The sequence below is a fragment of the Perissodus microlepis genome, chromosome 20 (assembly GCF_051167445.1).
Source record: "Perissodus microlepis isolate ML-2025 ecotype Zambia chromosome 20, ASM5116744v1, whole genome shotgun sequence".
Classification (NCBI taxonomy): Eukaryota; Metazoa; Chordata; class Actinopteri; order Cichliformes; family Cichlidae; genus Perissodus; species Perissodus microlepis.
In genome coordinates, this window is record NC_140480.1 from 18,766,250 (window position 1) to 18,831,099 (window position 64,850).

The 64,850-nt window shown below is 41.1% G+C and overlaps 2 protein-coding genes across 5 annotated transcripts in view; both read right to left on the bottom strand.

Moving 5' to 3' along the window:
- Positions 1–23,379, bottom strand: part of igsf21b (immunoglobin superfamily, member 21b) — a 56,730-nt gene extending 33,351 nt beyond the window's left edge. For 2 of the 4 annotated variants that reach the window (XM_084916371.1, XM_084916370.1), the window contains exons 1-2: positions 23,042–23,377; positions 9,579–9,652 (exon numbers count right to left, since the gene is read on the bottom strand). Coding sequence is in view for 1 of the 4 variants with exons in the window: in XM_084916368.1 (XP_084772494.1) it covers positions 23,042–23,102 (61 nt within the window). In the remaining 3 variants the exon portion in view is untranslated. Of the gene's footprint in view, positions 1–9,578; positions 9,653–23,041 lie in introns of all 4 variants that reach the window. The other 2 variants (XR_014798857.1, XM_084916368.1) reach the window with 1 other exon arrangement.
- Positions 23,380–27,617: 4,238 nt separating this feature from the next.
- arhgef10lb (Rho guanine nucleotide exchange factor (GEF) 10-like b) lies at positions 27,618–57,613 on the bottom strand. The gene is made up of 22 exons (XM_084916357.1): positions 57,425–57,613; positions 56,562–56,675; positions 56,224–56,332; positions 54,644–54,747; positions 52,339–52,416; positions 51,787–51,966; positions 50,120–50,236; positions 47,590–47,682; positions 45,611–45,781; positions 44,742–44,887; positions 43,773–43,939; positions 42,160–42,275; positions 36,952–37,079; positions 36,740–36,840; positions 35,925–36,046; positions 34,512–34,598; positions 33,960–34,183; positions 33,122–33,279; positions 32,843–32,985; positions 31,611–31,782; positions 30,642–30,758; positions 27,618–29,924 (listed from the first exon to the last, which is right to left on the bottom strand). Exons 3-22 carry the CDS (start codon positions 56,318–56,320, stop codon positions 29,338–29,340), a joined length of 3,108 nt encoding a protein of 1,035 aa, XP_084772483.1. The 5' UTR covers positions 56,321–56,332; positions 56,562–56,675; positions 57,425–57,613; the 3' UTR covers positions 27,618–29,337.
- Between the last annotated feature and the right edge of the window lie 7,237 nt (positions 57,614–64,850).

Below are 64,850 nucleotides of genomic sequence, written 5' to 3' on the forward strand. Positions count from 1 at the left end.
ATATATCCCACAATTCATAGCGCGGCGGTGAGTGTGGATAATTTTGCCGCAAAATACGGCAGACGGCAGAAGCAGAGCGGCCGAACAGTGAACTGTCAAAAGTACTGAATATTATGTCACTTATTTATTTGCAAATGTTTAATAAGGAAGACATTCCTGTTGGCCACATGTCGGCAGAGTTATGTGACATTAGTGATGTTTGTACTAACTTGGTTTTAGAGCCTTTACTTCAAAATATACGCCATTCAATAGTTGACCTTAATCTTACAGAGAATGTGACGATTTTATGGATAATTAAAGTCAGTCATATATCCACAAACACAACAAGCTGAAAGTCAGTGAATGCTGCTCGGTTTGTAGTCCTGAATATCACGGCACAAGCAGGATTCACTGCACTGTTAATGTTAGCTATGTTATATTGCTGCCTCTGTTCGGTGGTGTCGAGCCAAACGGACTTTAACGTGTGTTTGAACGAGCTGACGGTTCACTCGTTAAGCTGAAAGAAAGATGCTTTAATCACAGGAGTCACACATGTCTCTTGTTTAGCACTCATAATAACACAAACACTAAATCCTCCTTCTCTTGTGCTGTTTTGTAGCAGTGTATACACCTGAGACTGTCACCTGTCTGTCTGTCCTGCACTCTCTCTCTTTTTCTTTCTCTCTGATTGTGTAATAAAAGTATGAACATGTATTTATAAGTTACACTTGTGTTTGAATCTTGCAGCTTATCACACATTTGATTTCCATGTGTGACAACTGCAAGTGTCCAGAGTGAGGACAGACTGAGGGACCCACTGCTGCACATCATCTGTGAGGCTTTGCACCCCTGATGATCCACCAGGACAAACTCAGCAGTGTGTGAGGAAGAGGAGGAGGAAGAGCCAGCAGCAGCTTACAGATGGAGAGAATAGACAGACTGTTCCCTGTTTGTGAAGGACTGCTAGAAAAGTTTAAAATAACTAATTGTCTGTCCTGAATCAGTCTCATTAGGTAATGTTCAAATAATTATATCATTCCAGTGTTTTCAGTGTGGGAGAAAGTACTCAGGGCCTTCAAGTTAAACACTATGAAAGGCAGCAACAAGTTTAATATTCAGAAACCTAAAGTATGTATCAGCAGCAGAATGGACCTAAAAATAAATGTTTGCTTCAGTTCTATGAAGCTTTGAGTATTTTGGATTAGTAGTACTGCTGTTTTTGTTGTATCATATTGCTGTAATTGTTTATATGCTTTATATATCCTGAGGTAAGTTGATCTATAGTGTTACATCATATTTTATAAAGATGTTATGTGTTTGTATACTTTCTGCCCAGTTTGACCCATTTAGCAGAAGTCAGCCTGTTTAAGGCTCTGATATCTATTCTGTATGACTTAAAGCAGTTATGACATGGTCTGATTTTCTCACCCAATAAAGGAATATTTCATATATCAGTCTACTCTTCATTCTATCAGAAACAGTTATCACAGCTCGTACATTTTCTTTCTACACATATATGTAAGCATTAAGCCAAATGTAATAATGCCAACATATTAAACAAACAATATTTCTCTCTTATATATAATACATCTATATATACACTGTCAAAGATACTTGTCTTTGAGTGAAGATTTAAGGTGATAGGCAATATAAATAACTGCAACTTGAATCTTTGACCCAGAGTTCAAGCTCATTGTTGTAATATATATATATATATATATAAAAGTTCCCCACTTGCCCCTGTGGGCGGTCATCCTTGGAATCCTTCAAGCTCGGGTCCTCTACCAGAGGCCTGGGAGCTTGAGGGTCCTGCGCAGTATCTTAGGTGTTCCCAGGACTGCGCTCTTCTGGACAGAGATCTCCAATGTTGTTCCTGGGATCTGCAGGAGCCACTCGCCTAGCTTGGGAGTCACCGCACCTAGTGCTCCGATTACCATGGGGACCACCGTTACCTTCACCCTCCACATCCCCTCGAGCTCTTCTCTGAGCCCTTGGTATTTCTCCAGCTTCTCGTGTTCCTTCTTTCTAATGTTGCTGTCATTAGGAACCGCTACATCGATCACTACGGCCGTCTTCTTCTGTTTGTCTACCACAACTATGTCCGGTTGGTTAGCCACCACCATTTTGTCCGTCTGTATCTGGAAGTCCCACAGGATCTTAGCTCGGTCATTCTCCACCACCCTTGGGGGCGTCTCCCATTTTGACCTCGGAACTTCCAGGCCATATTCGGCACAGATGTTTCTGTATACTATGCCGGCCACTTGGTTATGGCGTTCCATGTATGCCCTGCCTGCTAGCATCTTGCACCCTGCTGTTGTGTGCTGGATTGTCTCAGGGGCATCTTTACACAGCCTGCACCTGGGGTCTTGCCTGGTGTGATAGACCCCAGCCTCTATGGATCTTGTACTCAGAGCTTGTTCTTGTGCTGCCATGATTAGTGCCTCTGTGCTGTCTTTCAGTCCAGCTTTGTCCAGCCACTGGTAGGATTTCTGGATATCAGCCACCTCCTCTATCTGCCGGTGGTACATACCGTACAGGGGCCTGTCCTTCCATCATGGTTCCTCGTATCCCTCCTCTTTCTTGGGTTTCTGCTGCCTGAGGTATTCACCAAGCACTTGGTCAGTTGGGGCAATCTTCCCAATGTATTCTTGGATGTTTGTTGTCTCATCCTGGACTGTGGTGCTGACACTCACCAGTCCCCGGCCCCCTTCCTTCCGCTTAGCGTACAGCCTCAGGGTGCTGGACTTGGGGTGAAACCCTCCATGCATGGTAAGGAGCTTTCTTGTCTTTATGTCAGTGGCTTCTATCTCCTCCTTTGGCCAACTTATTATACCAGCTGGGTACCTGATCACGGGCAGGGCGTAGGTGTTGATAGCCCAGATCTTGTTCTTACCGTTCAGCTGACTCCTCAGGACTTGCCTGACCCTCTGCAGGTACTTGGTGGTTGCAGCTTTCCTAGCTGGGGTTGGGACGCGCATCTGTAACCGGAAGGTCGGCGGTTCGATCCCCAGGCTCTCTGTCCTGGTCGTTGTGTCCTTGGGCAAGACACTTTACCCTACTGCCTACTGGTGTTGGCCAGAGGGGCCGATGGCGCGATATGGCAGCCTCGCTTCTATCAGTCTGCCCCAGGGCAGCTGTGGCTACAACCGTAGCTTGCCTCCACCAGTGTGTGAATGCGAGACTGAATTAATAGTGGCATTGTAAAGTGCTTTGGGTGCCTTGAAAAGCGCTATATAAATCCAATCCATTATTATTATTATTATTATTATGGTTCCCATTCCCCTGCAGGAACCCCAAGTACTTGTAACTGTCCTCTATGTCTGCAATGTTGCCTTCTGGTAGCTCGATCCCCTCAGTTCTGACTACCTTCCCTCTCTTTGTTATCATCCGACTACACTTCTCCAGCCCGAATGACATCCCGATGTCATTGCATAGTGTGGATCAGTGAATCAATGTCTCGTTCACTCTTGGCATACAGCTTGATGTCATCCATGTACAGGAGGTGGCTGACAACTGCTCCGTTCCGTAGTCGGTATCCGTAGCCAGTATCTGTAGCCAGTCTTGTCAATGATCTCACTGAGGGGGTTCAGGCCTATGCAGAACAGCAGTGGGGACAGAGCATCTCCTTGGTAGATCCCGCACTTGATGGTGACTTGTGCTATGGGCTTGGAGTTGGCCTCTAGTGTTGTACGCCACATCCCCATTGAATTCCTGATGAAGGCTCTTAGGGTCCTGTTGATCTTGTACAATTCTAGGCATTCCAGTATCCAGCTGTGGGGCATTGAGTCATAGGCCTTCTTGTAATCAATCCAGGTAGTGCACTGGTTGGTCAGCCTGGTCTTGCAGCCTCGGCTGACTGTTCTGTCTACCAGTAGCTGGTGTTTTGCGCCTCTGGTATTCTTGCCAATCCCTTTCTGTGCCCCGCTCATGTATTGACCCATGTGCCTTTTCATCTTAGCCGATATGATGCCTGACAGGAGCTTCCATGTAGTACTGAGGCAGGTTACTGGTCGGTAGTTGGATGGGACCCGTCCCTTCTTGGGGTCCTTGGGGATCAGGACCATCCGACCTTCGGTTAGCCATTCCGGGTGTCTCTCGTCCACTAGCAGCTGGTTCATTTGTGCTGCCAGATGCTCGTGGAGTGCAGTCAGCTTCTTCAGCCAGTAGGCGTGAACCATGTCGGGGCCTGGTGCTGTCCAACTCTTCATACTAGAGACCCTTGCTTGGATGTCTGCCACCATGATGGTTACTGGACCCTGTTCGGGGAGGTTGCTATGGTCTGCCCTCAGATCCACTAGCCACTGAGCATTGCCGTTATGGGTTGCGTCCTTCTCCCATATGCTCTTCCAGTATTGCTCCGTCTCCAGCCTTGGTGGTGCTGTTCTCTTATTGTTCCCTTGCCCCTGAGAGTACACTTTTGCTGGTTCTGTGGAGAACAGCTGGTTATTTTTCTTTTCTGCTAAAAAGAAAATTGGAAGAAGTGAGAGTTCATTGAAAAGAGTACACAGATAGAAAATTAAGTACAATTAAGAAGAAAGAAGAGAAAGAGAAAGAAGAGAAAACCCCAAAAATCATATAATAATAATAAATTTTATTTATAAAGCGCCTTTCAAGACACCCAAGGACACTGTACAATAGGATAAAACACATAATAGAACAATGAAGGACAATAAAACAAAAGCACAAGATAAAATTAATGACAGTGGGAAGAAAAAACTCGCTTTTAACAGGAAGAAATTCCAGGAGAACCAGGCCAAACAGGTCAAACAGGTAGTGGGCAGTATGCAAGGGGTCCTCCAGGGATGGCAGAGGGCAGCCAATGATTTTTTGGGCAGTGTTATTTACCCTTTGTGCAGCCTTCCTGTTGTCAGTCGTGGCCTCTGCATTTTCAAATACCCAGGCAGTAGGAGAGCTGCTCCACTTCTACCACTCCTCACAGTAGAAGGCCAGCAGCAGCTTATGGTGGTGTCATCGGCATACTTGACATCTGAAGGTGGTCCACTTTGGTGGCAAGGATGTCTGGGATTATAGTGTTGAATGCTGAGCTGTAGTCCACAAAGAGCATCCTCACATAACTCTTACTGTTCTCCAGATGGCTCAATGCTCTCTGAAGTGTGATGGTGAAGGTCTCCTCCCAATTCATATCCCCAATACATAATTTCCCCTTGGGATCACAATAAAGTACTTGGATTCTGATTCTGATTCTGATTTGATTTGTAAGCAAAATGGTAGGAGTCAGGACAGGGCCGTATACAGTCTCTAAGGTGCGAAGACACTATCTGTTCAAAACACTTCATGACTACAGATGTGAGGGTTATAGGTCTGTAGTCATTAAGGCTGTCTACACCTCATGTTCCTGGAGGGACAGGGGTGTGTGCCTGGTGCGGGAGAGAAGGAGGGCAGGGGTGTGGGAGAGGGGTCGTCTCAAACTGGGCAAAGAAGGTGTTAAGCTCCTCTCCAAGTGTGAGGCTGCCGTCAGGGGCTGGGTGGCTCTGGCCTTTGATGTTGGAGAGGGCTTGGATGTCTCTCCACACCTGGTGGGGGTAGTCATCTGCCAAGAAGCACACTACCTTCCTTGACATGCTTCCTCATGTTGGCTTTGGCAGTGCTGTACAGAGAACTGTCCATCAGTCTTAAGGCTGAGTTTCAAGTTCTGTTCAGACCTTGATTGTGGTTTGAAAAAAACTCGGATGTTTTTTGTCATGGTCCTGGGTGTTTCCCAGTGTTTTATGTTTGACTTCTATTTCCTGATTATTGGTTATTCAGTTGTTGTTTGTTTTGTTCTCTTGATGCTATTTGTTGTCCGCGTATTTGTGAATTGTGTCTTGTTTCCTGTTTTATTTTGATACTCCCAGTCCTACGTGCAGTGAGTCTAGTTTTGCTTCCCCTTGTCTCGTTATGTATAATTAACCCCAGCTGTGTCTCCCTCCTGTTTCTCATTCCCTGATTGCTCCTGTGTGTATATAAGCCCTGTATTTTCTCCTGATTGTTACTGGTCCGTCTGTGTTCCTCCGACAGTTCTCCCTGATTATCCTTCTTCATGTTCTCGCTGTTGCCTCGTGTTCAGGATTGTTGTTTAGTTCTTAGTTTTCCCCAGTTTAGAAACTACAAGAGTAGTTTCCGTATTTAACCTGTGACTGGAATATTAAAGACTGCCCGTCCTGTGACTAAACAGAGTTTGAAAGGCGGTGAGCCCACTCAACTTCCACTACAACCACCACTACTATTGTCAGCTGCCCAGCCGTCAGCTCAGTCATCTACTCCACTACCCGCTCCACTCCCACCACAACCATCACTTTGGTCACCAGCTCAGTTTCCAGTGTTGTCACCAGTTCTGTCGCCAGCTCAGGCTCCTCAGCTCTGAGCACAAGGTAAGCGGCGGGGCCAGATGCATCACCGACCCTCTGCTGCGGTGCTGTGCTAACCAGCTAGCAGGTGTGTTCACTTCAATTTTCAACGTGTCCCTGGCTAAGTCTGTGGTCCCCACATTCTTCAAGAGATCTACCATCATCCCTGTCCCAAAGAACAAGCAGCCGTCATGCCTGAATGACTACCGGCCAGTTGCACTGACCGCATGGGTGTTGGACTTCCTCACTGGCGGTACTCAGGTGGTGAGGGTGGGTAGCTGCATCTCCAACAGCATCAACATCAGCACGGGAGCGCCACAGGAGTGTGTCCTCTCCTCTCTACTCCCTCTACACTTCAGACTGTGTGGTCACCCAAGGCTCCAATACCATTGTGAAGTTCGCTGACGACACAGTGGAGAGTGTGCAGTCCTCAGTATCTCGGTGTCCACATCTCCTCAGACCTGACATGGTCTGCCCACATTCAGGTCCAGACCAAAAAGGCTGGGCAGCGCCTGTATTACCTCCGACAACTGAGGAAGTTCAGGGTCTCTCCAGTGATCCTCAGGACTTTCTATACAGGCGCTGTGGAGAGCATCCTCACACAGAACATCACATCCTTGTATGGAAACAGCTGTGTCAAGGATAAAAAAGCTCTTCAGAGAGTGATCTGTATGGCAGAACACTGCTGGAGGACAGCTCTCCCTTCCCTTCAGGGCATTTACGTCAGGAGACACTGGACTAGAGCAACTCAGATTTTGCACCCTGCTGTCACTGCCTGGGCAGAGCCAGTGCCCTGCACAGCTCCAGCCAGCTTCGTCGTGGCCAGAGGACTCCGCGCCTGCTGGAGGCTCCAGGGAGTCCATCCAGCCTGCAGCACCACCACCTACGGTTTCCTGCTATTGCCTGCAACGCCACCACCTGCACAATCATTTGCGGCTGCCGAGCTGCCGTCTGGGCCAGTTCTGTTGCCTGGTCCTGGTCTGATCCTGCCTCATCTCCTGCGGCTGCCACGCCGCCACGCTGCTCGGTCTGCACGTCCACTGTGGTTTTCAAGTTGGATTCAGAAGCTTAATTTGTTTAGATTAGATGATTAGATTAGATTAGATTAGATTCGATGAAACGTTATTAATTCCTCGGGTGGGTTCCTCCGGGAAATTCGGTTTCCAGTAGCACAGCACTGACAGAAGTTGCATGTTACAGATACAATAAGGGGAATGAGAGTAAGGACATAAGCATAAATATACTATATATACACATATACACATATATTAATACAGAATATATAATATGGATAAATAGGAATGCACATTTGAGTGAGCATATTGCACAGTGATTATTGCACAGTCGAATATAAGAAAAAAACAAATATTGCACAGTGTAAAAAAGCACTGCAGCTCAGTTGTTCCCACCCTCCCTTGTCTTCCTGTCTCCACTCCCTCTCCCCTCCAGTGAGGAGTTAAACAGTCTGATGGTGTGTGGGACAAAGGAGTTTTTTAGTCTGCTGGTTTGTGACTTTGGGAGAAGTTTGTTGTTTGTATCAGAATATCAGCAGTTCTGTCATTTTACCCAATGGTACCATACCCAACTTTTAGCAGTCCCTCAAGGGTGTCCTATTTCACCATATTTATTCATACTGATCAGTGAAATGTTATTCATGTTAAAAATGCAATGACATTAAGGAACTACAGGTATTGGGTGCAGATTATATCATTAGCAGACAGCACACCAGTATAAACATCAAATTCCAAAAAATGTAACTTCTGGCTTTGAAGACATTCATGTTAGGCAATATTGGGCAGAATTGACCTGACTAAAATAAGTTTACCAAGCTGTATCTATCCAATGCACAAATGCAATTAAATATGTTTATAAAATTAATAAATGCAACAAACTTCAGTTTTTTATTTGGAGAAATAAACCTCCCTACATGGAAAAAAATGATCAAAAATACAAAAGATGGAAACCTGAAAGCTGCTGATTTTGACTGCTTTAAAAATAAACTGGTTAAAATCCTAGATCAAATAATCACGTGACTCACTTTGGCTTTGTATTTCAAATCACCTAGTCAGTAAAGCTGGTGATTTAAATTTTCTTATCACAGACTGTGGTTAACAAGAGTTCGACAGAGAGATACACAAAGATACTTGTAGTTGTTGTACATCCATAAACTTTCACCTCCCAGCACTTAATGTTGAATAATAGGCATGCTCTGTATCATAACATGTACTTGAACTTAGTTACAGTCTATGAAAGTGCTGTAGCCAACACAGTGCAGAGCAGTTACCTAAACTCTACTCCCATCAAAGTTGTTTTGTTAATAGTGTAACATCCTCTCTTAGTTATGCTGCAACAAGCTTTGGCTGCTGGGGGCTTCCCATGATGTGCTGACTATTTCTTCTTCACTCACCTTTTTTATTCACTGTGTGTTCGTACACGACTCTGCATTATTCATCATTAGTTATGCTGATAAATGATGCTGAAAAACTAGTTCATGCATTTATTACTTCTAGGCTGGACTACTGTAATTCCTAAAACCTCCCTGAAAAGCCTTCAGTTAATCCAAAATGCTGCAGCAAGAGTACTGACAGGGACTAGAAAGAGAGAGCAGATTTCTCCTGTATTGGCTTCCCTTCATTGGCTTCTTGTTAAATCCAGAATTGAATTCAAAATCCTGCTCCTTACATACAAGGTCTTGAATAATCAGGCCCCATCTTATCTGAATGACCTTGTAGTACCATATCACCCTGTTAGATCACTTTCCTCTCACACTGCAGGCTTACTTGTTGTTCCTAGAGTATTTAAAAGTAGAAGAGCCTTTTCTGTGGAACCAGCTTCAAGTTTGGATTGGGGAGACAGACACCCTCTCTACTTTGAAGACTTCCTTTCTTTTCCTTTCCTTTCCTTTACCTTTTCCTTTCCTTCAAAGCACTTACTCATAACGGATCATGCGATTATTGGGGTTTTCTCTATCTTCTTTCTATTATTGCAGGGTCTTTACCTTGAGGCAACAGCAGAGCATCTGAGCACTACTTCTAACATTACACAAAGCAAGATTGCTGTCATACTGTCCATAAAGTCCTGGGCTTTGGGGCAAGCCTAAGGGCCTAGCTGCTGGTGAAGATTGTGAGTCCTGCTTTTTCCCTGCGATGAAAATGACATCTCCCTCAGTTTGTCAACATAACATCTGGTACAGGACAGCTGTGATAAAAGACAGAGAGGAAGTTTCTACAAACCGCTGGACCCAATACAGACCTAGCTTAGTCTCGATGGTCTCCCTCACTCATTTTTCCTCAGGGTGAATGTAGCTGTTGATAATGACGTGGACTCTGAAAAGAACAAATTACACTTCTGTAAAACCTTTTACTGGTGTATTTTTTAAAATCTAACATTTCATGTACAGTTTTCTCTCACCATGTTACCAGGCTGCTGATTTTTCTGTAGATGGATGTAAAACAGTTTTAATCAGTTTGTTTATATCATGCTCAGGTTTATGCTAAAAGGTTTATGCTAAAATCTCAAATGCAACATTTAATTTCTAGATAATTCTGATATTTACAATAAATCTGGACCTCTCCAGGTTGTGTGGTTGATCATGCATTGCCTAAAATGAGGAGAACAAAGACTGAGTAGTGAATTATTCAAACTCATGGACTATGAGAGGAACACAGCAACGCAAATAGGGAAAATTGCAGTAGTCCCATCAAGAGGTGATAATAAAATAAATACGAAAATTGAGTGTTGACCAGTCTTTGACAACAAGAGGCTGCAGTGGGACAGAGACATCCAATTTCAATGGGAAGTAAACTGGGATGTCATCAACACAAAAGTGTAAGGAAATATTATATTTCTTGATAATGAATCCCAAAGGTAGCATGTATAATGAGAACAGAGCAGAACCCAAAACAGGCCCCTGTGGTATACCACACAGGGCAGAACAAGAAGAATATTCACTACTGGCAACAGAAAAAGACCTTTTTCACAAATATTATTTAAATTAAATGGTGTCTTTCCGACCAACATGTTGTGATGGACCGTGTCAAAGGCAGCGGCTAAATCTATAAGAGCTAAAACAGCAGAATATTCTGAGTCAACAGTTAAAAGATAATTAAAAACTCTCAGTACTGTCATGGGATTTAAAACCAGACTGGAACACTTCACAAACACAATCAACATCCAAAATGGTCTGAAGTTGCTTAAACGTTTTCCACATGATTTGACTTCAGTAATACAGTATTTGTCTAAAATGTGATTGTCGTAAAGTGGAGCGCAGGTGGAGGAAAACTCACCTAAATGTTCATCTCCTCCACCTAAAGGACCTTTTAGCTTCTTTTAATAATGCTATCAGAGATGCGAGGGCTGCCTATTTCTTACACTTGGTTGCAAATAGCAGAGGTAATCCTAAGGTGCTATTTAACACCATTAGTGGCTTTGTTACTCCTGCTCTTCCAGCGGCCCCGTTTTCTTTCTTTTCTGCTTGCAAAGATGAAGAATGTAAGAATGAACTTTTCTCATTCAGCACCTGTTATGTCTATCTCCACCTCATCACGCCCTGTCATTTTGGATACTTTCTCTCCTGTTTCACTACCTGAGCTGGCAAAACTAGTGAATTCAGTGAAAGCATCCTCTTGTCCACTTGGCATTGTACCTGCATCATTATGAAAAAATGTCTTCCAGGTTATTGGTCCATCTGTGCTCACTCTAATCAACCCTTCACTGGCGTCTGGTATAGTTCTGGTTTATTTTAAAAATGCTGCTATTCTCTCACTTTTAAAAAAAACCTCAGTTAGACCCCTCTCTTTGGAGCAGCTACAGACTTATCTCTAAATTACCATTAATTGCTAAGCTTCTAGAAAAGGTTGTGGCTAAGCAACTTATAGTGGCTCTGGACAAACATAACATTTGCGATAAGTTTCAGTCCGGCTTTCGCAGAGCTCACTCCACAGAAACAGCCCTTCTTAGGGTCTCAAGTGACATTTTGATGAGTAATGATGCAGGAAAATGTTTGGTCCTACTTATGTTGGACCTAACATCAGCTTTTGACACTGTTGACCACCACATCCTCCTTGAAAGGCTTAAACATTGGGTTGGTGTATCTGGTACTGCCTTGGAGTGGTTCTCCTCATATCTACATTAGAGATGGCACGATACCACTTTTTTATGTCCGATACCGATATCATAAATTTGGATATCTGCCGATACCGATATGAATCCACTATAGTGTGTTTTTTTAATCAATAACACTGTTTTTTTTTTTTATCTTGCTGCATTTTGTATAAGTTCATAGTCAAGTTTAAATAAACAACAACACTAAAGCTATTCTGTTATACCTGTATGTAAAAAATACACTGCACCCAAAATATTTCATAGTTCAGGAATACTGATCAATCTAATAAACTTAAACCTACTCCATCCTCCCTATTCTGGTATTTTAAAGAGTACTTAGCAGAAATATTAAACAACCTAACTAATAGCAAGCAAAAAAAAAATAGGGAACCACCCACCCTCCACCTCATGATTCTTAATCGACGTAATCAACTTTAATTTGATGCAGGTTGGAAAAAAAATGCACAGAAATAAATTATTTTTCAAGAATAATTAAATAGATTCAACATCTTTCTTCAACAGAATTGCAGACTGCACAGATGATATCTTCCCAAAGGAAAAAGTACTATAGTTTACTAGGGTATATTAGACTTAATAGTTACTATATACAGTAATGGACTTCTATATATTTTACATCAGATTAAAACTTTGGGTGTAAGATTCAGATAATTATTTATTAAAAGCTAGACATTTTAAATGAGAATAAGAAAGAAAAGTATGTCTTTGTGCCCCCTTTTCCCTGTTAATGCCCTATCGGCCCCCCTAGCTAAACTTTGCTAGATCCTCCCCTGCACAGTTACCAGCCGTCAGCTGCATAGAAAATGATCCTGGTGTAGAAAGTAATATTAAATAAATTCTAACAACAGCGTATCGAGGTTAAACGTGCTGCTGTTATTCAGCCGCTGGTTTCCTCTTTCTGGTGCAAAGTGGGCCAAAAACAAACAAGAGAGACGGACTCGCAACAGAAAAGCCGATCAGCTGATCATTGATCAGTTTCATGATTGAAGTAGCAGCAGGAGAGGGAGGGAGAGAGAAGAGGCAGTCGCTCCATAAATCGGTTGTTAAACTTAACGATGGAATGCTTTACAAACATTTAGAGATGAACTTACACACTTGCTTTACTTCTCTCTGGGATAACTTCCTCGGAGATGAAATGCTGGTTTGGTAGCGAGGCTACAAATACACACAGCCGCTCTATCACATGATGCATACTGCTCTGACATGCCACGGTTATGAGCCGAGTTACGCCATGTCGCAAGTTTTGTGAGGTGCTTTTTTGATATTTAATGGATCGGATTACATTTTTTATTTCTCACCGATATCCGATCCAGTAATTTACGTCAGTATCAGACCGATACCGATACGTAATATCAGATCGGTCCATCTCTAATCTACATAACCAATCTTTTTCTGTGGTGGTCTCTGATTTTAGGTCATCCTCTACCTCCCTTACTTGTGGTGTCCCTCAGGGTTCGGTTTTGGGGCCTTTATTGTTCTTAATATATCTTCTCCCCCTCCAGCATATAATGGGCTCTTTTGAGGACATTTCTTATCACTGTTATGCTGATGATATTCAGTTGTACATTTCTTTTAAGCCCCAGGATTTATCTAAGCTTCAGCTTCTAAATGACTGCTTAGATTCCATCAAACGTTGGATGGCTGCAAATTTCCTCCAACTCAACGATGGGAAAACTGAAGTCCTCATATGTGCTCCAGACAGATTTGTATCCCAGATAGTGAAAGCCCTTGGTCCTCTTTCTGTGTATGTTAAATCCTCTATCAGGTGTCACTTTTAGGTGTCACTTTTGACTCGACTCTCACATTGGATGGGCATGTGAAATCTCTGGTTCGGTCTTGTTTTTATCATTTAAGAAATGTGGCTAAGTTCAGCCCTATTTTATCTCGCCCTGAACTGGAGATTGTCAGGGTCCTGGGTCTGAGCGACCCAGGATCCCTGGGCAGTCATGGACTGGTGATATTATATGTATTTTTGGTGTTGCTGCTGCTCTTTTCCATGCTTGTAGATGTGTGTGTGTGTGTGTGTGTGTGTGTATGGGTGCAGGTGTGTACACTGGTTTACAGGTGCCTTCAGGCCTGGTGGGTGTGGCCCTGCTAGGGGACTGGCCACACCCGAAGCTACACACCTGCCGCTGATCAGGGCTCGTCGGGGGAGCTACTTAGGAGAGTCTTGGAGCTCCCACCGACGTGGGATCATTCCATGAGATTCCACGTTAGGCTTCTGCTTAGTTAAGTCTGTGAGTGTATGCCTACTGGAATTAAGTGTCTTGACGGCTGCCTCTGTTATTTTCTCCTCAGGAGGAGCATGGAACATGGAACAGGGCAGCAGGCACAGGGTGTGTGTGGACACACGAGAGTGGAGAGCACGGAGCACGGACTTTTTGGGAAGACACGACACGGGAGTCACGGGAGAGCACGGGGATTTACTGTTATTGTTTCCACACACTGTAAATAAACGCACTGTTTATACACAGAGCACCGCGCCTGGGTCCTCCTTCCCCACATCCCCACGGTCTGCCATGCCAAACCGTGACAGAGATAGCTATACCTGCATTTATTTCCTCACGCTTGGACTATTGTAACTCTTTGTTTATGTGTCTAAGCAAAGGTTCTCTGGATTGTCTGCAGGTTGTGCTAAATGCTGCAGCTAGGCTGTTGACAAAATTCTCCAAGTATTCACATGTGACACCATTGCTATTTCAGCTACACTGGCTTCCTGTTGAATTTAGAGTACATTTTAAGATCCTGGTCTTGACATTTAGAGCCTTGCATAGACTGGAACCATCCTACATCTCCGACCTGCTACAGCCCTATGTCCCCAGCAGGTCCCCGAGGTCATCTGATCGGGGCTTACTTGCTATAAAACAGACTAAGATGAGAACAAAGGGTGACAGAGCTTTTGCCACTGTGACTCCAAGACTGTGGAACTCTCTCCCTCATACATTAAGAACTGTGGACTCGGTAGTTGTTTTTAAAAAACAACTCAAAACTCACCTTTTTAAAACTGTTTTTGGTTAATTTTTTGCCTGTTTTATATTGTCTGTTTTACCCTTTTATTATTTGTTATCTTATGTGCAGCACTTTGTGATTCTGTCTAGAAAAGTGCTATATAAATAAAATTGTATTTATTTATTTATATACAAAGTTCATTACATGACAGCACCAGATCAAGTGTGTGACCGTTTCCATGAGTTGGATCACTCACCCACTGAGTGAAATTAAGAGTTGATAAGGTTCCTTTACTAGTGGTCCAGTCTCAGAAAAAACATATATGTTAAAATAATCAACGATTAAAACATGATCATATCCTAGCACAAGTAAGTCAGCAAAATTAACACAAAAATCCTTGACCCATTTCAGTGGACCATACACCACAGTGTAGACGATTGAAGGAGTTCAGTTCCAGAAGCTGCACTTTAAAGCTGGGGTAGAAAACGGGTAACAGTTGTCGACAGTGAATTTTGGATTTAAATACAGAAGCTAGCCCTCTACCTTTACCAGTGGTCCGGGGAGAGCTGAGAAATGAACATTGGGGGGGAAGAAATTCCAAGAAAGAACTCCTTTGTGGGTGGCTGTAGCTCAGGTGGCAGAGCAGGTCATCCACTAATCAGAAGGTTGGTGGTTCGATCCCAGGCTGCCTCCTGGCTACATGCCAAGGAGGCATCCTGGGCAAGATACTAACCCCATGTTTGCCTACTGGTGGTGGTCAGAGGGCCTGGTGGCGCCAGTGTCCAGCAGCCTCACCTCTGTCAGTGCGCCCCAGGGCAGCTGTGGCTACAATGTAGCTTGCCATTGCCAGTGTGTGAATGACTGAATGTAGTGTAAAGCGCTTTGGGGTCCTTAGGGACTGAGTAAAGCGCTACACAAATGCAGGCCATTTACCATTTCACCAGGTTGAAGCCAAGTTTCTGTTGGCCCAAGTTGCGCCAACAGAAACTTTCTGCCAAGTTGGGCCAACAAATGCTTTCATAAATCACGGCCAGTGACCTGGTGTCTAACAGCGCTATCCAAAACATGATCAAACTGGTGCTAACAGAAGTGCATCTCAGAAGGCGAAGGTGTCTATGATTTGGGCCACTTCTGTAGGACGACTGCCACTGGAGGCTTCGCAGGAAGACAAAAAGGATTTATCCAGCGATGACATCTGGATACTTACTTGACTCATCTTTTTTAGTGCTTCCAAGGAGGAAAAGTGAATGGTAGGCAGCATAGTCAATCAAGTATGTCCGCCAGTAGTGGAGGAAGGCTTCCTGGCTGATTTCTCAGATCAAATGTTGGCAGTTTAACTGGCTAAAAGCTCAAAGTGTTTGGCTTTCATAGATGAGTGGAGCAGAGCCATCAGGGCAATATGAAAAAAGAAAAATAACAACATCCAGCAGATAGAACCCAGCTTGCTGTGCACACTGACGCCATCTTTATTGAAAAGACATTTCGGGGAGTGTTTTTGCAGAATATTAATAATGAATTTAGCCAAAAATAATTAGCCACAAAGGATTTGCCTGTTTCCCTCGATGCTCACTTAAGTGTTTATTTAAATGAGCGCACCTTAAAGCAGATAACATGTAAGCTAGGGAGGAAATGGCTCATTAATTTGGAACATCATTCTTTACCCTGGCTGGAAAAATAGTTTGCTGCCCACCGTAAAGCTAAAACAGAAGAAAACTGAAGAAAATAAGAACAACCCTAGGTTTCTCTTCAGCACTGTAGCCAGGCTGACAAAAAGTCAGAGCTCTGTTGAGCCAACTATTCCTTTAACGTTAACTAGCAATCAGTTAATCAATTTCTTCACAAATGAAATTTTAACCATTACAGAAAAAATTACTCATAATCATTTCACAGACATAACATTATCTACAGATACTTTAAGTACCAGTGATATTCATTTAGAATCTTTCTCTACAGCTGAGTTAACTTCAGTAATTACTTCCTCCAAACTATCAACGTGTCTTTTAGACCCCATTCCTACAAAACTGCTCAAAGAAGTCATGCCATTAATTAATGCTTGTTACAGCCCTAGCAGGGCCTCCTCTTGAAATTGCCCTTGTGTGGGTGTGGTGTTCTCTCTCTGCCTCCTCCTCTCTTGCTCCTCCCACCCCTCTGTCTTGCTTTCAATCTGCCTCGTTTGGCATCTGGACCCAGTCAGCAATCCCCTCTCTGAGGTTATATGTGCTGGGGAAGAATTGTGTGATGCGGGGTGGTGTTTCCGTGGCTCTACAATGTGTTTTGGGTGATAGAAAGGTCCCATTGCGAGATTGTCCGGGCTGTGATGTGGAAGCAGTGGGGAGAGTAGCTGCTTAAGTGAGTATTGTGGCTTGTGGGCCACAACAGCAGCAGCAGTAGAGCTTACTGCTGCTAGTGACAGGGTGAGCCTTTGGGCCCTTGGAAGGGTCAAATGATCATCATTTGACCCTAGAACTGAAGAAGCTTCTTGGATGAGAGGTGAAACGTCTTCAAGCAACTTAAAGAAGTCCAGATGTTTTTCTTTCCAGGCTCCTTAGACTTGAAATTGATTAGAAATCCCAGTCTACAGTTAATACAATGCAAAATACTACATAATGTACAGTATACAGGTCAACGGATGTTCAGTATGGGTTTTATGTCTTCTAAGAACTGCTCACACTGTCAAGGGAAAACACCTTGCAGTTTTGTCCAAGCTCTTGGGTTCTGTCCACCTGTTCAGAGGTTCTGGTGCTGGATATGTGAAGACTTATCAAAGTGTCTGAAATGTAACATTCCAGTCTCCACTTCAGTTTGCTTGTTGGTCGACTTAGATGATGTCACTACAGAGATGAATACAGCCCACAAGGCTCTCACCGCCCTATGCTTGCCAAGAAGACCGTCCTCATGAACTGGAAAAATTAAAATAATGATAATTCTAACCAATATAGAGACCGTCTGATAGATCATATTAATCTACCAGTAGCCGCGCTGCTCCTAGGTGGGTCTGGGGCAGGCTTGTGGACTTGGGGTTCTGGGGGTGCTCTGCCTCTAGGCTGGGGTTCTGGTTGGGCCTGGGTCCTGGTTAGTGTGTCGACAGGATTGTGAGTGGGTGCATGCACGGGGGCCCTGCCCAGGGGCAGGAGGCCTCTAGTGCATCAGTGGAACTGGGGGGGGGGGGCTCTTTAGCTGGCAAGAGGTTGTTACCATCCTTTGCATGTGGTCTCTGCTCCTAAAGATTCTACTTTGCAGGTGGAGGGTGGGGGATCTGACAGACGTGGAGGATAAACTCAACCTGGGTGTCTATTGTCTTATGTAGTCTGGGAGTTGACTAATTGTTGGGCTGGCTGTTTTTCCTCTGCGGTGGGCTTGGATTGAGTGGCAGCGGAGCCTGCGGGCTTGTCGCAGCTGCCCCCTGTGGCTTCTGCACTGTGGCTACTGGGTAACCTCCCAGCTGTTTTCTAGGTGGGTGGTGCGATTCCCCCTGTGGTGGTCCTCCTTGTGCTCTCATGTTCTGGGGGTCCTCTATATATATATATATGGGTCCAGATCTCCGCCATGCCTGCTTCATGTCCTGGGGGGAGGGCTTTGGCCCCCCACACCCACTGTTAGACACTTACATGGAGAAACCTAATGAATAAAAGCGCGCTCACAACACAGATGTGCACAAAGGTGTGAAAACAGGTACTCAGAGACAGACAGTATCTTGGTTGGCTGCTACATCTAAGCATATCATGCACTATTAATACTGTATGCTGCTCAGTAACACTGAATATTTATTATTTACTGTTGCTTATGCTTATGTTGGTTGTTGCTGTGGTTTCCTGACTGTGTTGTTTTCTTTTCAGCAGGTGATCAAGCAGATTTTCAGTCTATCGTTCTTCTCCTCTATTTTTTTCCTCTCCTTCTGTTAACTCCCTTCCCAGCTTCTCTTTCCGTTTTCTTTCTCTTTCCCTTTTGCTGTGCCTCCCACAGGCTGCTTCTGCTGAAGGTTTGTTCCCTGTAAGAGTTTTCCCACTGTCCCTCGTCTGATTGATTTGTTCTTGTTTTGTCTGTATTATTGTAGGGTTTTTACTTTGCAATATAAAGCACATTGAGGAAATCACTGTAGTGATTTAGCACTGCATAATATAATAAATAATAATAGTATTTACTTGAATTTAACATTCAGTTCAATTTGAGGGCAGCTTGAATTGAACTGAAGACCACTCATGTCCTCTGCCATTATAGTGAGGCTCACCTTCATGAGGCTGATCTGCGCTGCATGATGTCATCCTGCCTCAGATTATTTTTCCCCATGTTTTCTCTTTTAATCCTCCCTGCAGCTTTTTATCCACAGAGCCAGCCATTTGCCAAACTCTGTCTCCCCCAACACACAAACACACGCGTGCACGCGCACACGCACACACACACACACACACAAGCAATGTGGCAAAGAGATTAACGCATATAAGAATAATATTACTGAAATGTCCAAAAAAAAAAAAAAACCCCTACACAAAACAGACAACAAAAAAGCCAGAGAGAACATATTTTGTAATGAGATTAATGTTAGTCAAATGAGATATAGAGAAGTGATATGATTCTTCCCTGTCAGGACAGTGTGTGAATTGTAAAACTAAGTTCACGACATAGACCATGTCTTGTGTTTGCTGGGGGATAAAGTTAGGACAAGCCACTCTATTCTCCCATTATAGGATGCAGACAGTCTGCCCTCCTGTCAGAAAATAGACTCCAACATCCAAACACATGAACACCAAACTGAAAAAACACAACTACAAATCTGCAATTTATGTTGCTTCTCTAGACATTAGGAATGGTGAACTTTAATGAGACAAAACAAAAGCTGCTTTAAAATGGAAAATAATGAGACTCACCTCACATTAATGCCCTTCTTTGCTCACAGAGCTCAGATCTTTATTTAAAACCACCACGTCTGTTATCTAGCTGCTTAACCTGAGCCCAAAATCCTCACAAAAAGAGAACTGGTGTATGAAATATCTTTCATCTTCTCGAATAGCTGTTCAGTTCCTTCCAGAGCAAATACCATGGCCATATCACTGTGATGGACATATTTAATTATTTCTCTGTGTTCCTTTATTTGGAAATGTACCTTGTAAGCCATTTGACCTCCATTAATAACCAATGAAATTTTACTGGTTGAAGATTTTAATTGGGACTGGTTGTCTTCTGTCTTGCAGTTTCAATCTAAGTATCATTCATTTACTATCATACAACACTGATTTACAAACCTCATTATCCAATCTTTTATTCACAATGGAACATAGAAAACCTGTCAAAGGTTTAAAGTGTGATAGTGTATCATTTTAAGAAAAATTGTTGTTGTAGTAATAGTAATAGTTGTAGTTTGATTTGATGGCAATAACTCATCACAAAAAAGCTGGGAGAGGGCAAGAAAGGCTGGAAATGTAACACCTGGAGGAACATTTTGCAACTAATTGGGTTGACTGTCAAAAGATCAGTAACATGATTAGGAATAAAAAAGAGTGCATTGGAAAGGAAGAGCTTCTAAAAAGTAAAGATGAGCAGAGGTGCACCAATCTGCAAAGAACTATTTCTACAACAACAATTTCACAGTAATGTTTCAGAACACCCTGAATTGGATAAGCAGAAGAAAATAGATTGATATTCCTAAATATAAAATTGTGTCGACTTTCATCAGAAAGTATCATCAAAAAATTCCAAGAATCTGGAAAAAGACAAGACTGAAAATGAATATCGGATACTGGTGAACCCGTGAGGGGTGGCCATCTGCTGCAACAGGTTGGTATCAATCAGTCCTTGATTGATACTTGACTGATTGATACATTGTGACACGGTGGCCTTCTCTCTCACAATTTTGTCCATTCTTGTCCTCACAGTCAGAAATTTTGAAAAGTGCACCATGACTAAGTGAATATGTGTTGAATATATATTTAATTTCTTTTAACACATCTCCATCTCTTATCAGGTTTTTACTTCTTGCTGTTGAAATAACAGGTAATAAGTGTAAGTAGTAGCTATTAAAATGGGCTCTCTCCTGGCCTCATTGAAGGGCATGGGGTCTACTTATATATTTTTTATTCTTATAAATATAGCATATAATTTGGTTAAATGTAAGGGATTAATAGTGGTGGTGGACATGTAGTGTCCTGGAATACAGCTTGATGTCATTTATGCAGAGTAGGTGAATAAGGTTTACTCCAGTCCATATTAGGTATCTGTAGCCAGTCTTGTCAATGATCTCACTGAGGCGGTTCAGGCCTATGCAGAACAGCAGTGGGAACAGAGCATCTCCTTGGTAGATCCCACATTTGATGGTGACTTGTGCTGTGCTGTTGTATGCCACATCTGCACTGAATTCCTGATTAAGGCTCTACAGTTGTAGAGCCATAATCAGGACCATCTTGTACAGTTCTACGCATTCTAGTATCCATGTGTGAGGCATTGAGTCATGAGGCTTTCTTGTAGTTAATCCAGGCAGTGCACAGGTTGGTCAGTCTGGTCTTACAGTATCAAGTGACTGCTCTGTCTGCAGGTAGTTGGTGATTTGCTCCTCCAGTGTTTCTGCCCATTCCTTTCTGGGTCCCGCTCAGATATTGAGCAATGTGCTAGTTCATCTTAGTTGCTATGATGGAGCTTCCATGTGGTGCTGAGGTAGGTTATTGGCTGGTAGTTTGATGGGGCCGATCCCTGCTGAGAATCTTTGGGGAACAGGACTGTCTGGCCTTCCTTTTATCAAAAAATGTTTTGATAAAAGTAAAAAAAAACATTTGGTGCCTAAGTCTCAAAATGGTAATGTCAGGGATGAAGTGATTGACAGATTTTGCGTGTTTTGACATATGTGTTTTAGTATTTTTAGCAACTGTTTTGAGAACTGCATTAGGAATAATTATAATTTCAATCTGCTGTGAGAATTATGCCAAATTGAAAAACTAATCACAAAAGTCTTTCACAGAAGAACATTTTAAACCCCTCCTGCATCGCACAGTTGCCCTAATAGTCCACTCAAAATCCTGAACTGAAAATTAACTGGAGCAAGTAAAGTGGGTTAATGTAGATTTATGAGTTAAACTACAGTTTAAATGAGATAAAGTGATGAGCAAGACCCCTCCAAAGCCTATGATGTAATGACAGCATCTAAATTGTTTCTATTAAACTATGAATTAGAAATCAAATATTCCTTTGCATTTTATTTTATGTTATTCATGTTTCATAATTTCTTTAAATGTAAGTTTCAAATTACATGAATCAATTCTTTCCTTTTTCCCCTCATATGGAATTGTCATGTGTAATTCCCATTGCACCTCCATGATGTTGTCTTTGGGCTCCACATCACGTTAGTGAAGGAGCTCGTTCTCCTGGAGAAAATAATTCATGAACCAAAATCTAGACGGACATTTTGAAGATCATAGATCGCAAATCTCTGACTTCTGCTTTGGGATTAGCATTCATGCACTCTGTAGTTTGAGCAGCTGCTAACATTTAATCATTTTAAAGTACAGATTACCTTGAGCAATATGGGTCATGGTTAGACAATGGGCTTTTTTATCCCTAAGGGCAAAAATCTCTGAGCAGGATTAAGTAACTTACTAAAGGACAGCTTTCCTACTCTGAAGCTATAACAAAAGGCTTAATAAACATCCAAATTTCCTTTCATAAAAATGGATTTCAACAAGATCCATGAGAAAGACTGCAGCTGCTGAATTTGTAACATTAAATCTATGTTTACATAATCCTCACATAGCTGCAAATTTTAAAAAGCTGATAAAGTTTTTGAGGTTTTTAAACATTTAATAGCTTCCAGACAACCTCTGGTTTCCAGTCAATTCACCTCAGCCAAAATACAAAAAAATAGAAATTTTTTGTATCATATAACTTATGATATGCAAAGTCATCTGTGTACACAGTCCAAAGTAAGGCTGGGCTGACCATTGGCATGTTGTCCTAAAGTTCTCATGAAGATCATTTCACAATACAGAAAACATCATTATTTGCATGGAGATTTTTAGTAATTTGTTCAAGGAGTACTATGATGCTTGATGACTAAGGTCGATGTCAAGACTGTTGACATCGACCTTAGACAGCCATGCCCTGTGACCCAGCCCTGTCCGTGACTAAATAGGATAAGCAGAATAAAATAGATGGATTTCTAAGGATTTGGAAGAAAATAAATACTTTAATTAAGCAAATTATTAATTGCAGAATTAACACAAAACAATTGTCATGTAGTAATGTGTCCTGTCAAACTACTGTTCCAAATGTGTAAAAATACTGGCATGATGGCATGATCCTTTCACTATGCGCGCGCGCACACGCACACGCACGCACACACTCGCACACGCACACGCACACACACACACACACACACACACACACACACACACACACACACACACACACACACACACTTACTCTCTTGAGTACCAGTATAAAAAGTGCATTGTTCTCTTTCAGGTGATTAACTTCATCACAAGTAAGTTTATGTGAAACCATCATGTTCCCTGAAACAAATGATTTAAAAAACACTTTTATAACTACTACTACTACTTATAACTACTCTTAGAAACTGACTTTTTTGACTACTGAAAAGACCACACAAAGGCAAAATCAATAATATCAACAAGGAATCACAAAGCACACCCCTATGTACTTACCCGTTGTAAGACTGAAAATGTGAAGCAGAAGGAGGAGGCAGAGGACAAGAGAAGCAGTCATCCTGCTGGGTGCTGCTGCTCACAGCTGAGGATGCTCCATCTGTTATCAGAGCGGAGGATGACAGCAGCATTTCATCTCCCATACTTCACTCTGAGGCAGCTTTGCTCAGCAGCTCGGGTTTAAACTCGGAGGATTACAGCATCTCTCTCTCTCTCTCTCGTTTTTGTTTCTACACCTCACTCTCAGTGCATCTCCATGTCTGCTTCCCTGTTTTGTCTGCCAGAATATTTAACATTCTGTCCTATTTTCTGTTTCCTTGTTCAAGTTGAATGACAGAACAAGCTCTCTCTCTGCTGTGGCTTAATGTATGCTGCTTATCACAATCCAGCATTTGTTTTTTGTTTTTTTTTCTCTGGATAGGTTTATGTGAAAAAGCACAAAAATGTGCTAAAAAAAATCCCATGTAATTAAGCTTTCATGTGTTTCATGTGATGCCAATTAAAACATTAAAACATGTATATATTTTATATTATTTCTCATGGAGGGTTTTTGGCGGGGCAAAAAATATACAAGCAGTATATTAATACTACGTGTGATTTATGCAGAATGTGTGTGGTTGGCTACTAAAAATAGTTTATGGTTGACTGTTCCAACAGCCTAAAGGTTTAGTATCATACAAGGATGCTAGGGGAGAGAGAGCTACTCTGGCTCTGGGATGTATAAAATGTAGAAAGCATTTTCTGTGTTTTAGCATTATATATTACTGAAATTTCTCTGATTATCATCCACTACCGGTCAAACATTTCAGAACATCCCAGTTTTTCCAGGTATTCATTGAAAATTATGCAGTTTAATGTCTCATAAAGTTAACAGCAATGTTTTCATCCTAGATTGGGTGAACAAAAACAATGGCAACTGTGTAAAGTTTTTCTGTTATGCCTGTTTTGTTAATTTTTAAAGCCAGATATCTTTGGGAGAGTTGCCGTCCCATCTCCATCATCATCAGCTTTCCTTGGTAATGTATTAAATGAGCTATTAACAATTTTTAAAAACTCTGTTTTTACATCACATTCAGTTCATTTGAATTCAATTTTATTTATCTAGCGCTAAATGACAACAACAGTCACCTCAAGGCGCTTTATATTGTAAGGTAGACCCTACAATAATAATGTTGGTTGATGTGGTTAGCAAGATGAAACACATCTGTTACAATGACTAAAACTTGTTTACTTGCTAACGTTAGCTGTGTTGCCACACAAAGCACAGTTCGTAGCTGAACTAAGACCAGTGATTTATCCACAATATATATATATGTGGAAATCACCTGAAGAAAAGCTGCCGGTCGCTTAGCTTCACCAGCTTCAGTCACTGTTAACCCTTGTGTTGTCCTTGGGACATTTTTGTCTACTAAAGAGATCTTTTTTCTATCAAAAATGTGTTTATTTTCATCAAATGGTCTGAAAATAACAGAAGTTATTCAGTACTATGCTATGCATGATTGGAAGAAGTTTTAAGTAATTTGATTTATTTATGGGGTTTTTATTGGATTTTATAACACCTGTTGTCCTCGGGGACAAAAATGTCCCCAAAGTGTTGCAAAGGGACATATTTTCACACCATACTGCTTTCAAACATCTTTGATCTTGGATCACTGATGTGTGGGGTCAAGCAAAGGTCATAACCACAACAACAACAACAGGCAGCACAATGAGGAGGCAGGTGCTCTACATCCAATTCAATTGTATTTATACAGCGCCAAATGACAACAACAGTCGCATCACGGTGCTTCATATTGCAAGGTAGACCCTACAATAATACATACACAGAAAGTAGCTCACAAGCCTCCATTGCACTGGAGGACTTTGCACTTGGAGAGGACTCTGTCCATTCCAACACAACATCCCAAGTAAACCGGGGAACTTTGAGATAAAAACATGGGCAGTATGTGATGCCAGGTCCAGCTGTACATGGAACATGCTAGTGTATGATGGCAAACCATCTGGCCTGCAGTCAGGACACGCGAGTTGTCCCTAACATTGCAGAAGGTTTCCAAAAGAAAACAATCACCAGTAACAACTTGTTTACTGTATATGACCCTTGGCCTGCAACTGCAGAAAAGAAAGCTGTCCATGATGGGACCAGTACAGAGGAATAAACCTGAGCTTCCTCCTGCACTTGTGTGAAATATGGACACGGCTTTGTCCTCGTGAAAGTTTGCCTTCACTCAGACCCATGCCCTGGTGTTCCTACCATGCCAAAATATAGAAAACTGTCAGGTAATGAGTTGGAATAAAGTTGAATAAAACCTTGAAACACAGAGATGAATGATATTTTATACTTATTGCTTTATAAATATTCAAACCAGACGGGGTCATTTTTGAGCCCAAAGGACAACAGATGTGAGTATTTTCTGCCAGTAAAATACTTTAAGTAGTTTAAAAACAGCTTCCTAAATTAACTTTGACATATACCCGTCTGTGATAATCTGTTAAAGCAACCAACTCTGGTTGTGAAACGATAATCACAAACTCCTCAGACTTCATTCAAAATGTGGGTGTTTGATGGAGAGTTGCGGTTAGTGAGAGTTTGGAGACAGTTTGGAAGTTTATGAGAGTGAGGAGAGAAAGTCAGGAGAGAATGGAGCCAGCTAAGAAGAGGAGGATGTCCTCCCCTGTGTGGGAACATTTTGATCTTATTCCTCCCAACAAGGTATGTAAATTTCTACAGAAGATGTATTTTCATAATACTGATGGTGCAATACAATTTATGTTAAGCTGTCTTTACTTTTGTACATGGTGAAGTGTTTGCTATGTGCCAGGGAGCTGGGATATAACAACAACACCTCATCCATGCTTAGGCACTACAGAGCTTTGCATGAGAATAAGGGGAACACCGATTGTGGAGCAAGACCAGGTGAGCCATAAAATGCAATGATAATATAGCATGCAGTAATGTTACTAAATGATATAACAATATTATACAACTGTAATAAGTTACGTGTGTGATATTTATATTTGTGCTTTGTTTTTATTGTCTTTCCTCAGGAGAACAATCTCAAATAGATGAAGACCTGGTTAGCATGGTGATTGAGGACTCCCAGCCATTTAGCATTGTGGAGGACAAAGGATTTAAAAGATTTGTTAAATCATTAAATCCTAGCTATGTTCTCCCCACTAAAAAGGTCATAAAAGCAGTGAAAATTTAGTTTTTACAGAATAAAATGTGAACAGGCAGGACTAAAGCCTCAGTGTGTAGCTGTCCATACCTCAACGTTACAAAAGCACAACCACTGTCCATACCCCAACCACACCTCACCTCACAGTAAATGATTTTCCATACTGCCAATATAAATATACACAGTATACTGCCATCACTACAATATACATGTTTTACACAGTCCTTTTGTTGTTGACATTTACAGGCTGTGTGCAAAAGGCCACACTCTTCAAATTCATGCCAACTAATGTTTTTACGTCCAGTAGATTTCCTACTAGAGCAAATGAAGCTTGTGGTGAACCAATTGGATGAAAAGCTTCAGTGCTTCATGAAGCTTCATCTGCCCATCACTACTGACCTGGCCCTCTCCCCTTGAACATCTGAGTTCTTCTGCTTAAATACTCCAAACGATATCCTCCTCTGGACTATTCCATTCAATAGGTAAGATAAACATTACCATTCTAATAAACTTATGATGCTACTCTTTATTAGCAATAAAACACTCTAAGGTGTAGTCAATACATGTTACATCATTACATATCTCTCTAACAAACACAATCCTAAAATTGTCTTTATTCAATTACACCAATTCTCCCCCCTCTGCACCTGGTCCCTTCCTGTGACATCCAAACTAAACAGGAAGCTATAAACACAGGAAGTGAGGCATCACTTCCTCCTTTTGCTCCTGGAACACAGGTAAGTCAGGTGAGTTCAAACCAAGTAAACTAGACAAATTAACAGTTGAATTAAATAAAATGTTAACTTAACAAACTTGTCAATGTTGATTTAAGCCAAGATGCTATATTATATAATCTGTAAAAGTACAAAACATAAACAAACCCGGGATAGTAAATGTTTGCAAACTACAGAATTAAAATAAGGTATGGCTAAATCAAAACACAAATGTTAACTAAGAATAGCAAACTTCAACTCTGGACAAATGGTGTTCTCACCCACTTTGTCACAGCATCCACACAACCAAGGGTACAACTCCTCCAGCTAACTGGCAAAGTCCAATCAGAGGAGATGCTTGCAGATGTGAACATAGATCTACTCATCATTTGGCTGAAGAAGCTAATTGAAGGCCTGGTAGCATAAATAAGTGGGCTACAGCAGGTACTTGTTTGGACTTGCCAATACAGGGCAGAAAATCCACATTCATGAAATATCCCCACAACATGGAAGCTCCACTAAAGTTGGATTTATAGTCCCGCAAATGTGTGCACGTACAGACCGGGAGAGGAAAGGGATTTTCAATCGCACAAGACGCACTGTCCAAGTGGGCTGGAATAGAGCAGTGAGTAATAGTGAGTTCCCTGGGGATGGGAGCTCAAAAAATACAGCATGTAAAGCACAGATATTGTTTTTAACACCTGGTTTTACTTCAACTCTTTGTATGTTCCAACTTTGTTCTTCTTTGCAGCTGGCTGACAACAGAGTTCAGTGCAAGCAGACACACAATCCCTGGACAGATGATGCGGTCTCTCTGCACGACCATAAATAACGCATCACAGCAACCAAGCTAAGTTACAAGTAGACACGTGAGTCAACCATTGAGCACAGCACAGAAGGACATTAGAAATAACAGTTTACAAAGCACCAGCTCCTGGTTGAGCAGTTCATGAAGGTTCGAGGAACAGGCAGACCAAACTCAGCACCACCTGGATTCACTACATGAAAGCCTCTGACTCTTGTAGAACATCTTTGCTGCATATGGATTAGACATCACCAAATTCCCATTGCGTCTAAAGGTGGTTGAAACAACAGTGGATTAAGGTCCTGTGGGACTTTCAAGTTCCGGATAGAAAAGCAGCCTCTGGCCAACCAAACAGATATAGTTGACAAGGAGCAGAAGACCACAGCTGTGAAAGACGTGGCTATGCCAGCTGACAGTAACATCAGACAGATGGAGCATTAGATATCTGAGAAGTGACGAGACTGAAGGAACAGCTGTGGCAGATGTAGGAAGTCGTCATCCTAGTGGTAATAGGAGTATTAGGAGGTGGAACTTTCCAGCAGTGAATCTTAACAGCTCACAGTAAAGACATCACTTGACTCCATTAACTGTCTGGGTCTGTGTATTTATGTTGTATTTCTGTAAAGTTATTTATTTCATATTCTGTATAGTTTTTCATATTTATATCCTGTTCATAGCCTGTACATAGCTTGTACTCACTACAGCCTGTACATACCTATAGTTATAGAATATTCACAACATACTTCATACCGTGTACATTATAACATACCATAATAGACCCATTTCTGTAATATACTTACATATCTATATTATTGCTAATATATATTGTAATATATCTATATCACTAAAGCACTTCTGGATGGATGCAAACTGCATTTCGTTGCCCTGTACCTGTGCATGTGCAATGACAATAAAGTTGAATTCTATTCTATTCTATTCTATTGTATTTATGGTGTAGCTGCACACACGCGCTCTCTCTCTCACACACACACACACCCAAACACCATTGAAACTTTCATTGTGATGCAATTTTCTTACATTTTTTTTCCTTTATTATATAAAGATTTAGGTTTTCATTAAGTTCTTTTCATAATATGCCACTATTTTGTTTAGCCTAACACTGAGATTTGTGTCCAAATCAAAACGTTTAAGGTCCAAATGCAGACACTGAGGCTTGACACTCATCTGACATACACATACAACCTGTTTCCATACAGAAATGTTCCACCAAGTATCACATTGTACAGCTTCATTTGAAAAACATGGCTGATTTTAAAATTAGTATACTATATAAGCCAGGTTCTTTGGGGCATTGCTTCCTGTAAATATGGAGTTCTTCCTCTCTACTGATGCCAGGTGCTGCTATCTTTGTGATATGCAACATTACTACTGCTCACTGTAGTAAATAAAGCTGTCACCTAGTATCCACTGTGATGACGGTCGTCATCTGTAGGCTTAAGTAATGTTACTTTTATTTTAACTGTCAAATGTCAAAGGTGATATGTCCTTGACTTTAGAATCAACCTTAAATGTTTAAACGTGCCTGGTCTAAGAGTAATCACATGTGACTAGAACTAGAGTAACTGAGGACAAAGAAAGCTGTCATTGGCTAAGCGTGAGAGGGAGCTGCCACACGAGCAGTGTGTTTTCACTGGAGTCTGAGCAGGTTTCTTCTGATGCTGACAGTCCTATCCTGCGGTATCCTCTTCCACCAGAGAAGATGGCTGTTGAAGTGACTTTGTTACGTTTGGCCTCTCCCTCCTTCCCCAACTCCAGTGGCCGCCCTCTCAACCAAACATCGGGGTCCTCATTTACTTCATAGATGGAGCCGTCCTCCATCTGGAGATCTGGGGACGCCCTTTGGTTCGCTTGTTCTGGCTGAGCTGTCAGCAGCTTCCCAGGAAGCTGGGAGGTGGAATGGAGGTGGTACTGCAATAGGAGATGCTTAGGTTTGTCCTGCTTCCATGGAGAAGTTTCTAAGTTCTCCCTATGGTGGCTATTTTCCAGCTTCTGCTCTCCTCTTTCTCCTTCAACATTACCTCCACCTCCTCCTCCCTCTCCATTAGCACTCTCTTTGCTAATGTTGAAGATGGAATCCCGTCGAAGCAAATCAGAGGCCAGGGTGCTGCAGGCTGACACCAGGAAATCTACAGCACCGCAGTGAGCATTCAGAGATGTCATCGCTTTACCTGAGGATATAAAAGTTGTACATCTGTTCACTTTGTCTAATTTTACCAGAGTAACACATAAAAGAAGTAAATGTGTTCCAAAAGACTAAAAAAACCTAAAACTGAACAAACATTAAGTATACAATACTAAATAGAGTGTTTTTAAATGCAACCCTGCAGAGAATCATCAACATTTCAGGACCACAGTTTTAGTGGAGTTTGAGTTAAAAGGGGAAGAAGTTTTTAAAAACTTGCACTGAGACCCACAGAGGTAGTGTTTCCAAAGCATATGCACAGGACTATTTGATATATATCGCACATCAATAAACTGAAATAGAAAACTAAATAATAAAGTAAATTAATAGGGGAACAAATAGTATAAATTAGGAAGCAAATAGAATTGAAATAGTCGTTTTTTCATAGATTTTATATATATAAAAAAATAATGGCTACACTTCTTTTGAGGGAATTAATGTTATTTTTTGTTAAATAGAGCATATCTCCTGTTTCTTTGTTGCTTTCATGGTTCAGTTTCCAGTTTATTGAGTTAATTTTGTTTTGGTGAGTGCCAGAGCCTTCATGAGTACGTGTGCATCATCAGGCCATCATGCTATATGGATATATTGTATATCACAAGAGATCTTGCGATGTTCAACCAGTAATGAGCACATGCTGTGTGTACATTCAACTTCAGTCACAAAAACATCAGAGAGCAGGAGCGCTGATGCATGTTCTGACCTGTGATCTTCGGGATACCCTCAAGAGTCGGTACAGAGAAAGTGATGATGACACCCTGGCTAGTCCCCACCCACAACATACCCTGAGAGATCAGTAAGCTGGATACACAAACGTGACCTGGAAAACAAACATTTAACCATTACATTGGTCATAGTCTAACTGTACATATTTTATTCCTGCCCAGCCCTGACAACACTGTGTGTGTGTGTAGTCTGCCAAAATTTGAACTCGGGCTGAGCTCTGTCACTGAGCAGCTCAGTTCAATTTACAGCGTGGAGATCTTAAGGAAAAAGTGAACAGGAAGGGAAAGTTTCCAGTAAACTGTAAACATATTGTAGTATGGGATATCACACCCCTGTGTGTCTTGGCTGAAGACATCTCTATTCATGCCTTTAAGGCAGATAACCTGTGATGACACTATGTAACTGAATATCTGAATGTTAGATAGACAGCATTACATATTGTTCTTAAGAATGGGAGCAAGTTGTATAGAACAGAAATGCATCATTTAATAACAACTTCTGCTAACTTCTGTTCCCTGAAGGAACAAGGTTGCCCTGCCATGCAGTTGGGTTCAATAATAATAATAACTTAGATTTGTATAGTGTCTTTCAAGAAACCCAACTTTGCTTTACACAACAGTAACTAGAGCTTAAAATAGCTACGGGTTGTGGGATTTGTTGAAGAGGCGAGTTTTGAGAAGTTTCCTGAAGGACTCCAGTGTCGGGCCATCGTGAGTCTCATATGGGAGAGAGTTCCAGAGGGTGGGGGCTGCCACACTGAAGGCTCTGTCCCCAAAGGTATTAAGGTTGGTGCAAGGGACAGAAAGGAGACCCATTCAACATGACATCTGAACATTCGGGAAGTGACAACAATATTCTAGAAATGCTAAACACAGGTCTAAAAGCAGCTACGCTGTATTCTTGGTATGCCCGTCTGTCTCGGTGACAGTATCTTTTTTGGCCTTGCCTGGTGACAGAGAGTTGGTACGGGTGGAGATGTTGACTTCCTGCAGTTGTTGCAAGGTCTCTGTGTGGAACAGATGAATGGAGGATCCTTTGGTGAAGGCCATCCAAACACCTCCACCTGAATGGACCATATGGCTAACACTGAAGTCTGGATCTGAGTGGGCTTCGAAGCTCTGAAGCACAGAGAGAAAGGGTTAATCTGTGAAAAAAAAATATGTCAGTTGGTTCCACAAAATGTGTCATATGACTCATTTTGTGGGAAATATTTTTTTTAGGAAAACATGGTACATGAATGTTCTGAAGAATATTTTAATTCATGTAAACAATAATCTGCTGGTTGTTCAGTAAATAAAGCTCTTGCCTAGTTGTGACTGTCATCTGTAGTCATCTGTAGTATTCGGGTAAATGTGTATGCTGAGAATACATATGGGACTCGATTAAAAAATTAATCTAATTAATTAGAGGCTTTGTAATTAATTAATCACGATTAATTGCATTTAATCACACAAGAAACTTCGCCCCAAAGTGCAAATGTTTTTTTTAATTTAAAAGGGTTTTAGCAGGCGACAGAATCAAATAATACACATGGATGTGAGTATTGTAAACTCGAGCTCTTTTAATTTTTTGGGAAAAAAATGAAGCATTTAAACTGCATTTCAATTCATTATGAGAACAAATCATTTCATTCTGTTTTATATACATTTCACAGAGTATCACAGCTTTTTGGGAATCAGAGTTGGAATCCAATCCAGGCAGTATTTTCCTAAATGTGGTTTACTGTTGATGCTGACCCATCAAACACATTTAACACTTACAGTTTTATTCTTCTCTTGTAGAATTGGTAATCCTTATTGAGCTTACATTGGGCCTTGACATAGCCTGTCAGTTCACTGTCTCTCTGAAACAAGCCTTTTTGTCTTATTTGCCTTAAAAAGCAGCTTTGAACAGCAGGCAGGTGGGACTGTTGAGCTAGTCTGATAATTTAGTTTTGCATTTGTGGTGGATTATACATCCAAGAGTATAAAAAATGTCTGAAATGCAATAGTTAGAGGACTCTGAAGCTCGAGCTGTTGGTTCACAGGAATCACTTGTAAAAATGCCAGCCTCATTATTGGGTCATTTTGACATGGATCCACCACTGTAACAGTATACACATCCATTGCAGAGCACAATGGAAAGTGTTAAAGGCCCACTTAAAATGTTCTCAGTGTGCATACTGAACAGTCAATATACCTGCATGCAGAGGCTGTCTCCTTGTATGACAGTGACTTGGTTTTCACAGCTGGCCCACACAGTGTCTTCAAGTGTCAGCAGACAGTAGACCGGCTTGGAGCCAAGAGACACTAGCTTGCATGAATCCACATCCCACAGTCGCTCTGACAGGAAGAATTAGTTGGTGGTTTAGCACCTAATTTGAGCTCTGTGATTTAGCTCCTACTACGCTAGTGCATGACCTCATTAGTCTGACATACAAACTCGCATCATGTGCGAGTGGTATCTGTGACAGCTCACCTCCAGTTTTTCTGTGGTATATAGCTACTTTGCCATTAGCCAGTCCAGCAAACAGGAACGACAGTGAATGTTTGAGGCAGAGCACTGGACAGTTGTCAGGGTTTACCAAGGTCAGCAGGCACTGAACAGCTGTGTCCACACTGCTCTGAACATGGATACTGGAAAGACAAGCAGACAGAAAAGTCACATATTACACATGGGGCCAGATTGTTGCTGTTGCTGCTGTAACAAAATAACATAGCTCTACATTAGTCTTTCAAAATCTCATAGTACAATCTGCTCAAAGAGATACATAAGAAAATTGAATGTCATTACCTGATTTCATGCTTTTCATGTAAGTTTTAAGGTTGTCTTTGATTTTTTTTTTTTTAATTTTATTTTAAGAATAATGTATTTTGCAATCAACTTGTTTTCTTAAGCCTTTTTTGTGCAATCCAAATCAAATAACAGCAGAGTACCACATTCTCTCAGTTTATAGCAACATAAAATCACAAAATGGGTTTAGGCATCCTTTTTCTGGGGAAAAAAATAATAATGGCATAATCAGCGTTAAAAACTGCCTGGTGCAAACCTCGGCATGAATGAGCAACTGTAAACTCCCACAAAAACATATGTCAGCAACAAAAATAGCTGTTTTTAGCAGCAGTTCTTCAGTGACAAAAGAGAAAGAAAATTGATGATATTAAAAAAAAATGGTTCAATATTTTGAGGAATTGTCTTCTTTTTTTTACCTAAAGTTACAATCGTTAGTCAAATATAACAAAACTGTGGTCCAAACAATACTTAATGTTCCGACAGCTATAAAACTAAATAATGTGCTGTGTTGGGAAAGACTGACCTGCCGTCCTGCAGGCCAACACAGATTATGTTTCCTGTCTTGGCTGCCCTTAGGGCTTTCTCAGTCCCCTCCTGGGGCACTGTACTGGGGCACGGCTCCTTCACATACTCCAGGCAAAGGACTGGGGCTCTCAGTGGGAGGGTTTTGACCAAGCGGGCACTGGCTCGGTTCAGAGAGAAAATCTCTACTTGCCCATGGTTGGAGTTGCCACCTCCACCAGCAACCTGGAGACCATGACAGGAGAAAAGTAGCTTTGCTTATCACAAAAAAAAAACCAACAACAACAACAGTCAAAGCAATTATGCCATGGATCCGTAATGTACCAATAACAGTGTGTCTCAAAAGCACAGATTTGAACAGCCAAGGTTTTATACATAAGTTCTTACAGCAGGGGGACAAGCTTAACCCAGCAGCAGAGCTAACACTGTGGTGGTTATACAGACATAAAACAGAAACCGCACTGAATAATGCATTCAAACATACAGATCCACATAGGAGCAGGTGAATACTGAATAAAAAGATGTTTTCTGAACAGTGGAAGCTTGAACTCACCCAAAGGTAACCCTGTGGCAAGGATGTGCTGGCAGTGCAGAAACCAAGCAGTCTGGACTGAGATGGGCTGTGAAGAGCTGCCTCCAGCTGGCCAAACATAGCAGACATGTTTGAAACATTAATGACGTTATAAATCATCTCTAAACAAATAATTAATTAATGAAACAGAACAGATAAAAAAATATTCAAAGGCATTTCTCTTTTCCCCAGTTCTTCTTGGTGTGTGATTTTGTAGTTCCTAAGTTTAATTCCATACTCCCTCTGTTCTGTGTCCAGTCGGTGTCTGTGTCTGCCCTCGTCTCACATCTCTGCGCCCTCTGTTGAAGTGTCTGCTTGTGAGTCTGTGTCTGTAAGTTCAGTCTGTGTTTCCTGTTTTACTTTGAAGGTCCATGTCTTATGTTAATGTGTCTAGTTTTGCTTCCTTTGTCTCGTTAGCCCTGATTTGTCCCAGTTGTGTTTCTCTCCTGTTTCCCATTCCCTGATTGCGCCCTCTGTGTATTTAAGTCCTGTGTTTTCCTTTGTCTGTGTTGTGATCTTCATCATCCCATGCTGTGTGGTCCATCCATCTGGCTGCCAGTTTAGTTTATGTCTCCCAGTTTAGCCAGTTTCCTGTTTTTCTCATTTAGTAATAATTGTTTGTTTTGAGTCCATCATTTCTCCTATCCTGCCTGCACACAGCCTTATCTTGACAGAGTCGTAGGCAGAGCCTGGTTTATTTCCCACAGTTTTTTTAATCTGTTGCCTTACGGTTACAAGTGCTGTCACCAGTCTATGCATTTTATTATCTCATAACACTTGTTTAATCAGCTACAGTCTCTCCTATGGACTCTTTAATGTCTACAGTCTCAGATCAACACAGCCCTGCCCTCCAGCACTATCAGCAGCAGGAGCAGCAGCAACCCCCTCAACAGCAACATTGCACCTATCAGGTAAAACATAGGCTATGTTTGCTTTGCATTGTCCCCACCTGATGACAGTGATATTGTATGATGCGCTTCCACATTAGATTCTTGATGAATGTGTTGTTTTTATTCAGCCTGGTTCTATGTGCCCCTTTTTAACTTTGAGCACCCACCCCTTCAAACATCTCTGCACGGCCCTGGTCCACACATAGCAACAAACCATTGATGAGTAGTTTGTTGCTATGTGTCTTTTGGATTGCGGTTACCCACTTGTAAGAAGGCCAGTGAAAATACTACATGGGAGGAAACTGTTCAGGCTATGAGGAATGTGTGGACATGCAGCAACGCAGGGGAAGAGCTGGTGAAGCTGAGAGCAGGAGGTCAGGATAGTCCAGCTGAGATTGAGTCACCACAAAGTTCTTTCATTTAATTAAAGACTAATCAAACACCGACTCTAAGTGAAACATTTTTGGACAACTGTATTTGTCATCAGCAACAGCTCTCCTCTCACCTTCAGAGTGTGTGTTCTGGAGGAGAAAACCGAAAGTTTACAGGTAAGCAGTGGGCAGCTTAACAGAGCTTTCGTCTTCCCATCTTCTTCAGCACATTCCCAACCTGACGTGTTTTCCTTTCCTGCCCAAACAACAGACACGCGCACACACAAACATTAAAGACAAAAACTAACAACTTTCTTAAACTGTCAAAATGCAGACTTTGCTGTATAATAATAATAATAATGAATTGCATTTATATAGCGCTCATAGATCCTCAAAGCACTTTACAATTCCACTATTCATTCACTCTCACATTCGCACACTGGTGGAGGCAAGCTACAGTTGTAGCCACAGCTGCCCTGGGGCAGACTGACAGAAGTGAGGCTGCCATATCGCGCCATCAGCCCCTCTGGCCAACACCAGTAGGTGGTAGGTGAAGTGTCTTGCCCAAGGACACAACGACTGAGACAGACAAAGCTGGGGATCGAATTGGCAACCTTATGGTTACAAGATGAGCTTCCCAACCCCCTGAACCACGGTTGCATGTATGTAGTAACTTTAAAGTTGAAGACAAATACAACTTATGATTAAAATTAAATGTAAAATTAATTTGATGATTTATTGGTGAATTAATGTCAAACTCATGTCTCAGCATGAATAGGCTGCAAATTTCAATTTAACCTAAAATTGGCTTTTATTGTTTTACAGCATTTATCAGCACTGCTAACTGGTTGGTAGTTTTTAGGTGAAGCATAAATTGAGTGCTCAGAGTATCAAAATGCTATGCACGCAGCAGTCCATTTCCACACTCCACATACAGAATTAAACTTACTCTGGGCTATCTTGGCAAGGTGAAGACGGTTCACCCAGGAGATCTTACTGAAGGGGTTGGGAGTGTTGAAGACCACCATGATGCTCACTGGACGACCAGACCTGTCAGGCATAGAAGACATGATATTCAAACACTTTCACACACCTCTGCCTGGTAAAACCTCACTGCCCCTTCTCTAAGTCTGCTTTGGATATGGACCTCTTGACACTTACTTGTCAGGTTTGCCTGGAACAGATAGGCGTAGGCGACACTTGTTGGCGTTCTGGATCTCCTCCTCCTTTAGATGGATGAGCCTCTGTAGAGCCAGACACCAGTCCTGAGACACTGTGGTATTCAGATTCTGGCAGGGAGATTTAAAAAAAGGGGAAATAAAGGATGGACCTCACTTGTTTGGGGTGGGGTTGTGTTTTGTTTGTTTTTTTTATTAATAAACAAATACGGCAGAGGTGTGGTCACTGGCTCAACTGCAGGTGCTGCAGTGAACTCAAGGGTCGGTCCCAGGGAGGTTGGAGAGACGGGTGGAGATAATTTATCTAACGAGGTTTTTCCCTTTTTATAGTAAGATCAGAGACTAGAGGGGAGGAAGAGTGTACCGAACTGGGAAGAGTTATATAAGTGCAAAAAGGAAAAGAAAAGGTCGCAATGTCATAGGTCAACGTGCCATTATTGAACTGCCTGGCCAGCGTGGTGGAAATGTAACTGTGCTGCCATCAGCAGCTATGGAGTTCTCCACTGTCATGTTACTGTTGGGCCATACAACACCGAACTTCTAGCAACATTCCTGGATGGTCTACAGGATGCTTTGCTTGAGCAGAGAGATCGCGAGCAGGCAGAGCATCCCATATCATTTGGGACAATGTGAGCTTTCACCAAGGTCCAAAAATATGCAACTGGTTTCACAATGAGCAGCATTTTATCAATGTGTTTCTTCCACCATACTCTCCCTTTTGAACCCTGTCAAGGAGTTTTTCTCAGCATGGAGATGGAAAGTATATGACCGAAATTCTTAAACACAGGAAAATCTACTTCAAGCAGATTAAATTATCTGAATATGCTGTAAAAATATATAATTTTTTTTATGTATATGTAACTTTTTTATTGCAGTTCTCTTTTTTTTTTTTTTTTTTTTTTTTTTGTTAAAATGTGAGTACAAGTATAAATGAATGAATAAATACACATTATTTTCCTGCTTTCTCACAGTGTTTTGTATTTATTTCTGTAGTGTGTAATCGTTGCTAAGTTGTGTTTGCACATTGGCTGGTTTTGTGTGGTTTTTGACAGTAGTTCTTGATTTTGAGAAAAGTTAAAATAGTTTGGGGTCAAATGTTTGGTTTTGCAAGACAAGTCAAAGGTTTTGTGTGTGTAGCTTGAATTTTACAGTTTGTGTTTAGTGTTTTGAGACAAAGAGATGAGATTTTAGGAAATGTGTTTTAGCAATTCAGAAAAACTGTATTCTGGTTGCTTAAAGAAAACGTTAACATATTTAAATGATGCCTTCTCTGTGCGGTTAATGAATGGTGAAATAAAAAATATCACATAGGCTTTTACAAGTCAAGTGCAAAAAAAGAGGACGGTTGGTCACCCTACTATAACACTATGCTTCTCCTTGCTTTTCTTGGTGGTCTGAGACGGCATATGTTCCAGTGGGACTGAGGGGAACCAGCAGCCAGAGCAGCCTCACTATGTTCTTGTTGTCAGCGCGCTGCTCTGGTTCGAGACTGGTTTACCAATAACCCAAGGTTTTCTAACATCTTTCTGCCTGCATACTCTCCCTTTCTAAACCTGAGGAGTTATTTTCGGCATGGTGGTGGAAAGTGTACGACAGAGAACCGTATGCCCGTGTGCACCTCTTCCAAGCCGTGGAAGATGCCTGCCAGACATATGAGTAGATACATGCATGCAAGTAGATCAGGCATGCAAGAGGATTTTACCCCGGGTGCCTGGCTAGGGCCAATATAGCCTGTGATATGGATGAGATTCTCTGGCCTGACCCAGAACACAGACAGGATGCTGAGGTAGAATAATATTTTGGGGGTGTGTTGGTACATGGTACATAAATAAAAATGTGCCACTGTATATACATTGGTTGCGTCTTTTGTGTTCATCATGTGAAAAGGTTTTTGAGGGTAAGAACCAAAAGCAACATAACTTGCTAGTTTTGGGAATATTGTTTTACATTTATTGCACCAGTGTGTACAACTATGTTGTCGTGTGTGTGTTTTTGAGGTCTTGTGTGTGATATCTGTGGGCAAAGTTTGGTTTTTCAGCAAGAGTGAATGATTTTGAGTGTAGAGCTTCATTTTGACCTGACAATACGATGTTTGGGAAATTGGGTGAGACATTATGGATTTGTGCTTACTGTTTTGGGGATACAAGGCATAGTTTCAAGAAATGTGTTTAAGCAATCGAGAAAATCTGTAAGCAATCGAGGAAAACTGTAAAATGAAATCAGAACAAATCTCTTTTACAAAGTGCTAACACTTGCCAAATATGACACCAAAACTAAAAAGTGTGATTTTACATAGTGTGACAGTGTTTCCATAAAATTTAAGAGTGAAATTTGCACTCTTGGGTATGGAAGAGGATTAGGGCCACTGGGGGGAAAAAAAAAAAAAAGTGGGCACGTCTTTTTTTTCTACTTTTCCAGAATTCTCAGAATTCTGACTTTAATCTCAGAATTCTGGAAAGAAAAAAAGATGTACCTACTGGGGGGGGTTTTCGGTGGCCCTAATCCTCTTTAGTACTTGGGACCTCGGACAGCAAGAAAACGTTTTTTTGGGGTTTTTTTTTTTTTTAAATGTGTAGATTAATGTTGTGTCCAAGGACTTTTCATGGAGGGTACAAGAGAAAAGATAAAAAGATATTAGACATTTATTATAATTTAATTCAGACTGTTCATATAAGACCTAATGTCATGGAAATACCTTTTAACTTACTTTACATTATCTTTAAAAAAAAGATTCAGAAGGAACACATCAATATATCTGTCGATTTATCGATGGAACAGCAGAAAAGCTGTGATCAACCAATCTCTTTTGTCTCACATGCTTTCAGAACACTTTTAGGAAGACATACCTGCTGCATAAAGCAGCAGGTTTCAGGCCCCTCTTCTGTGGAACCAGCTTCCAGTTTGGATTCGGGAGACAGATGCTATCTCTACTTTAAAGATTAAGCTTCAAACGTTCCTTTTTCCTAAAGCATATAGTTAGGGCTGGACCAGGTGACCCTGAATCCCCCCTTAGTTATGCTGCAATAGGCATAGGCTGCTGGGGGACTACCCTGATTCATTGAGTTTTTCCTTTTCAGTCACCTTTCTCACTCACTATGTGTTAATAGACCTCTCTGCATTGAATCACAGTTGTTATTAATCTCTGTCTCTCTTCCACAGCATGTCTTTATCCCAGAGGTGGAAAGTAACGAATTACATTTAGTTGCGTTACTGTAATTGAGTAGTTTTTTTGTGTATTTGTACTTTTTCAAGTCATTTTTCAAGTCTGTAATTTTACTTTTACTTAAGTATATTTTTTAAAAAGTGAAAACGTAGCGAACTACAATAATCACACCCGTTACTGAGTAAATTAAAAATAAAAAAAACCATTGCGCTTTGGAAATACTGCAGGGAACAATGGGTAGTAGAACAAATTGGCGCTAAGGTCACGTTAAAGATGGAGTCTGACATCGGTGTTACGGATCCAGTGAAAAAAGAAGCCCCGTCGAATTCTGCTGACCCTGAACTCGAAGAAACGGATGTGAACCCCTGGCCGTATTTAAGGGACCATTTCGGCTTCAAGTGCAAGAAAGGCAACAGCTTTATTATGCAGTGTAAGCTGTGTTTGCCCAGAGAGACCGAGTTAGCAGCTTTTAAAAATTCCACATCAAACCTGCGCAAGCATGTAGAGGTAAGTTAAATACAACTCGTACCGTTATGGTAGCAAAAAGGCTGTGTTCAAATTAATCACATTACGTTAAGACATCTGTGAAGAACACAGATAACGTTGGTTGGTACTAGCAACTTGCTGTAATCGGGCACGTTGTTGTCCACGCAACTTACATTTTTTTTACTGGGTTGGTAAATTGCCAAAAGAAAATGTGTTTACCTACGTTTTTCCTGTTTGTTAATAATAATAATTTATTATAAAAAATAGTTAAATTAAAGACAGAAGCGGCTACTTTCTTACTTAACCCACATATGTTCACACTGCAGGCAAAAGAATAACAGAGCGCTCACTTACCTTAGATTAGTCAAAGACAGCTGACTTCTGTTACTTGTTAATTAGCACTTGCAACCTCCCGTTAACTAGCCTGTTACTGTCCAATAAAAAAAAAAAAAAAAAAAACACGAGGTATATTGGTATAATTTACCAGCGGTAGCTATGTAATGCATTGATGTCTTATTAGGGACGTCAAAAAACTTTCTCTCAAACTTAACACTGGCCTGCCTGCCTCAGCTGCCTTGGAGCGTCTCTTTAGCTGTGCTGGACTACTGTTCACTGCAAAGTGAGCAAGGATGAACTCTACTAACTTTGAAAATCAACTGCTCCTCAAAATTAACAGGAAGTTCAGAGAGTAACACTCTAGGATGGATACAAAGGAACTTTAATCTAGAGGTACAGTAGGGCAGGGCCAAGTTTAAAAAATTAAAAAACATTTTTAAAGCAGCTGCCGTTCAGTTCAGTACTTGTTCTCTTATTTGACAGTTTAGAACACATTCTCATGTGAAAGAATGATATGGTTTTGTATTGAAAACACTGTGATACCTGACAGTTTGGTTGATTGGTTTGGTGACCATTATCCATTTTCATGTATAGACTTGCAGTTTAACTGCCACTGCACTTTAATTTGTAAAGTTTTTCTTTTCACTAAAAAAGAACTACTTTGAGATTTATATCCCACTGTCTTTTTTTGCGCTACTCAGAAGCGGCTGTCCTCCTGCTGACAGAAAAGTAACTATGTAACTTTTACTCTGAGTACATTCTAAATGAGCTACTTTTTACTTTTACTTGAGTACATTTTTAGACAGGTAATTTTACTTGTACTTGAGTAAAATTTCAGCAAAGTAATAGTACTTTTACTTGAGTAAAATATTTTAGTACTCTTTCCACCTCTGCTTTATCCTGTCTTCCTTCTCTCTCCCCAACCGGTCGCAGCAGATGGCCCCGCCCCTCCCTGAGCCTGGTTCTGCCAGAGGTTTCTTCATGTTAAAAGGGAGTTTTTCCTTCCCACTGTTGCCAAAGTGCTTGCTCATAGGGGGTCATTTGATTGTTGGGTTTTTTCTGTATGTATTATTCTAGAGTCTACCTTACAATATAAAGCCCTTGAGGTGACTGTTGTTGTGATTTGGCGCTATATAAATAAAATGAATTGAACTGAATTGAATTGAATTCATAAAGCAAAGTGAAAATAATAATAAATATTGTTACCTGGTAGATTCCGTGGAGCGTGCCAACCAACAGTGAGACCTCCTCCACTACAGCCAGGTCATGCTGCAGCTCCTCCAATTCCTGATACAATCTTGGAGGGCCGAGCAATACTTTACCTGAAACACATACGTGGTCACATTTAGCATCTATGACAGCTTTGTACCAGGCATCTTCAGCACCAGAGGGGACCTCTGGTGGGTGCTTGGGGAAGTCCCCCTCCAATGCCAAAGATTCCCGAGCCACTGCAGACCACCACCCCGAGGGAGGCCAGAACATCTAGCCACACGCCCCAGAACCAACAAGCACATGCATCGTAGTCTAAGGAGCTTGGAAAGAAAAGCGTCTGAACTTCTTTAGGTTGCTTGAAGACGTTTCACCTCTCATCCGAGAAGCTTCTTCAGTTCTAGGGTCAAATGCTGGAGAGTCCCAGAACACAGCCGTGGCTTCTTTCTACAATAGAAATCAAATATTCTCCCATATCTGTAGCAGAAGTTCCCATAAATGTGGACCTTGTAGGTTGCTTTGCTTTCACTCTTCTGTCCAGTTCATCCCAAACCAGCTCGATGGGGTTTAAGTCTGGAGACTCCATGTTTTCAAGCTCACCACCTTGTTCTTTGTTCCTGAGGTAGTTCTGGCACAGCTTGGATCTATGTTTTGGGTCATTATCTTGCTGTAGGATGAACCCCTGACCAACTGAGCTCATACCAGAGGGTCCTGCATGGTGCTGCAGAATGCTGTGGTAGCTGTTTAGGTTCAGGGTGCCTCTCACTCTGGTAGTGTATATATTGCTTTGCAATCAGAGCGCATATAAATTTAGATTTTCCATTTTATATAAGAACATTAGCAGTGCAGTGAAATAATTGTTTTATGCTTTCATGTTCAGAAATACAAGTCAGCAATAATCATAGAACACAAGCATCACTTTCTGTGTGGTTGTTCAGTGTGCACAGCCTGTGTTTATATTTTCTGCAAACATATATTCAATTAGTGCTGTCAGCGTTAATCTTGTTAAAATGACATTAACGCCATAGCACCATAACACTGACAGCACTAATATTCATATCAATATTCTATAGAAAGGCACACTGTTGTGATTCTGTCATAATTATAGATCCCTGGAAAAAAAATAAAAGGTATAAATATATAGTGTTGCAAGTGGTTTTCCTAAATCCTGGTTGCATCACCCACGTCACAGGCTGGGGCGTCACATAACAGCCACGCATCAGCTTGCAATCAGTCAGGAATCTGTCACACATCCACCTCAGCCTTTTCTTCCTATTTCTCTTTCTTCAGCCTGGCTTCCTGGCAGTCACCTTCCCACTGAGTGATTTATAGGTTAGTGTAACATGGTCTAACAAATAAAAAAAGCACTCCCTGATAAAATATCAGGTATTGCACTGAAGATGGGTGAAAAAGCTGCCAGTGTTCAAAGAAAAACTTTGAAAGACCTTCGGAACTATTGCTGTCTGACTCCTGGCTCAAGACCTTTACACAGTACTTTAAAACAGATAGCTTGGAATAATTCCCAATCAAATTCTTAATATTTGCTTGCTTTTAGTATACTGCACAGCAATCTGTGTGATGGCTCAGATAATGAGATGTGGATATGGTACCAGTGATGCTGGCAGTAGAGCTGTGACATCTGGCTGTGATGACACCGTCTTTGCCCTGCAGACTATCTTGCCCCACCTCCACCACCTGAGTCTGTAGCAGAGAAGCACTCCACTTCACCGTGTACTTAGGACCAACTGGAACCAGGGTGTTGATGTCAGGGGGACCCCTGGTGGACAAATACATTGGAAACATTTACAACAAGGGACTGGGGGTCTCAGCAGGACACAACAGCTATGGCGTAACTGCAGCTTATCTAGGAAATGTTTTTCTTATCTAGATTCACTGACACTTTACTAACATATGTAAAGAAGGTTATTAACTCAATAAGTCAACCGAGGGGTTGTGTTGGAAGTATATCTACGTATGTAGGTAAACAGACTGGTACCAATACATACATTATTTCCACTCAACCCTGCACTAAAACCACTTTCTACTGCAAATCTCATTCACCCAGTCACAAGCCTTCTCATAAAGCGGGTTTATCGATGCCTAAGGACTATTGCACACACAGTCCTATACCAATTGATGTATCAGGGCAAATTCCATATTTAGTATCTTAAATACACTTTGGCCAAAAAGTATTTGTCCCTGTGGCAGCAGAGCCAAAGCAGAATATCCAGTTTCCCCTGGTAAATAATAAATGAATAAATGAGTAATAATAATAAGGAGATAAAACCAATAATAACACCAATATTTGTAGTTGACATGGGTTTCTTTTAGTACCTGTTCAAGCTCTGAGAACCCTACGAGAGGAACTTGTATAATATCCCAAATAATAACAGCTGGGTAATTGCAAATTCACTCCAAACATTCAGTTAATTTTAATTGAATTCTATTTTATTCATATAGTGCCAATTCACAACAACAATTGCCACAAGATGACTTTGGTCACTATACGTATAGCACCAGTCAGGATATTCAGTAACACCTAGGAGTAAAGTTTGGGATTAAAGAGGTTTGGTACTTACTTCAGGTTCACATTGGCACAAATGAGGGTGTCGTTGATGAGAAAGACCTTCCGCTCCTTTAACTTGATAACTTGACCTTTATCCCCAAAAACTATCTCAGTAAGAAGTTCACAATGAATCAGCTGCCTCTGTTCTGAGTTCAGCAGCTAAAAACAATGCAGGTCACTGATTACAAAATATTCTTACATGATGTTTGAAACTACAGAAATCAAGAAATGTCTTCACTGAAATCAAGTTTCAGAGTAGTTTTATCCCAGGTAAGATTCATGTCACAAGCTAAGAGCTGACAAAGTACATCTTCATATCTGCAGACAGTTTGGCATGGTGCTGATTAGCTGAAGATATCAAATTCCTTGAGAAACAAATTTTCTCATTGATTTTATCCCATATTAAGGTAACCCATTGGTTACTGAGCAGACTAGTGTTAAATTCAGCTTGAATAGAGAACTTTGGTGATCTTCCGTCAGCTGCCCAGAGGTACCATGAGCAATACAAATTAATTTAGCTGAACACACGCTGGAGGATGAACACACCCAACCATGTACTTTCAACGTCCAGCTAGAAAAATGAAAGAGGACTCAAAAATCAAACATCTATGCAAATTCATGCTGAGTAATGCAAATAAAGTCTATCAGATGAGATTCTCCCACAGATTGTGGATTCTCCTTACACCATTTTCAAAAATGTAAGAGAAGCTTGTTCTTTGCATCCATACAACTGGAGCTTTGCTTTTAAAGATTGATTGGACAAAGGAAAGTGAATGGACTTTCTGGTGACTTCTGAATATATGTGGTCATGCCATTATCTCAAATTTACCCACAAGTTTCATGAACAGCTTATGTTTGCATAAATAAATGCATAGTTGTCACCTTGTTGAGATTGCGTTCCCCAGTGCTGTGAGCTAAGTGCTGGATCTCAGCCTCCTGATCAGCCAGACGTTTCTGCTCATTGAGTTTCTCGGCCAGGGTCTCAAGCTCAGTCAGAGCCAGCTGCAGGGGCAGCCGGTCACTGTGGGACCTTGGAGTGTTCTTCAACATGTCCTGATGCAACACAGCAGAGACTGTTCATATAACATATCTTATGGTGACAGAGAATTTAATAATCCATAGAGAGAACTCATTATAAAGACAGAAAATACAGAAAACCTTTCACTTGACAATAGCATTTTACCAAATACAACCTTACATTTAACTAGATAAGTGAGTGGGTTAAAAAAGGAAAGATTAAATATTATTTAATCATTTAAAGTCTGCCCATTCTCTTGAGTCCTTATTTTATTTTTGGACTAGAGCAGAATGACTGACAGACAAATAGTCTTTGTTCGTCTTATATCACGTTTAGTGCAGCCCCTCAGTTCATCCTCTATCTGAACCAAGAGTTTGTAACACTTCCTCCTTGAAGCCATTGTTTTTTAAAGTTACCCTGATTTTAATTAAAAGTACTCAAGAAACTGAATTGTCATTGCCAAAGACCTGAATTAAATTGTAAAAATTAATAAAAGTCTTATTTTGGGTAAAGTGACAAAGATGTGTAATTCCTCTGATTTTCCAAGAGGTGAAGTTTAATGGGTTTTTTTTTTTTTGTTTGATTATCTGGGTTATTCCAAATAGGAGAGTAAGGAGATGATGAGGCTGTGGAGTTGGTAATATTTCCCACCAGGCTGACAGAGATGACTCTATGGATATGCTGTGAAAAGTTTGTCTGATGAATGGGAGATTCAATAAAAGTATGTCTCGGCATAATGCTCGATCAGTTTGTAACCAGAACGATTTGGATTGAGGATTAAACCATTTAATAAGATATTTTAGCTGATTAGCTAAATAATATAATTCTATATTTGCTGCTTCTAGACCTCCTGGAGATTTTTGTTTTTGCACAATTTGATATGGGGAGTTTTATTTTTCCAACAAAATTTTGACAGAGATGACTTAATAGATTTGAACAAGGAGGTTTTAGGAGATTCAGGGATCACTGACAATACATAATAGAATTTTGGAAGGACTGAGATTTTAACTGTTGCTATCCTTCCACTAAGTGATATAGGTAGGTTGATCCAGCGGTTTAAATCCTCTGGGATAAATTTAAACAAGGGAGTGAAATTCATCATTCATTCTGTCAGCTTGGAGGAAACTTTAATACCTAAATATCTAATATTGTCTGTTTGAAGGTGATGGGGCGAAACAAGATCTGCCACATCCTCCTCATCCATACAGAGTGGTAAAATAGTGGATTTCGACCAGTTTATAGGGGAGCTGGAGACTTTTTAGAACAACAATTGTTGCATTGTTACCTATTTAGCTGTTACTGTCACTTATATTCACAAACAATAGGCTAACTTTTTTATGCCATGCAGATTAACTGTGTACTGACGTGTACTCTAACTGAGTGTAATATTAAATATTCATGCAATTCGTTTCACTTTTTTGAATGGTGTTTTGAAAAACCAGCTTTCTGGTACAGTACTACTTGCTGAATGCACAGTGCACTGGAGTAGACAGTGGCGAGAACTGCCTTTCACTTCCTTTCATCAGAAAGTTTCAGTGTAACTTTTTCAGCCTTACAGTATTCCAGAAGAGTTGGTAAGTTTCAGTATGAATTGACATGTACACTTGACCACACACCTTTTCTAAAAGTCAGCATTTCCTATTTAGCATGCAAGTCATCTGTTTAAACTGTATTTCATCAACTGGTTGCTTCGCTTGCCTTGTAAGATTTGGATAAATAAGTAATAACTGTAACCTGAACCTTCAGCATGCGTTCCATGGTCATGACCCGCGAGTGCAGAGGATGAGACATGCTAACAAGGGATCAGAGTGATGCAGTCACTGGTGTGTCATCAGTCACTCACCTGTAGCAGCAGAATGAATTGTGGGAAGCGCTGAATAGGTTTGACCATCAAGCCATATAGGGTAATTCTGTCTGGGCTCGATGCCTGCTTCCTCTAAAGGTCGAAAGAAAAGAGGTTTTTTTTTTCCACTGAGCTTAAAATAGGAAGTGCTTCATGTTTCAAAACAAAGTATTGTATATTCCAAGATCACTTGATCACTTGAGGTAAATGGTTGTAACTAACAGTTAGAGATCCTACAACCACTTGATTATGGTCCACATGGAATATTGCCCTATGCCTGTATGTAGCATGCTGGGAAGAATGGGGAGGATTTCCTCGTCTTCCACGGTTGTTGTACAACACTACAGAGCTGAGTCATTTTCAAATATGTATTAATTCTTGATATTGAAAGTCTGCTGCTGATCTCAGTGGCTGATTCACAGTTTCCCCCTTCCTTATTCTGAGATTTCCAGGTGTGGGTAAAAGAACCACAGACGATGTTCCTCAGGAAAGCAGAAAAAGTTGATCATCAAAGCAGACTGTTTCTTAGGCATATAGAGGATTCTCTTCTCTCAAATTGACTGCATTTTGTGCTGCTGCATTTTAAAATGATTTCATATTAAATATTGAAGTTAAATAGCACAGGTGGCCAAACAGTGGCTCTGGCACATTATACTGTTTGTATTGTTTGTCTGAAAAGACAGAGAATAATGTGCATATGTGTTTCAATAAAGATGTCATGGTATTCATGCAGATGCTGTAGTTGAATGTTTCAGTTGAAGTTCATAAGTGTTCTATAGTCTGTAACACTGACAACACTATTAAATAACTACAGATTATATGTTCAGGAATTTTACTTCTATGTATTTTTCTTTCTTTCAGTGTGGCATAGTGGTGAAGTGTCTAGCACTGTTACTTCGCAGTAAGGTCCTGAGTATATATATTATACACACACAGGTATATATATGCAAATATATGCAAAACAAGAGAAAGGCATTCAATAGAAAAGGCAAACATTAGAGGACAGGTTCCAAAGTGTTTGGAAGTAGTGCAAGAGGACTTGGTCTGAGTAAAGTCTGTGTGTGAGTGTGGCCTGAGTGATGAGGGTTACTCCAACCATGGCTCAGATTGGTGGGTCAGTGGGCAGGATTGGGGTCACCTGTGAGTGCCCTAGATTTCCTGAGACAGAAGGAGCTGGTGATGGCCTCGGCAGAGGGCAGCCACTGATTTTTTGGTTACCCCTCCTGTTCTCAGTAGTGGCCTTTGCATATCAGACACCCAAGCAGTAAGGGAGCATGCTCTCCACTCAGGAGCAGTCAAAGGCAAGCTGCAGCTTCTGGTGCAGGTTGTTTTTCATGTTTTTCATGTTTTCCATGTCCGTGTGCGCAGCCATCTTGGAATGAGTAGTTCCTTTCCCATTTATTATTTATCTGCACATTTTCCTTTTTTCCACTTCCTTTATTATTTTTGCCATTTGGCCATTCTTCTTTCCAGAGTTTTGTCATATCCCATATGCCCTGCCATGGGGTTATAATGAGCTGTCTTGAAAATTATTTCCTGGTGGCTCTTAGTCACTAACAACTAGGTGTGTTCCTCCTCTGTACAAGTGTCACGACTCACTCGATAAAGCCTATCATTTAACAATACAAAGTGCGGTCCGCGCATCATCAGGGCGCGCCGAGTGACCATCAATTTCTATCACTTGGTCAAAGGTTGAGTGTAGGGTGTCATCACAAGACTAGTCCAGTGGAAAATCTTCTGTGGGGTGAATCGCAGCCAATTGGTTCCCAGAATTAGGGGATGCAACAGGTGCGAGCAAACTGCTGCCTTTACTCTATGCATGTTGCCCTTGTATTCCAATAGCAGCAGCACAAGTGGGGTAATTGTGAATATCCCCATGAACACATCTAACCTCCACCCACTCTGCCTCCAACAATGCCACGGGGAGAACCAGGGTCTGCATGACACCTTACCAGAATGTGGTATGTCCCTCCAGGACCGTGGCAGGGTGCTGGAGCCCCGGCAACGGTTCAAATATTAAAACTATGCAAGTACTTTTTTAAAATGTCAATGGATGAAATGAATATTGGGTTCCACTTCTGGAAGTGGGCGGTCATGGTCTTCAGCTACCTGTTTTCAACATAGAAAGAAGGGGAAATTGCTGCTGGCTTGTAAGTCTATGTCTTTGCACTGTGGAAGGAAATGGGAATACCTGGCAAAAACCCACACAGGCACATGGAGAACCTTCAAACTCCTCACAGAAAGGCCTCATCTGGAATTCAAACCAGGAATTATTTAGCTGCAAGGTGACAAATGCACCAACTATCCACCACCATGCCACCCTTTTCACTTTACAGCTTTTCACATTATTTTCATTTAAACTGCACTTTTAAAAAGGTCACACTTGTTTATCATTTGGTATAGTTAGATTTTAAATCCAGTTAACAATCCTACTCTTCTTAGTTCTCCCCTGAAGGGAGGGAACATGTAATCGGTTCTGTTTGTCATTTGTCACATTTGACAATGTGGTGTAAATGTGCAGTGTGAGCACCTTAAGAAAGTCCAAGAAAGCAGGTTTTGACAAGCAGGCCTTCTTGATAAGAGCCATGGCGCTGGTGAAGTTATTGATGTAGTCACTATACACGTTCAGAACCATGGACTTTGAAAACTGTGAAGGAAACATTGTGACATAAGGACTCTGCTTCTCCACAATATTTGTATGATAAGAGTCACAGTAATTCAACAGGTGGAACTACAAAGCAAATAAATGGTTGACGAGTCACAATTTTTGTCAAACCATTAGCCATCATAGGTTATTCTGACTGCCCTCTGAAACACAGAGCTCCCACTCTAACAGACTGACTCACTATGGAGCTAAATCAGGGTCAAAAGTTTTATTCATTTGAAAAAGTTATTTGAAAATGACTGTTCTTATTTATAAAGTGCTTTACAAACCGGAACATTATGGCTAACGGGTGGATTTTCCCCATTTGAGTGCAGTTAGGCAAACAGCCACTTACTGCTAAAGAGTCAGACAGTAAAAGTGGACAGCATAGCCTCAGTTTCTTAACATAAAACTCACTGCTGCAGCCAGGGACAGCATAAAAGTGATCCCCTTAAACTGACTTTTAGTTTTAGTGTCACAGCTGTCATGGTCCTGGTCTGTGACCCAGTGTTTCTATGTTCCTTAGGCTTTATCTGGCATTGTTTAGGTTCCTAGTTTAATCACTGGTATTTCTGGTTCTGATTGTGTGTAGTTGTATGTTACTGTGCTTCCCCTGTGTTCCATGTTTCTCATTTAGTCACCCTTGTCTTCATGTTCGTTTATCTGCTATGTCCGTGTTAGGTCTTCCTTTTCTGTCTCCCTAGTCGGCTATTTTCTCATGCCTGTTTCTCCCCTGGTCCCAGTGTCAAGTCTGTGTGGTTTAGTCTGTGTCTCAGTGTGTTTCCTGTTTTATTTTGACAGTCTATCATCTTGTGTTCATTATGTTCAATTTTTCTAAGTTTACAGCAGTAAAGCTGCCTCCTTTCATTCATCACTTTGTGTTACACGTCCTGCATTTGGGTCCAACCTCTGCCTGTCACACAGTGCTAACCATGACAACAGGAGATGTCAGTCATTAGTCTACATTCTGCCCCTCCCTTTTGATACACGCTCACAACACAAAATCAGGGAAACTGAAAAAAGTGTCTGAAACTGGATGAGATCAAATGAGATTTGAAACAAAGAAAAGTGAATTTAAAGCTAAAAATAAATTGGAAAAAAAATACTTGCATTAAAACGAATAGTTTATTTAAAATAAAACAGTTTATGTTTTTTTTACTTTCTTTTAAAACGTGAAAACGTAGAATTTCACTTTCAAATAACTTTTTCAAATTAATTAAACTTTTGACCACAATCTTGCTCCATAAATGCCTTCACCTTCTATATTTCAGTATGTCTGTCAGGCAGAGAGGCATCTATCAGATAATAATATTATGTCACTAAAATCAGGAAATAGTACAGCCATGATGGTCTGACAACCCCTATGCCTAACACATCACTGAGATTACCTCGGCTTAGAATCAGAGACTTCAGCTTTACAAAAACAATGTTATGAGCAGGTTGTGTGGAGTTTACTTGAAAGAGACTTCAGTAGTGTGATGATGGACACTTCACTTAAAGGTGAAGGATGACAGAAATTAAAAAGAGAAATAAGGAAGAAAATGTCAACTGACCGAAGCCACAAACAAGTCTCCTATCTTCTCACTTTGATCCCACTCGGCCACGCGGGATGCAAGGGCAATCTGGAACATGCAGTGACACTGATAGATCTCGTGCAGGCGGTGAAAGATCTGACGCACGTTCTTTGGGTTTAAAATCACAGACTGTGTCTCCAGCAAAGGCTTCTGGTACTCCTGAAGGACAAAGACAGACCAGTCTGGTATACTGCATATCTGTGGTTATGGTTCTGTTAGGTTACCCAAACAGTGCTTAAACTGTATACTTTGCATTTCGATATCTGTGATGAATTCATCTGCTAAATAATGACCCACAATGTTAACTCAATATTAGAAATTGGGATGTCATATTTCTGATGGCTGAAGTTTTTTCTGCTTAAGTATAAAGTAATTAAAGTTTTAGAGTGAGTTCCCCAAAGTGCTCAGATGAACACTGAACATTTATAATTAACCTTTATATTAAAATGCAAAATTTGAATATAATATAAAAACTATAAAAGTTGTGACTGAGTTCCACACTGACAGCACCTGAAGAGAAACGTGTCTCACCTGAAGGATTCGTTTGAGAGAGTCCAAGTAGCTGCTCTCACTTTGCACAATGGATCTGAGGATGAGACGTCTGACAACCTGAACGAAGCACCAATAAGTGAAATGGATCCAGCAAACCAATGACCGTAAATATTAACAACTAAATAAAAACATGCGCAAACAGTTTCAGTTTTAGAAAAGTTGTAGATGATGAGTCAAGACGAATGCAGAAATATGGAACAACAGAGAGGACAAAATTTATTAAACTTCAGCCACAGTTGTTTGATATTTATTTGAAGCAGTTCATGTTAAATTATTTGTTTTAAACATCCTAGAAAACATGATCATGTTAAGAATGCTTAAATAACTTTTACCTTGCAGTAAGTGTAGGTGGCTGTGGCTCAGTAGCATAGAGTAGTTGGTAACTATATCCCAAGCTGCCTCAATACACTATTGCAATGTCCTTGGGCAAGTGACAGTTACTGATGCATCAATCAGTAACTGTGCAACTGTGTGTGTGTGTGAAAACTAGAAAACTATGAATGTGACCTGTAGTAAAAAAAAACACTTTAAGTGCTCAGTTAGAGCAGAAAAGTGCCATACAGTTACCAGTCCATACACAAATCTCCATTAGGTTAGGGTCACAGTTGTGAAATCAGGTCTTTTTCAAAGTCTTTTTGAGGATAATCATCTGTTGTTGATAGAATAATAACGTTTTACAGTAAGTAGCTACCACAAGTTCACTACTTGGCATGAATTCCTTTTATGTGTTGAATATGTCATGGAATAACACAGAAGCACCTGGCACTGAAACTCCCTTTCAGTCGATTGTCCAATTACTTTTCATCTACTAAGTAACTGAATATTAAAATACTGGCCACTTCTCAGCCTCCAACTAAACACATGTATGACACATCTATGATATCTACCATGCCTTATTATTTCATTCATACGATTAGCAGAAAACTTATTGTGACCTTAAGATTGAGGTCATTGACATTCAAACTCGCCTGAGATTTTTAGTAGATACACCTATGGTATTAATTTGGAGCTCCTACGTCGTCTTGATCTCAATCACATTCACAAACTCAGATGTCCTTGCTGCCTGACCACCCACCTGGCAGGGTGACGACTAAAGGATGAGGACTAAATTACTAGACCCCTATGAAGTTTGTGTTTAAAGAGAGCAAGGGATTTTCAACATAGCATTTCTAAATCTACTGGGGGGTTTTTTAAAGCAAAAAATGTTTTTTTTGCACTCAATAACAATTATTTTAGAAAAAAACATCAGCAGGGTTTGAGCTGTCACCTGAGAAAGCCTCATGGCAAAAACAAAAGAACTCTGCTTAGACTTGAGAAAAACAATTGTTGATGCTCACAAAGCAGGAGATGGATATACAAAATCATCTCAGCGTCTCCAAGTGTGAAGTATCAAAAATGTCAAAGATAGCCCTACAGTACAGAACAAGCCTGGTAGAGGTAGGAAGCAAAAGACTTGAAAGACTCTGGGAAGAAAACTAGTGAGAGATGTGTCCAAAGACCCCTGAACGGTGAGGCGTGTTCTTACAGAAGAAAAGAAGGTAAACACTAAATTCTGCATAAACATGGGCTGCATGATTTCAGACCAAGAAAAACTCCACTTCTGCAGAAGAGACACTGTCAAGCCAGACTCAAGTATGCCAAGGACAACCTGGAGAAAGATTATGCATACTGGAAGTGCATCCTTTAGTCAGATAAGACAGAACTAGAGCTCTTTGGCCACAAAGATGCTGCTTTTTGGGGAAAGATGAAGCACAGCGATGGGTATTTGTGGAGATGTTTTAGTGCATCTGGACATGAATCTCATCAAGGTGAAAGGAATCATGAAGAAAGAAGGATATGTGAAGATTTTGAGAGAAAACATCAACCAGTCAGCAGCAAAACTGGGTCTGTTTCATCGCTTTGTCTTCCAAGTTGTTTTAGGTTGGTGTCATGGACAGCAGCCTAAAACATACATCACTCCTGGTGAAGAAATGCCCCTACACAATACATAGTAATTTCCCCCAAAAAATCCTTGTTGTGTTTTAATTCTGTCCTCAGCTGTAGACAATAGTCAGCCACCATAAGATCAAATACAGAGTTCATGTGAAAGATAGAAAACAGTAACAATGTTCCTAAGTGGGTGATTTTAGGTTGTGTTCATTCAACTAATAAAGTGATCAATATATGGAGAACTGACATCAGAGCATCACAGGAAAATCCGATTTCATCAGTGCAGCCTTTAATAAGTCAGCAGAAATAGAGCGCACCTCGATACAGATTAGTGAACATATGCTGACATGCACACCTGCTGACTGCTGAGTCCCTCTGGCATGGGGCAGAGTTGTGGTGGAGGGTGTTTTACCTCACACAAAAACACATCCATGTAACCGGCATCATCTTTTCCATCACCTGCAAAATCAAACAACCAGAGAGTGTTTGCATCACAAGTCATTTACTTACTTTCCTGGCTCATTTATTAACTACTGTCTTCTTTTCCATCACTGTAACTGAATATGTTATTCATATAAAGAGCATTTTATTATTATAAATCTCACACACTTACATACACACATGTGTAGTCACTTTTTTAAATTCCCCCCTCGCCCCTGCAGGCAGTCTTTATCCTTCAAACTTGGATCTTTAACGAGAGGCCTGGAAGCTGGAGGATCCTGCTCAGTATATTAGCTGTTCCTAGGACTGCGCTCTGGACAGAGATCTCAGATGTTGTTCCTGGGATCTGCTGGAGCCACTTGCACTTGGTCACTGCACAAAGTGCTCCAATTACCACTGGGACCACTGTTGCCTTCATCCTCCAAATCTTAAGTTCTTCTCTCAGTCCTTGGTACCTCCCCAGCTTTTCATGTTCCTCCGTTCTGATGTTGCTAGCACTTGGTATGCCGGCCACTAGCCCTGCCTGCTTGTATCTTGCACCCTGCTGTTATGTGCTGGATTGTCTCAGGGGCATCTTTACACAGCCTGCACCTGGGGTCTTGCCTGGTGTGGTAGACCCCAACCTCTATGGATCTTGTGCTCAGAGCTTGTTCCTGCGCTGCCATGATTAGTGCCTCTATGCTGTCTTTCAGTCCAGCTTTGTTCAGCCACTGGTAGGATTTCTGGATGTCAGCCACCTCCTGCCAGGGGTACATACCGTGCAGTGGCCTGTTCTTCCACAATGGTTCCATGTGGTATTGAGGCAGGTTTTTTGCCGGTAATTTGATGGGAGCGGTTCCTTCTGGGGATCAGGACTGTCCAACCTTCAGTAAGCCATTCCGGGTGTCTCTCACCTTTCAGCACCTGGTTCGTTGGTGCTGTCAGAGGCTCATGGAGTGCAGTCAGCTTCTTGTCTGGCTTCAGCTATCTCTTTCCCACTCATATCTGAGATAGGGTACATTAGCATGGGGGGTCTAGCCTAGGAATCCTTACCAGATGCGGAAGCCCTGGTTGGGAATTGAACCCCGGACATGAATTTCCAAAGGCGTGTAATTATAATTTTTATTATTTTATATGCTAAATGTTAAAAAGAATGTTGACAGGTTTCTGCCGTACCCTGTACAAAAGTAGAAATAGTAATGGTGACATCAGCTGTTTTTTTAACTATTGTTTGCACCCTCGGTTTGGCACCCTTGGTGTTGGATCCAAAAGTGACTGGTAATGGGCTGGCTGTGACAGAGGACGTTTGCACATAAGGTAGCAAGTTATCAGTTACAAGGTAGACACACTCTAAATCATGACTCAAATAGGCCCATTATTTACAAAATGAACATCATAGACTTGAATCTTGGAAAACTTGCAACTCAGGCCATAAACTTTTTAAAGAACGTTATAATTTTCATTTTTAATTATTAATGAATTATTTAAGGATTAATCCCAGCTCCAATTCTATACCTGTAGAGTCTTTTCTCTGTAGGAATGACACTTTGCGAATCATTGCTAACTTTCTCCTTCCTAAACCCTCCTTGGTACCGTTTCTTGCTGCTTTCATCAATTACTGAACCTGGAATACAAGAACAGATGTGTAACCATGGTTACTTCAAATTCAAATCTGAAAAAATGAAACCACTTGTATTGTATCAAAATACTATTGGGGTTTATTTCATTTCTGGCAAAAGCAAAATAAAACCATATCTATCTGAAGTCATTTAAGATTATCTGATTAACAGTCAGAGTAAAAAGTAGTTTGTTCAAAGATGGAAGAGACAAACAGCTGAAGTGACTAGCACTACCTTAGTGTCACAGGTCTGTCTGATGTGGGCAAAAAGAGGCATACTGATACACAAAGCCAGCTCTCTCCTGGTGACAGCACAAAGGTCTTTGAGCCCCGGCACATCTGCAGGCAGCTGACAGTCGAACATCAGGAGGCAGAGACACAGCATTAGTTTAACTTTGACATGCCTGACAACTCATATCAATAAGCACAACACAATACGACAAGAAGTTCAGTTAAAGACACATGTTGGTAGGTTTCCCACATACCCGGAAAATGAACCACTGCCTAGGTCTTTGTTAAATAAACTTAACAATATTGATGTTTTTGCAAAGTTTTATACACATCTGATCAATACTTCTGCACATACAGTAGTTGTCAGAAGTTTACATACATTCATCCTGAGCGAATGTACAAGTTTGAATTTATTTGGGATTTTCTTTAATATTAGAAGCCACATTCAGACAGTCGATGGATCACACACACAGTGATGATGCATTATTTTGTATGTTTTCAACACTTTGTTTTAGGGATCAAATCACAAACCTTCCATTTGGCAGATAAATGACTGTGGTTCATGTGGGAAACTGTTATATCTAACTAAATGAAAGTGACTTTAATGTGAGGGTAGAGGGCCATCACTCTAAAGAAACACATTCACAATGAAGGAAATGTATGTGAAACTGAGGTCTAAACTTGGCTTGGCAAGAAACTACAGACACACATGAACTTTAACATCTTAAAACATGGACTGACAAATCTAATAAAAAAGCATAACATTAAGATTTATTGTTGCATGTTTTCTCTAAGAGAAAGTTAATCATAATATCTGTCTCTAGCAATTGTTCATACTTCCTTTGTATATAGTTTTAAGGCACCTACCTTCTGTGCACACAAACCACTTTATTTATCCAAAGTAAAGAGATTCCGTGTTGTGTTGACCCAGCTGATGAACTCCTTATTCAATATTCCGAACTTTACAAATTCTCCCCACTAACCAAGTCAAATTACTCAAGTTACATTTTACCCTTTTCAAAACACTGAGCGGCGAAAGTCCAACAGCAAGTTACAGCACATGGTGACAAAAGCAGAAGACAGAAGTGCTGACATGGTGAGGGACTGCCAGAAATAAATCACTTCCTCTTTTCATCATTCTCGGGTTGATTCACACAGAAGTTTAAAACAGATGTGGTTATTCCTTAGCAAAGTGATTTTTGGGCTGAAAAACTATGAATCGTTTAAAGCTAATCCTGACACTGCTGGACTTTTTCCACAAAGGTTGAATCTGCCTATAATGAAAAAAATAAAGAGAATTATGACCAACTCTGCAGTTTCTCTCTTTCAGTTCATCATTTTGCACTTGTGAAATTTTCTTAACTCCAACCACAATAAAACATGAATGCTGTTTTTACAGTGCCTTCTGTGATCCAAAATATATTAAATCTACTTTATTTCTTTAGTGAAGACTTTTTAAATGACTTCACATGCGGTTTTCAGAGTAAGCACATTGATAGTTTTTTTGTAATGACTTATCTTGCTGCTGCTGTGGGTTGGAGGAGCAGCCTCACAGTCACACGGGTCATCATAACGCTCAAACTCACTGCAGCTCCAGCTTTTGGAGCCGAGATGATCGGGTCTCTGAATGGTAAATGGCCTGTATTTGTATAGCGCTTTACTAGTCCCTAAGGACCCCAAAGCGCTTTACACATCCAGTCATCCACCCATTCACACACTGGTGATGGTAAGCTACATTGTAGCCACAGCCACCCTGGGGAGCACTGACAGAGGCGAGGCTGCCGGACACTGGCGCCACCGGGCCCTCTGACCACCACCAGTAGGCAACGGGTGAAGTGTCTTGCCCAAGGACACAACGACCGAGACTGTCCAAGCCGGGGCTCGAACCGGCAACCTTCCAATTACAAGGCGAACTCCCAACTCTTGAGCCACGATCGCCCCGCCCCGATCGCCACGATGTCCTCAAAAGTCATCCACACCTGGACACAACATACTGTCAAGGTTGTAAAAGAGAGCAAACAACTGACGTGTTTTTCTCTCTCTATTCTTCTTCTTAAATTCATATTGTTAACTTTGTTTTGGACTTGACCAATCAACCGTTAAACCTGTTATGTGGGGTCTATCACCAAATCTGACTTTTTTTAACTTGAAAATATTGCTAAAGATGCCTTTTCTCTCTTTGAGCAACACAAAGAACTTAATGTATGTTTTTATATCTAGCAGTCTTGATCAGTGTAATAATCTGCTCTCTAATATACAAATATAACAATAAAATAAAATAAAAAATAAAATAAAATATTTATTACATCAGCTACAACTGATGCAGAACCCTGCATCAGCTACAACTGATGCAGAACCCTGCCAGACTGCTTACTGGGATCAGAAGGGGAGAATATATTGCACCATTTCTCTAGTCTGTAGGCTCCAGAAAATACATTTTGCTCACATCTGAACCTGTTTGGCTCTAGCACAAATCTGCTCCACATTCCAACATAAAGAAGAAAAAGCCTTAGAGGCAGCTTTAAGCTTTTATCCTGAGCTTCTAGAACTGTCTGCTGGAGGCCCTGAGAGCAGCCAGAAGTGCTGAAATGTTTAAACAAACTTAAAACTTACTGCCTCAGCTTGGCTTTTGACTGATTATGTGCATATACTAAAAATCTATTCAATTCAATTCAATTTTACTTATACAGTGCCAAATCACAACAACAGTCGCCTCAAGGCGCTTTATATTGTAAGGAAGATCCTACTATAATACATTCTGAGAAAAAACCCAACAACCATATGACCCCCTATGAGCAAGCACTTTGGCGACAGTGGGAAGGAAAAACTCCCTTTTAACAGGAAGAAACCTCCGGCAGAACCAGGCTCAGGGAGGGGCGGCCATCTGCTGCGACCGGTTGGGGTGAGAGAAGGAAAACAGGATAAAGACATGCTGTGGAAGAGAGACAGAGGTTAATAACAAGTACGATTCAATGCAGAGAGGTCTATTAACACATGTTAATGTTTTACTACAATCTGTGAAATATTAACTAATTTTCTTTTCTTCTACATACAAAAACAAATATTAAATAACTTTCCTTAAATGGACTGGTTCTTATTTAGCGCATTTGTACTCTGAGCACTCTACACAACTTGCCTAATTCACACATTTAAAGCACTTTTCTCTAGGTTGTTACTAAGTGCTTTCTGTCTAACACTCACACACATTCATTCTGTTACCCAAGGATATTTGACATGCAGACTGGAATCAAACCACCAACCTTCTGGTTAGTAGGTGACCTGCTCCACCACCTGAGCTACAGCCACCCACTAACATTTGTTGGATGTAGTTGTGCTCTCATCAGCTGCTTGTTATGTCTGTGGGGTCCCAAAAACCTGTTGTAGAGTTGGAAAGTATGGATGTCTGCTGGGAGGTTGCAGAGAGCCATCTGGTGGACAAACTGCTGAACAACACACCATGGTTGGAGTTCTCCTTCATTTCTGTTCAATTCTATATTATGCATATAGCTCCAAATCACAACAACTGCCACCTCAAGACCCTTTATGTTATAAGGTAAAGACTCCACTATAATACAGAGAAAACACCAACAATCACATGAAGGAGAAAAAGGAAAAACTCTGTTTTAACAGGAAGAAATCTCTGGCAGAACCAGCCTCAGGGAGGTACTGGATGGAAGTGATGGGAGGAAGACAGGACAAAAGACACAGTGGAAGAGAGACAGAGACTAATAATAACTAATGATTAAATGCAGCATGGTATCTAAACACATAGCGAGTAAAATGGGTTAGCGAAAAAAAAAACACTCAGTGCATCATGGAAGCCCCCAGCAGCCTAATGCAGCATAAGTAAAGGAGGATTCCCAGAAAGCTGATCCAGCCCTAACTATTTTAAGACCAATTGTAAAAGTAGAGGGGTGTCTGAAAGCTGAAGGCTCTGCCTCCCATTCTACTTCTAAATACCCTATCACCACAAGTAATCCAGCAGTGTGAGAGCAAAGTTCTCTGTTGGGCTGATGCAGTACTAATAGGTCTTTATTATAAAATGGGGCCTGATCATTTGAGCACTCACATGTAATAAGTAGGATTTTCTTGATTCAAATTAACAGGGAGCCAATGAAGACAAGCAAAATCTACTCTCTCTTTCTAGTCCCTGTCAGTACTCTTGCTGCAGCATTTTGGATTAACTGAAGGCTTTTCAAGGAGTTTTCAGGACATCCTGATAATAATGAATTGCAGTAGTCCAGCCTGGAAGTAATAAATGCATGAACTAGTTTTTCAGCGTCACTCTGAGACAGGATATTTCTAACTTTAGAGATGTTGCGCAAATGGAAGAACGCAGTCTTACATATTTGTTTAATATGTGCGTTGAAGGACATATTCTGGTCAAAAATGACTCCAAGGTTCCTCACAGCATTACTGGAGGCCAAGGTAATGCCATCCAGAGTAAGAATCTGGTTAGATACCATATTTCTAAGATTTTCAGGGCCAAGTACAATAACCTCAGTTTTATCTGAATTAAGAAGCAGAAAGTTAGCGGCCATCCAGGTCTTTATGTCTTTAAGACATTCCTGCAGTTTAACTAATTGGTGTGTGTTATCTGGCTTCATAGATAGAGCTGGGTGTCATCTGCATAGCAGTGAAAATTTATGCTGTGTCTTCTAATGATGCTGCATAGGGGAGGCATGTATAGTGTAAACAGAATTGGTCCTAGCACTGAACCCTGTGGAACTCCATAATTAACCTCAGTGTGTGAAGAGGACTCTCCATTTACATTTATGCTGTGTCTTCTAATGATGCTGCATAGGGGAGGCATGTATAGTGTAAACAGAATTGGTCCTAGCACTGAACCCTGTGGAACTCCATAATTAAAATCAGTTCACTGTGTGTTATACTTGTATAACTATGCAAGTGACAAATAAAGAACCTTGAACCTTGAAATTGGAGTCTATTAGATAGATATGATACAAACCACTGCAGCACGGTACGTGTAATACCTACAGCATGTTTGGCTCTCGGCGAAGGCGGTCGCACTTTTTCTCCTCTCCTCCTTCCCCTTATCTTCCCTGCTTAGCCTCTTGTGTCCTTGTCCTGTCTCGTATGTATTACTTTTCCCTGGAACACTCTCTCACTGTCGTTCTCTAAAACCTAAAAGAGAATTATGGATTTGATCAACTGGTCTCTGAATGCTATTGACACCCTTTTCTCAACGAGAAGTCTGGGCTCGGGAGAGCCCGAGTGCCCTGGAGGGACTTTCCCTGCCGGATACACGATGGACGGGTGGCAGAAATGGAGGATCATGTGCCTGACGGGACTGTCGATCGAGGACGCTGAAGCTATCTACCTATTCGGAACCATGATAACAGGGTTCTTGCTAATCAGAGCTGTCTTGGCCCTGGCTTATCGGAGAATTAAGAGAGCGGAACCGGCTGTTCAAACCCCCCCAAGGCTGCCCGCTGGGATTGAAACGATGGGACGAGGCGCGACTTCTCACAACGAAAACAGCATGGCTAATACCTTGGAGACGCTTACAGCTGCCGTGAAGACTCAAAATAACACCATTGAGCCTATACTGTATTGGGATACATCAAAGAGAGGCCTGCTCAAAATGACACCCTTGAGCGAAAGTTGGATCACATTGCAGAACGGCTCACTGCAGTTGTGGGGTCTCAGAATCAAAAGAATGACAACACCACGGAACGGAAGTTTGATACCATCATGGGGAGGCCCGCGGTTCTCCAACGGGAGATTCAGAGACCAGTGTCGGAGTGTTAAAGAACAGCTTTGAAATTCTCCTGAGCTGCTCGCATAAAAGAAAAATCAACAACATCAACACGCGGATACCTAGGCGCCAGCTGCGGGCCCAAGGCTGGAACCGAACAAAAACTCCCAGATAACGACTGTGTGTTGACTATTCTTCCCATCCCATGCAAGGCCACCTGGGTTGGCTGGCAGACTGTTTACTTAGCCTGATAGGGCGGAGGACACTGTCTCAGCTGAACTCTGGACACGCACACACACATACACTTACACTGATAAGCACGCACTCATCCCCCTCCCTTTCCAAACGCCTTCGATGCTTGTTTCCTGCAGGGGAACATGGCGGGTCTGTGTGCCGCGCTGGAATGGTAGCGCTGTGCAGGGCGGCTGCTGTGTTCGCTTCGTATTACTCCTCACCCCCAACCCAATCCTGTGGCTTGTCATGTCTTTCACAAAGTTGTGCTGTGGACATTTATGTGCTTTTTGTGCAGAGTTTTTTTTGTTTCCTGTTCTCATGCTGTCCTACCATGGAAGCACAGCATGAGTAGAGGTCTCTTTTTTTCCTCTTGTACTTTCCCATTGTTGTGTATATTTCAGTGTTTTTCTGTAACGCTACCGATCTCCGACTTGTATCCCCATGTAATGTCTGTGTTGTGTCTGCAAGGTCGGGGGGGGGTGTCCCATTTCACTGCAGGGCAACCTGCATGTGGCGAATAGAGCTTTGATTGATTGATTGAGCATGTTCTAATCGCTCTAATAGGATATTATGGTCGACAGTATCGAATGCTGCACTAAGGTCTAGCAGGACAAGCACAGAGATGAGTCCACTGTCAGAGGCCATAAGAAGATCATTTGTAACCTTCACTAATGTGATTGTTGTACTGTAATGAATTTGGAAATTTGACTGAAAGTCTTCAAATAAACTATTCCTCTGCAGATGAGAGCTGTTTGACAACTACTCTTTCAAGGATTTTTGATATGAAAGGAAGGTTGGCGATTGGCCTATAATTAGCTAACACTGCTGGGTCTAGAGATGGCTTTTTGAGTAAAGGTTTAACTACAGCCACCTTGAAGGCCTGTGGTACATAGCCGATTATTAGAGATAGGTTGATCATATTTAAGATCAATTAATTAATGGCAGGACTTCTTCGAGCAGTTTTGTAGGAATGGGGTCTAAAAGACATGTTGATGGTTTGGAGGAAGTAATTATTGAAGTTAACTCAGAAAGATCAATTGGAGAAAAAGAGTCTAACTTAACATCAATGGTACTAAGAGTAGCTGTAGATAATATTACATCTGTGGGATGATTATTGGTAATTTTTTCTCTAATGATAAAAATTGTATTTGTGAAGAAGTTCATGAAGTCATTACTAGTTAACGTTAAAGGGATGGTTGGCTCAACAGAGCTCTGACTTTTTGTCAGCCTGGCTACAGTGCTGAAGAGAAACCTGGGGTTGTTCTTATTTTCTTCAATCAGTGACGAATAGTAAGATGTTTTGGCTTTACGGAGGGCTTTCTTATAAAGCAGCAAACTATTTCTCCAGGCTAAATGATAATCCTCTAAATTTGTGACACGCCATTTCCTCTCCAGCTTAAGAGTCATCTGCTTTAGGCTACGTGTTTGAGAATTATACCACTGAGTCAGGTACTTCTGATTTGAGACCTTAGTTTTCACCGGAGCTACAGTATCCAGAGTCGTACGTAGTGAGGAGGTAAAATTATTAACAAGATAATCGACCTCTGTTGGAGTAGTATTCAGATAGCTGCTCTGCTCTATGTTGGTACAGGGCATTGAAGATGATAACAGTGGGTGGATTCTATTCTTAAACTTAGTTACAGCGCTTTCAGAAAGACATCTACTTTGATAAAGTCTACTCTCCACTGCTGTGTAAACAATTATTGTAAATGTAAATGTTATCAGGAATGTTAGAAATGGAAAATCTTATATTGCATTCTAAGCACAACAAATGTGAAATGGCAGGAAAGATCAGTGTTCTGTTGCAGTATGCAGAGTACACGTGTAAATTTTTCAGAGTACCAAAAAACACATTGCCTTTGCAGACTGATGATCAAACACAGAGATAGAGGTCACAGAAACATTACAAATACCTGAACGTTGCTGTCTTATGTCATTCAGTCACCTAAAGGTAGTAAGTTTGACCTTTGGAGGGTCATCATGACTAGGTCTGCATGCCTACTGTAAATGCATCGATTTCCAGTCATGTGACTGGCTGATTAGCTATTTGTCTTAATGAGCAGTTGAGCAAGTGTACCTAAGTTACCTGATTTTAGTCATTAGGGCTTTTAAAAAGTATTACTGCCATTTGTGTCTTAATATTTCTAGTAACACTACTTTAACTGCAGTGAGCACGTGAGACATCCCTTTTTATGGAAAAGGAAGGAAAAGTCATATTTATTATTATTCACATATTACACAGACTGTTTGTGCTGACTGAACAGGCTCAGACTGAAGCAGTGCAGTTCCTGGCCTATTTTCAAGTATCATTAAAATTATTGTCAGGATTATATTGTTGAT

Excerpts from the sequence above, each read along its gene's own strand:
- arhgef10lb (XM_084916357.1), bottom strand. The coding sequence starts at position 56,320 with ATGAAAGCAGCAAGAAACGGTACCAAGGAGGGTTTAGGAAGGAGAAAG. Across the intron at positions 43,940-44,741 it reads TGTGCCAATGTGAACCTGAA|GGGTCCCCCTGACATCAACA; the intron begins GTAAGTACCAAA and ends TTTGTCCACCAG. Across the intron at positions 34,184-34,511 it reads TGCCACAGGGTTACCTTTGG|GTTGCTGGTGGAGGTGGCAA; the intron begins GTGAGTTCAAGC and ends CATGGTCTCCAG.